We start from the raw sequence: 72089 nt of genomic DNA, 5'->3' as shown, positions 1-72089 counted from the left end.
TGGACGTCTCATTTGCTCTGGAAGTACAGTATTTCTCGAACTTCTTTACGAGCCTGTTGTAATCCTCTTAGTCCGCTGGGTTGCACTGGAAGGTATTGAAAATTTCTTTTGCTTAGGGGCCGGCGACATGAAGCAAGATGGGTACCTTCTGTTCCTTAGAGAGGGGCTTCTCTGTTTCTATACCCTCGAGATAACGCTCAAGGTGTTACTATCTTTTGCCATACCTTCTTACTTCCAGAGCAACCCTTCTCCTCCTTCCGTGGCAACCACCTTCGGATTGCGCCTTCTTGCACTCTTGCCATACCCTCCTCCTTCCACATTAATCACCTTCTGGCTGCGCATTCGTCCGCTGTCACCACTCTCTCAAAGTGTTTAACTCTCAAAAATTTCCGTTACACATTCGTTACTGTGCTGCAAGTTATTTGGGTCAGACATAATAGTGTGCAAAGCGGCAGCTGTTCATGCTACTCATACAGTAAAAAGAGAAGTTGTTGCTGATATGTTTGTGCATTACTGCTATGTTCCAGGCATCCTCAAAGAGACGCAGTTATATCAGACTCTCGAGATCACCATGGGTGACAAATATGTGATCTACGGTGATCTGTCTTATCCGCTGCAGCCATTGCTGTACAAGCCCTTTGGAGGTGCCGTCCTGCAGCCCCATCACGCTGTCTTCAACAAGGCCATGAGTAGTGTAAGGCAGGCCGTCGAATGGGGGTTCTGGAAAGTGGCTCGAGACTTTGCTTTTGTTAATTACTATAAAAACCAAAAGCTGAGACGGCAACAACTTGGTAGAATGTATAAGGTTGGCACACTGCTCACCAACTGCCGCACATGCTTGTATGGTAGTCAGGTTTCGAGCTGTTTTTATGTCTCACCACCCGAGCTGCATGAATACCTTGTACGGTTCTAATATAACCGATTCATATTGCTGTAGGGTAACACGAATGTCTCAAATCATAAATTGTAATTTGCAGTTCACGACCTGACACATAAATGTCGCCTTATAGCAGCATGATTCAAAGTTACCTTGGAACCGAATTCGTGCGAAATTGCACAGCAGGACAACGGACGAAGATAAGAATTCAAAAACCACTCGATGCAATACTCAACTACTGCACATATTTTACATTGAGCAGGGACTTGTATATGCAAAATTAACTTTGGTTTGGTTTAGGGGGTGTAATGAACCAAAGCAACTTAAAGGGTCACTGAAGCACTTTTTTGTGAAAATCGGGCTTGCAGAGGCATCTGGCAGTTTTCATGCTGCGTACTCGAATATCGAACCCAAATTTAACAAAGCTATTGTGCTGGAGACCAAGCCGAATCCACGCACAAGGCTGCTGCTTCAGTCAAGGCATGTTCAGTAGACGCGGAGAAATATTAATCGCTCCCTCGAAACCACTCCCTCTTCCTAATGTGTAGTTTCAGTTCAGTGACCTGGCGGTCAATTGTATGTGTGTTTCAAAGCAAAGCTGCCAATCGCCCGCTATAACAACTTAACGAATAAACAGAGTAATGCTTCGAAACTTCGTGTTTTCTTACAAAAACTTGGTTGCCGTTCATTTATCTCTTAAATTGGCATCCGAAAACAGAGATGCCTCTGTCGAATGTTTTCATTTTAATCGTGTAGCTGTTATTAGTGACAAGACAGCAACAGGTAGAAAAGATGCTGCATATCAACAACGTTAATGCTTGCTTGGACGCGTGGAACCGAGCATTGCTAAGCAATCCCCATGAAGTCTGGTCACGCCTGTGCTGAGGAGAGAGACACATCCTTGGGCCTCCATAAAACACCCACCGAGGCTCCAAGAGCATGTCAGGCGCGTGCCATGTGGGAAAGTGTCTCGTAGAGCCACCACGACCTCCAAGTATCCAACACATCAGTAGGCTCTTTTAATAGCCGGTCTGCACACAAATAATCGTGCCGCTAACTGGTTATGAAACGATTACCACGGAAGCATGTAGCGTGTCCCCTTGTTTTAGAAAAAAGGAGACACGCAAATGCACCCACGCGCTGAAGCTGCCCGACCGTCCCATCACGGGGCCACTTTCCGAGGACCGATCGCGGTAAACACTTCACGCAAAGCTGCGCACACAAAGAGAGCTGAACTCTCATAAAGCAATGAAATTAGAATCGTTAGTAGCAGCCTTTGCCTCCTTTTTCTCTTTTAGCAGAGGCGTTTCTTAGCAATGGTGACACGCATCTCATACGCGAGAAAATCCTAGGAACGGTCTCGAGGTTCAGCCATGCCTCCTTGACAGAAAGCCCTATAGATTGCATTGGGGGCAAGCTCTGCAATGCAGCCGCTCTGACGAAAGTGTTTCTAGCAGAGTACGCTTACTTTGGCCGGCTTGAAGTTCTCCCTCTTGAGAGCAGCGACACACTGTGCTGCGAGCTTTTGGTCTTGCGGGAAAAAGTAAAAAAACAACAACATAGTTGCGGCAGTACTTGCTCATGCACCCGAAAGCAGAGAAGTACCTCGCCTTTAACTTTCCGCGCTTGAACTCGGATAACATGTTTTGTCCATTTGCAACGCACACAGCATGAGGAAGAACGCACACAGCGCAACAAATAAGCTCTCTCGGGTCACGCGAAGTATCCCCGGCTACCCAACATGACGTCACGTTGGCCGATATGGACGAGGTTTCCCTCTCCGCTGTTCTCCCCTGCGCTTGCGTGGGACGCGGGAGTTTTGAATGCTAAGCTTTCAATTGGTCATTGCACCAGTGTCTTAGCCAAAATCGGAAAATATAACTTCAAAGCCATGATTTAGCAACGAGTCTACTTCAGAACCCTAGAAGGTTAGCAGATTCGTAAACTGCCTCAGTATCCCTTTAAGCTATGAGGGATGTTGTAGTGAAGGGCTGTGGGTAATTTCGATCGTATGAGGTTCTTTAGAGTGTGCTGACATTGTACAGCAAATGAGTCTCTAGCGTTTTGCCTCCACTCAAATGCGACCGCTGGAACTTGGATCGAACCCTCGCCTTTCAGGTCAGCAACTGAGCATCATAAACTCTGAGCCGCCGCAGTGTCTGGAGGCTTGTGTCATGAACTTATGAGTAGGCAAGTCATATGCAGGCAAGTGGTAGTGTGTGCTAAAATTGTCGGAATTGTATGCTACAACTATGAAAAAATATGTTTTTTAGAAGTTTGCATGCAGTACTGCTTATGTTTCTTTGCGCTGTCCGATATCCTTTGTGCAATTTAGCATTCTTGCCATTCCAAGTTGAAGTGCCAGCTGGTCCCAGGTATTTTTGCCCTTTTGGTTCAAAACTGACTTAAAACATTAGCTAAAATGAGCAACTGCCCAAAGCCTATTTGAAACAATGATGGCATGCCCCTTACGTGACTGCATACTTGCTGTAATGCATTCGTATTGTCGTATTTCTTCCATTTACTGTGTGGCTATACTTTACTGTGTTGTACTGTAGACTCCACTCCTCATCCCTGTTCACCCCTCAGTCAGGTTTGAAAAAAAAAAGGCGCAAATTTTTGCGCCCCTTATATGCTGCTCAGTTGTGCGCATGAGGTTGTAAAGAAATCTTTCTTTGCTACAATCAAATTACAGCTCTGTGTCCGAGATCCCCGAGAAAAGTTTTTGATGTCGGGTTGTTTGCTTGCTATGCTCGTATAAAAGTTGTCCACATACTGGCCACACTTCAATCATGCTCTCTGGTGGGTAGCACAGCCCTCTCAGTTCCATGCTGAATGAGTGCGCACGTGCCTGCTTTCGGCTAAGTCGTGAAGAAAGATACCATGCATGGTCCCACCCCAGCTTAGTTTTCAACCTACCTTTTAATGCTGCTCTTGTTGTTGAATATTGCAATTCAAACCTGGGCACGCAATAAGAATTTTGCACCGAATTCCATCTTGAGATTTGAGTGAACGCAGTCAATGTCAGCCAGTGAGCACGACCAAACACAGGAACTCCAGCAGTTAAGGAAACTATGCCTACGCCACACTTCAAATGGTATGCTGTAGCCCTTTGCTACCGCCCGGTTTGTAAACAACAACTACAACGCCGTTGCTAAGCTGCCCGGATAAGATGGCCTCCCGATCGGGAAAAACCACGTGACTTCCTCCACACTTTTCTCCCATGTTGTATGGGAAGGGCCCCTCCTGACTTTTCATTCCTCCATGGATGCTTGCTTTGCCTGTGCAAGTCGTGTGGGATGATCGGGGGGGACACAGGTGGGGGCAATCCAACATGACGCGTCGTAGAGATTCCTCGGCCGTGTGACAGCGTTGACAGGTTATGTCGAGACCAGCAGTGAACTATGCTTGCGCAAGGTATGTTCGCAGCACCCCACTGCAGGCCTCGCACAAGAGCCCACTGCCCCGGGAGTTGTCATATATCACCCCCCTTTGATTACGGTCTTGTGGGTGCAGTACAGTGCCAGTGCCGATTTCTCCCTGGCTGACCACTGCCATGTCCCTAGCTCCACACCTGTCATTTGGCCTTAAACCTTTATTCGCTGGTTAGGCAAAGGTGTTGCTGTGAGTTGGATGGCCTCCACACACAAACACCGAGCAACGTGGGTCCAACCAGACGCTGGTCCAACAACACTCATCGTCTGGCAGGTCGCATCTATATGCGCGAATGTTACATTTATTCATTTTTGTTCATGTGGAAACTGATATCACGGGCACAAATGCTGGCTTCAAGGAAAAAGCATTTCGTATGTGCTGTCAGTGTGCTTTCTCGTGCATCTCTAGAAGCACTGAAGAGAATGGCGATAATTTTAAGGAGTGCGCTAGCTTGGCAGGGTGTGCCTACATTACATCTCACGGACATGAGGCCTAAACTGAAGTTCCTCAGTGGCAATCGCATTGGAACGTAGGGGGCGACAGGCCGAATTTAATTAAGCACTAGTCCCATCGTGAGACTTCCAATGCTGAAGAAACCTATGTAAAGAATGAAGTTGTTTTTGTTCACCTTGGTAAACATTTCACATACCCATGTGCGGGGATTGGCCAAATTATGGCGGTGAATGCTAATGAAAATCATATAGATTTGCACAGAAAAGCATGAAGTGGAGAAGTAGAATAGTGGAATGACAGAAGCTAGGAAGAAAATAGTAATAAATTTTTGTTGGAAAATGAATTAAATTAAACTGTTTTGAAGTACCAGGAATAGAAAAAACACGGTTTTGGAATGTGGAAGAATTTTGTATCAAGTTAGCAAAGTAACATACCAGTTGCAATAATGTAACGTGAAGATATCCACAAACCCTACTTAATGTATAGCTCGTTGGGCCAGCCAGTTAGTGCATGGTACCAGATAGAAAAACAAGCACGAGACGATGCGTACAGAAGACAATAAATTCACATGGAAGATGCTGGAGAGGTAGCTGAAAATTTGTACTTGATCAAGCAATCGAGCAGAGCAGGGTGCACATGCGGATGAGCAGGGCACGCCGACAAAAGGAAAAAAAAACAAAAGCAAAATAAAGGTCAGTCATTAAAAATACTGCTATCTTGCACGTGGATACTATGTCCCATTCTTGAACCAGTATTCTTTGGAAGAAAATTTGGCTGACCTATAGCTGGCGCAATCAGTGCCCGACTTTTTTTTATTTTAAAAGCTTCCAAGATTTCACGTTCTATCTGCATTTTGCTTCGGCCGATCAATTTTGCACTGCTGAACAAGGGTGTACAGTTTTGACATTTGTTACAATGTTTTGGGGGACTGATCGTACTATCCGGTTGCAGTGATGTCTGATGCTGTCCTTTCCGGTGATCAATGCATTGGCCAGTGCAGCCGATATAGGCCTTGCCACATGACAAAACTTCAAGTTGGTGACCGCTAAGCCATCAAAGGTAAAAAGCTACGCTCTTCAGCTCTTGAAGAACCTGAATCTCTAAGGTATGCTGAAAGTTTGAGCAGAAAAGACAAGACTGATGTCCTGAAAGTTCTGCTTTCCACAAAAATGCACAAGACCGGCTCTCCCCTCAGTGCCATTGTTACCGAGGGCGGTACATGGCAAAAAACTGTCGGCAGTTCTTGAAAGACTTACTGGACCCCTTGGCACCTGACGACCCCTTTTCAGTCCAGCCTTCGATGAGCGTAGTGTAGTTTATCTCCAATCCCCCCCCCCCCCCCCTCAGTGTATGCCACTTACGCCATATCCATTGATGTCGAGGACTTGTTCTATTCGGTACCGCACTATTTGAGATTGTGCGTGACCTCATGAAAAGCAGAGGTGCGATTCCTTTTCAGAACAGTACGTGCCTATCTATCAACTTGTTTCTGGAACTTTTAACGTGTTATTTGTCATCTACTATTGTAGAGCATGAGGATTGCAGATACATACAGAAACAGGGTATTCCTATTGGCTCGAGAATAGTACCTGCGTTGTGCCAGATATTTTTATCTAGTTTTGACAATGTGTTACTTCACAAGCTTAATACTGACACTCAGGTTGTTAAGGTTTCTAGATATGATGATGGTTTTTAATCCTTTTAAAACTAACTCCCCCTGACAGCGGTGATTCGGCAGCCAATGACATTTTATCTATCTTTCTCATCACGCTTTCACTGATCTGAGCTTCACTCATGAGGTGCCACTTCATGACATCTGGATTGTAAACTTGCTTCTCACCTTTTCTGTCGATGGCCACGTTTGCTGGAAATACGCTTTTTGAACTAAGAAAGGCCTTTTCCCCTAAAACTCGTCACACTCAAAACTAGTGAAAAGAGGTATACACAATTTGTGTCTAGGAAATGCCTTGCAAAAAAGCTGCCCCCTCAATATACAGAACAGTATCTTTGAGCAAGCTGGATGTCTCTGGTCAGCCGGTTACCCTGAACAGATCCTTGTCTCAGTTTCTGAATCACTATCACGTAAGCTTAGGTTACAGCACGTATAACTCACAACGTAGAACCGTCGCATCGTGATTTGAGCCCTGCTGTTATTTCCTACATCCACAAAGTTCCCATCTTTTCAAAAAGGTGGCAATGAAATACGGTGTGAACGTCGTGTTTTCAGCACCCACAAAATTTTCGTCACCATGTGCCCGTATCTTTATCATTATCAGTGTCATATCATTATGTGCCCGTATATTGTAACAAATGTCAAAACTACTCTCCTGTTCAGCAGTGTGAAAATGATTGCCCGAGGCATAACTCAGAACGTGGAATCTTGGAAGGTTCTAAAATAAAAAAGTCACGCACTGATTGCATCAGTGGTACGTCAATCAAATTTTCTTCCTACGGATACCGGTTTATGAATGGGACGTAGTCTCCACATGCAAGATAGCAGTATTTTTATTAACTGATCTTTATTTTGCGTTTGCTTTCTTCTTTTTCTCGGCGTGTCCTGGTCATGCGTATGTGCGCCCTGCTCTGCTGAATTTCTTGAAGAAGTAAAAACTTTCACTTGTGTCTCCAGAGTTGTCCGTGTGAATTTCTTCTATTGTGTACGCGTCCTTTTCTGCTGATTTTTCTACCTGGTGTCTATTTAATGGGAATCTCTTGGGGCTCGCACTGAATGAGAGAACTGGAGGAGACACAAGGAGTCCTAACGTCGCAAGGGTGACCTCCAGATACGTCTTGCTCTGGAATGTGAACTGCAGGCAAAAGAAAAGAAAATGTTCTATTGTTTCAACTTCCCCACATCAGTCACAAAGGTTTGTCGTAGTGAACCCGCATCTGCATATGTACAAATTTAGGTGACGGATTGTGCATCGCAGAAGCGTCACTGGCACCTCACACAGCCTTTATTTATATGAATAGACATTCCAAGGGTATACTTTAAACGCTGAAAACCCGCGGTATTGAGCAAGGGAATCACTGAAGCTGGCTGAGCTATGTTGGAATCGCAGGAAACAAAATCTCCACCAGAATGAGGCGAGGGACGGGATTTATTACTAGGGCGCAGAGCTGACCTTATAATAAATCCACAACCTCGCCAAAATAGACAACCGACTGACCAGGTACCCGGACAAAATAGACCTCTCTCACGGAGAGTGGAACAAAAAACCTAAAGGAACGATTCAATAGAGATTTTCCCGAAGTTTGGAGAGAGATAAAACTGAAAGGCAGTCTGCAAGGATAAGAACCCGTGCTACATGTCTCGGAATTTTGAGAACAGCCAAACCAATAGCCAAAAACTCTGCAAATAATATAGGAGTGTAATCACGTATACGAAACGTAACAGCTCCAAGCTATCGCCGCCTTCTCGCAGCTCCCGGAGGAATCGGTGGAGAAAACGATGGGGAAAGTTCCCTGGGTGATCAGCAAGAAGACCATTTAGGATATATGTGGGTATATATTTGGCATGGGATGGGAAAATACGGTCGTAAGAGAAGACAGGGTCAGCCTCCGTATCACCAAAAATAAAGTAAACGCACTTCACGCCAATGAGTACGACAGGACCGCGCGACAAGTATCGAGACGGAGTTTCGGCATAGCTCACCTTCGGCACTCTTTCTTTTTTTTTTTAACCTGTACACCGCTCGTGCTGGTTTTGGGGCTGTGCCGTAGCGCGATACTCGGTCCTATGCACATTTATTCCCGATGAAATTTCAAACTTCGATCGAAACCAGCCAGACCGCCAGCTGCCACGTCGGCCGACGTGAAGATGGCGCGACGAGTGGATTGCTGTGAGGAAGTTTTAATGCAGCAGATCATATTATTAACAATGCATTTCCTTTTGTGCAATAAGCTGTTTGCTTGATAAACCTAAACGCGTAATCGTTTTGTTTTGCTTGTGTTTTCGTGTTTAGTGACGTAACGGAACTTCAACTGCTGCGTCTTTTGGCCTCTTTGTAAACACGCTCAGTGAACCTCAGACAGAGCGGGAGGTTCAAACATGTTAACGATTCTGCTCCAAAAAGGGGTTTGCAAAGAGTTGGCATTCCGTTAACACTGTGTTCTCTTATCTATGCAATAATGTTTATTTATGCGCCCGTAATCAAAACTGAAAATAATAACATTTGCGAAAGTTACCATTGCGCGTTCCGCCAGAGATGGCGATGCACGCGGCAAACTATAAGTGGCAAAGCAGTGGGCTAGGAAAGTTTTCAGATACCTGTATATAAGGAATGTTGACACGAAATGGAGAAAGCGAACTAGAAAATTGACAAGCAAATATCTGGACAGCAGTAGGGGGCAAATCAGCAATTATCGGCTAAGAAAAATTTTAAAGAAGCAGAGAGAGCTCTGTGGAAAGCAGGGATGCTGACGAAATCAGCAATGGGAAGATAAAGGATTTTTAAGCAGGAAATTGCCAAAGAAAATATCCATGATAATTGTAGGGGAAGCTCTTTATTGTTTGAGGCCAGGACGGGAGTTTTGCGGACTAAGACATATGGAGTCAGGTACCACGAGATAGACAAGCTGTGAAATGCGTTCGGAGAGGAAACGGCTGAACGCTTGATACTGTTCTGTAAAGGGTTTCACCCTACAGAGGAAAGCAGCGGGGCTGATTTATCCAAGGCATTGGGGTTTAAGGACAGTGAAGGGAAACAAGATTTTAAGCGGCTAGAAGTAGCCAAGCGAAGATTATCTGATTGGTGGCTAAAATCAAGACAAGAGTAAAATTTCATAAGTCGTGGCTAGGTGCCTTGAGTCACAGCCCGATTTAAAGGGTTCAGCCGTATCCATCCATCCATCCATCCATCCATCCATCCATCCATCCATCCATCCATCCATCCATCCATCCATCCATCCATCCATCCATCCATCCATCCATCCATCCATCCATCCATCCATCCATCCATCCATCCATCCATCCATCCATCCATCCATCCATCCATCCATCCATCCATCCATCCATCCATCCATCCATCCATCCATCCATCCATCCATCCATCCATCCATCCATCCATCCATCCATCCATCCATCCATCCATCCATCCATCCATCCATCCATCCATCCATCCATCCATCCATCCATCCATCCATCCATCCATCCATCCATCCATCCATCCATCCATCCATCCATCCATCCATCCATCCATCCATCCATCCATCCATCCATCCATCCATCCATCCATCCATCCATCCATCCATCCATCCATCCATCCATCCATCCATCCATCCATCCATCCATCCATCCATCCATCCATCCATCCATCCATCCATCCATCCATCCATCCATCCATCCATCCATCCATCCATCCATCCATCCATCCATCCATCCATCCATCCATCCATCCATCCATCCATCCATCCATCCATCCATCCATCCATCCATCCATCCATCCATCCATCCATCCATCCATCCATCGTTAAAAAAAAAGGTCAAAAACATTCTTTGTACATTGCGTATATTTCGGTTATTACACAAGTTAATGCTGCAAAGAAGAATCCAGATGTATGACACAAAGCATTTTCATATGGCAATGTTGATTTTTTTAGCATTTCTCTTCCTGGCCGCATTGGCGCTGCAGTCAACGAACCCAGTGGTCCGACATTTTGACGTGTAAGTTTGTTACTTCGTACCGTTTACGTCGGGATTGGAACTGAAATGACGCGCCGGAAAAAGAAGTCCCGGGCAGTGGGTCCTTTCAGGAAAAGAGGAAAACCTGCGGAAAATGCCCCTTCATACGCAAAAAGAATCAGAGTTGAAGAAAGAGAAGAAGTGGTTGTGGAGAGGCGCAAGATCCCTGGTCAGGTTTACACAGTTGGTCAAGGTGACGTCGGTCAGCTTGGATTTGGTCAAGAAGTCATGGAGAAGTCGCGCCCCGCTCTTGTTCCAAACTTGGACAACGTGGTCGACGTTGTCGCCGGAGGAATGCATACCCTCTGCCTCACGGTTGATGGAAAGGTGTGGTCGTTTGGCTGCAATGATGAGGGTGCCCTGGGGCTCCAGACTTCGAGCCTCGATGGGGCCGAGACCACACCGGGACTTGTAGAGCTGCCAGAGCCAGTTGCCAAGCTGTCGGCGGGCGACTCCCACTCAGCGGCGCTCACAGTTACCGGAAGAGCCTTCATGTGGGGCAACTTCCGCGACTCCAGTGGCCAGATGGGCCTCATCGTTGAAGGCCAGGCAGAGAAGGAGCCCAAGCTGGTTGCCACAGGCATAGTGGAGATAGCCTCTGGCAGCGACCATGTGGCGATGCTGACGGCGGACGGCAACTTGGTGACTAGGGGCTGTGCGGAGCAGGGACAGCTGGGACGGGTGGCTCGCATGTTCGCATCGCGGGGTGGACGCAGGTCATCCACCTACCTGCTTGAGCCCGGCACAGTGAGATTGCAACGCCCCAAGGGTTGCAAGTCGTCAGCCTTCGATCGGATATGGACGGGAGCGTACACCACGTATGCCAGGCTGCAGGAGACTGGTGCTATTTACGGCTTTGGCTTGAACAATTACCACCAACTAGGTCCGAGCAAAGGCGACGCCATCCTCCACATGCCTGAACTACTCGACTCTTGCGCTGGGCGCAGGTGGAAAGCTGTCAGCGGAGGCCAGCATCACACGCTGCGTCTGAGCAAGGAAGGCTCAGTCTTCTCCATGGGCCGCAAAGAGTACGGTCGGCTTGGTCTCGGTGCGGCCAACCAACCTGGCAACAATGACCAGGAAACGCCCGGCCAAGTGCCTGGCCTGTCCAACTGCACAGAGATATCGTGTGGCGAGGCGGTCTCCTTTGCAGTGGATGGAGAAGGTAGCCTGCACTCCTGGGGTTTTGGCACGAACGGCCAGTTGGGCCGTGGGAATGATGAAGACTCATTTGAACCGACAGTTGTTGCGGGAAGGCTGGCGGACAGAAAAGTGCTCGTGGTGTCTGGCGGAGGCCAGCACACTGTCATCCTTGCTTCGTGACTCCAGCAGCATGCGTCGCTTTTTTTTACGGTTCTACACTTAGGACAATTGGTGCTTTGCTAGCATGAGAAGCGAGGTGTTAAGTTAAGCCTCACTGGTATATAAAATTGGTGTGCTGTACCGTATACGTATATTGTATTACCGTAAGACGTATTTCGGTGGATACCGGATCACCGCCACAGACGTGCTTTAGCTGGACGTATACGTCTGTGCGAGACGAAAACGTTTGTCCGGGTGATGATGATGATGGCCGTGGTCATAAAAAACAAATTATTGTTATGCTCAGAATAAATACATAAATAACACGTCACCAGTTCTAAAGTGAACAAGTTAACGTGTTAATTTTACTGCTGATAAGCAATAAAACTGATTTTTAATCGACAATGCCATTTCCATCCGAAAAGCCTAATCAATTCAATCCACGGTTGGATTTGGGCTGCTTCTTTCAGGTCGTTGAAGGTAGGTAGGTAGGCCTCGGACATTGCTGGCACATACCCACTGCGGGGGAGTGACCAAGACACAGGCGGTTATTTGCTGGATACAGGAATGTTTTGACGGGAAAAGGACTGGTAATAGTAGGTAGGCTGTTAGATCGGAAGACCCAAGGAAAGGGCTCCTGTTAACTTGGAGATTGAAGACGGGGCAATGGCTTAATGTGCATAATAGTATACAATGCCTGTAATGTTTCACTGTCGTACTAATTGAGAGTGGGAAAAAGAAATTAGAATGGGAGTCACTGCGTTTCTTGGAGGTCGTATTCTGAGACTGTTAGTGCAGTGAGTAGTGCTCGCTTTCGTGCTTGTTTTTTGTGGGTTTTTGTGTGTGTGAAGCGCGAAGGCGTTCATCATGTCCTGCAGCGTGCTTCATGATCAACTACTTTTAAGTTCGCTGATATGGAAAAAGATTGAAGCCATGTATCGGTTTCAAATGGAGCCCTGTGCTCTGACGAACTTGTGTGAGCGCGGCTTTCTTAACATTGGCGCCATGGAGTCCACAGATTCTTTCAGGAACTTGAGAGTTCAAAAGGGGGACCAGCGCGAGCTTGAGTCAGCTCTGCTGATTCCAAGCGAGGTCTACAGTGCTCAGTGTGTCAGGGCCTCTGGCTCAGAAGCACTCTGTATGACCTTGTGCCGGCTCGCCTACCCTAACCGGCTGTGCGACTTGAAGCAGATGTTCAACCGGCACAGCTCATTGATATCGGGCATTGTGTCTAAAAGGTTGGCACACATAGAGTACTACTTTGCGCACCTTCTGGCCGACCTGACCACCCACAAGTAGCTTAATCTCCAAGCCCTTGAGCTCTTCTCCCAGGTAAGTACTGCATGGTGGCGGAAATATGGCAATGGTCGCGCAAAATTTGGACTGTGTATGAAATGAATGGAATCAGTTATTTGTGATAAAAAGGTTACAAAGCAAGGCCGACTAACGCGACACGTCTGAGAGGACATTTCAGAATGATTTTTTTTTGCTGTCGGAAAAAGCGCGCGAGCTGTCGTGATTTCCATAAGAGCACAGCGCATGCAGCCGGTGTTCTCCGATGAGTGTGGCGTGTCGTCAGCCATTACTTTGAAGCATGCTACTCGTGTCCGCATAAGCGCCCCTGTGCTAGGGTATATCTACCCTTCCTCTGCAGCTGCGTTTATTCTCTGGGCAGGTGCACTTGTGCGGACGCGAAATGTCGTGAAACGGGTTAAAATCTCTTATGTAATACTATACCTCGGCATATGTGGGACCCCACCTCACCAACAGCTCAGCAGAGTCGCACCTATGAAATTGTAAATGTAGATGATAACCTCCAAGAATGCATGTGCTTGTATGAAACTTCTCCAGAGAGCGAAGTAACAAGAAGGTGCTGATCGCATAAGCAATATGCTACAGTAAATTTAACTAGGTGTACCACGGTTTACGCTGAAAGGTTATTTTATTGTGATCACTTTGAGGTTGCTTTTAGCGAGCGTTGCTTGCAGCCAACCGAATTTCTCCTTCCCAGGCCGTGCATGCAAAAGGTGCTCCTTTGCATAACTGCTGGGCTTTCATCGATGGTACAGCACGCCAGATTTGTAGTCCATCGGGGGGGGGGGGGGGCAGCAGGAGTACTTCTCCGGGCACAAGCGGCACCATGTGCAGAAATACCAGGCTGTGATGTGTGGCAACGGCATAGTCTGCCAGCTTGATGGGCCCTTCAAAGGGTGGCGGAACGCGCAGGTAAGTCTGCTCATTCATGTTTTAATCACAGAACCTAGCCCTAGTATATTTCCATATTCAGTGGTTTGTTTGCACAGGTAGTCTAATATATGCTTGTTCATTGCTCACAACAACAAAGACATGGCAGAAAAATTGACGAGCGGTTAAGCACTACTGAGATCCAGAAAACTAGTGTAATGTATTATTAACACATTGTCACGACAAGAAATGGAGTATGCCATCCGTAATACATAAAATTACAATATTTACTATGTTAGAGAGGAGCCTTGCTTTATGGAAGCAGAAACTGCTGGTCCATTGTGATTATTCACAATAGTATATAACATCATAGAAGCTTGGCCCTGACTCTGACAACCTTTTCCAAGGGCACAATATCTTATGCTTTTTTTAAAAAGTATAGTGCCATCGTAGCAAAGAAAATGGTGGCAGCCCTTACATCTTTTAAAGGGCCACTGACCACCCTCGTGTGAAATATTTCCTTGGTTCGGTTTTGGTGAGGTTTAGGGTTTTTAACATCCCAAAACTACTCGGGCCATGAGGGACGCCGTAGTGAAGGGCTCCAGAAATTTCGACCACCTGGGGTTCTTTAATGTGCACCGACATCGTGCAGTACACGGGCGTCTAGAATTTTGCCTCCATTGTGATTCGACCGCCGCAGCCGGGATCGAACCTGCACCTTTCGGGTCAGCAGCCGAGCACGATAACCACTTAGCCACCGCGGCAGCCGAACATATTTTCCACTCTGGTGACTGCGAGGCATCGCCCGCGGAATATTCGGCCGGAAAGATTTTTTTGCAAATTTGAAGACTAATTCATAGCGTAGCTACAGTTGCTGCAATCAACCAGTTTTGCAGTGCGCCTTTCCTTCCATTCCCTCTTGGAGGTTTTTCACTCCCCCGCTGGCCATCTAGCCTCTGCAAGCCAAACTCCGCTTCCTCCTCCACGTTTCTTCTTTCTCATAACTCTCCTCCTTCCTTCTTGGCTTTTCCTTTTTTTCTGTGCAGCGAAGGTTAACCTTGTGCAGCCAACTACCCCGTGTTACAAATTATTGGGTTATAGTTGGGATGTACAAAGCGTGGGCAGGGCTTGCTTGCAGGTTCGGGTCCCGTCCCCTTGTTGGGCTCCATGGTGAGTGACTGGTGCTGTACCCGAAAAACATGAACATTCTTCCACGCCTTCTGCTGTTCTTGTGCTTTCCTAGCTGTCTTGCAGATTTAGACCGTCTTTTATAACATTTAAGTCCTCTTCATGTAGCAGCCGTTCTCGAAGCTTTTTTTGAGGGATTCTAAAGACACTTTGATCCTGGACCATCGAGTCCGCAAGGCTGCTAAAGTTGCAAGTTTAGGATATGAGCTCCAGGTTGCATATAAAAAACTGTAGTGCACTGCAGTCTGCTGCACTGGAGAAATGCAAAGGCATTTGCGTTTGAAGGTCAGCAACTTTATTTGAAGTCATCGATGTCTAGAATCAGTAACATCCCCAACACACTTTACTGTCGTACACACCCCAACGTGATCACTTCGTGCCCTTCTAACATGCTTGAGCCAACGACCCTTTTGTGGTGCATGTGTTGCATGCCGCCTGGCACACAGAGGGCTTGGGTTCAAACCACAGTAGCAGCGAATTTCTTTTTTCGCATGGCCGTTTTAATGCAGACATGCTCTGAGGGCACGCTCTGCCAACAGTCTCTGCTGACAGGTCCTGTACGTGCCACTCATGAGGCAAAAAACGCTTACGTTCTTTTTGTGTCCCTATGCGGAAGATGTACATTTTGGACGTCTCATTTGCTCTGGAAGTACAGTATTTCTCGAACTTCTTTACGAGCCTGTTGTAATCCTCTTAGTCCGCTGGGTTGCACTGGAAGGTATTGAAAATTTCTTTTGCTTAGGGGCCGGCGACATGAAGCAAGATGGGTACCTTCTGTTCCTTAGAGAGTGGCTTCTCTGTTTCTATACCCTCGAGATAACGCTCAAGGTGTTACTATCTTTTGCCATACCTTCTTACTTCCAGAGCAACCCTTCTCCTCCTTCCGTGGCAACCACCTTCGGATTGCGCCTTCTTGCACTCTTGCCATACCCTCCTCCTTCCACATTAATCACCTTCTGGCTGCGCATTCGTCCGCTGTCACCACTCTCTCAAAGTGTTTAACTCTCAAAAATTTCCGTTACACATTCGTTACTGTGCTGCAAGTTATTTGGGTCAGACATAATAGTGTGCAAAGCGGCAGCCGTTCATGCTACTCATACAGTAAAAAGAGAAGTTGTTGCTGATATGTTTGTGCATTACTGCTATGTTCCAGGCATCCTCAAAGAGACGCAGTTATATCAGACTCTCGAGATCACCATGGGTGACAAATATGTGATCTACGGTGATCTGTCTTATCCGCTGCAGCCATTGCTGTACAAGCCCTTTGGAGGTGCCGTCCTGCAGCCCCATCACGCTGCCTTCAACAAGGCCATGAGTAGTGTAAGGCAGGCCGTCGAATGGGGGTTCTGGAAAGTGGCTCGAGACTTTGCTTTTGTTAATTACTATAAAAACCAAAAGCTGAGACGGCAACAACTTGGTCGAATGTATAAGGTTGGCACACTGCTCACCAACTGCCGCACATGTTTGTATGGTAGTCAGGTTTCGAGCTGTTTTTATGTCTCACCACCCGAGCTGCATGAATACCTTGTACGGTTCTAATATAACCGATTCATATTGCTGTAGGGTAACACGAATGTCTCAAATCATAAATTGTAATTTGCAGTTCACGACCTGACACATAAATGTCGCCTTATAGCAGCATGATTCAAAGTTACCTTGGAACCGAATTCGTGCGAAATTGCACAGCAGGACAACGGACGAAGATAAGAATTCAAAAACCACTCGATGCAATACTCAACTACTGCACATATTTTACATTGAGCAGGGACTTGTATATGCAAAATTAACTTTGGTTTGGTTTAGGGGGTGTAATGAACCAAAGCAACTTAAAGGGTCACTGAAGCACTTTTTTGTGAAAATCGGGCTTGCAGAGGCATCTGGCAGTTTTCATGCTGCGTACTCGAATATCGAACCCAAATTTAGCAAAGCTATTGTGCTGGAGACCAAGCCGAATCCACGCACAAGGCTGCTGCTTCAGTCAAGGCATGTTCAGTAGACGCGGGGAAATATTAATCGCTCCCTCGAAACCACTCCCTCTTCCTAATGTGTAGTTTCAGTTCAGTGACCTGGCGGTCAATTGTATGTGTGTTTCAAAGCAAAGCTGCCAATCGCCCGCTATAACAACTTAACGAATAAACAGAGTAATGCTTCGAAACTTCGTGTTTTCTTACAAAAACTTGGTTGCCGTTCATTTATCTCTTAAATTGGCATCCGAAAACAGAGATGCCTCTGTCGAATGTTTTCATTTTAATCGTGTAGCTGTTATTAGTGACAAGACAGCAACAGGTAGAAAAGATGCTGCATATCAACAACGTTAATGCTTGCTTGGACGCGTGGAACCGAGCATTGCTAAGCAATCCCCATGAAGTCTGGTCACGCCTGTGCTGAGGAGAGAGACACATCCTTGGGCCTCCATAAAACACCCACCGAGGCTCCAAGAGCATGTCAGGCGCGTGCCATGTGGGAAAGTGTCTCGTAGAGCCACCACGACCTCCAAGTATCCAACACATCAGTAGGCTCTTTTAATAGCCGGTCTGCACACAAATAATCGTGCCGCTAACTGGTTATGAAACGATTACCACGGAAGCATGTAGCGTGTCCCCTTGTTTTAGAAAAAAGGAGACACGCAAATGCACCCACGCGCTGAAGCTGCCCGACCGTCCCATCACGGGGCCACTTTCCGAGGACCGATCGCGGTAAACACTTCACGCAAAGCTGCGCACACAAAGAGAGCTGAACTCTCATAAAGCAATGAAATTAGAATCGTTAGTAGCAGCCTTTGCCTCCTTTTTCTCTTTTAGCAGAGGCGCTTCTTAGCAATGGTGACACGCATCTCATACGCGAGAAAATCCTAGGAACGGTCTCGAGGTTCAGCCATGCCTCCTTGACAGAAAGCCCTATAGATTGCATTGGGGGCAAGCTCTGCAATGCAGCCGCTCTGACGAAAGTGTTTCTAGCAGAGTACGCTTACTTTGGCCGGCTTGAAGTTCTCCCTCTTGAGAGCAGCGACACACTGTGCTGCGAGCTTTTGGTCTTGCGGGAAAAAGTAAAAAAACAACAACATAGTTGCGGCAGTACTTGCTCATGCACCCGAAAGCAGAGAAGTACCTCGCCTTTAACTTTCCGCGCTTGAACTCGGATAACATGTTTTGTCCATTTGCAACGCACACAGCATGAGGAAGAACGCACACAGCGCAACAAATAAGCTCTCTCGGGTCGCGCGAAGTATCCCCGGCTACCCAACATGACGTCACGTTGGCCGATATGGACGAGGTTTCCCTCTCCGCTGTTCTCCCCTGCGCTTGCGTGGGACGCGGGAGTTTTGAATGCTAAGCTTTCAATTGGTCATTGCACCAGTGTCTTAGCCAAAATCGGAAAATATAACTTCAAAGCCATGATTTAGCAACGAGTCTACTTCAGAACCCTAGAAGGTTAGCAGATTCGTAAACTGCCTCAGTATCCCTTTAAGCTATGAGGGATGTTGTAGTGAAGGGCTGTGGGTAATTTCGATCGTATGAGGTTCTTTAGAGTGTGCTGACATTGTACAGCAAATGAGTCTCTAGCGTTTTGCCTCCACTCAAATGCGACCGCTGGAACTTGGATCGAACCCTCGCCTTTCAGGTCAGCAACTGAGCATCATAAACTCTGAGCCGCCGCAGTGTCTGGAGGCTTGTGTCATGAACTTATGAGTAGGCAAGTCATATGCAGGCAAGTGGTAGTGTGTGCTAAAATTGTCGGAATTGTATGCTACAACTATGAAAAAATATGTTTTTTAGAAGTTTGCATGCAGTACTGCTTATGTTTCTTTGCGCTGTCCGATATCCTTTGTGCAATTTAGCATTCTTGCCATTCCAAGTTGAAGTGCCAGCTGGTCCCAGGTATTTTTGCCCTTTTGGTTCAAAACTGACTTAAAACATTAGCTAAAATGAGCAACTGCCCAAAGCCTATTTGAAACAATGATGGCATGCCCCTTACGTGACTGCATACTTGCTGTAATGCATTCGTATTGTCGTATTTCTTCCATTTACTGTGTGGCTATACTTTACTGTGTTGTACTGTAGACTCCACTCCTCATCCCTGTTCACCCCTCAGTCAGGTTTGAAAAAAAAAAAGGCGCAAATTTTTGCGCCCCTTATATGCTGCTCAGTTGTGCGCATGAGGTTGTAAAGAAATCTTTCTTTGCTACAATCAAATTACAGCTCTGTGTCCGAGATCCCCGAGAAAAGTTTTTGATGTCGGGTTGTTTGCTTGCTATGCTCGTATAAAAGTTGTCCACATACTGGCCACACTTCAATCATGCTCTCTGGTGGGTAGCACAGCCCTCTCAGTTCCATGCTGAATGAGTGCGCACGTGCCTGCTTTCGGCTAAGTCGTGAAGAAAGATACCATGCATGGTCCCACCCCAGCTTAGTTTTCAACCTACCTTTTAATGCTGCTCTTGTTGTTGAATATTGCAATTCAAACCTGGGCACGCAATAAGAATTTTGCACCGAATTCCATCTTGAGATTTGAGTGAACGCAGTCAATGTCAGCCAGTGAGCACGACCAAACACAGGAACTCCAGCAGTTAAGGAAACTATGCCTACGCCACACTTCAAATGGTATGCTGTAGCCCTTTGCTACCGCCCGGTTTGTAAACAACAACTACAACGCCGTTGCTAAGCTGCCCGGATAAGATGGCCTCCCGATCGGGAAAAACCACGTGACTTCCTCCACACTTTTCTCCCATGTTGTATGGGAAGGGCCCCTCCTGACTTTTCCTTCCTCCATGGATGCTTGCTTTGCCTGTGCAAGTCGTGTGGGATGATCGGGGGGGACACAGGTGGGGGCAATCCAACATGATGCGTCGTAGAGATTCCTCGGCCGTGTGACAGCGTTGACAGGTTATGTCGAGACCAGCAGTGATCTATGCTTGCGCAAGGTATGTTCGCAGCACCCCACTGCAGGCCTCGCACAAGAGCCCACTGCCCCGGGAGTTGTCATATATCACCCCCCTTTGATTACGGTCTTGTGGGTGCAGTACAGTGCCAGTGCCGATTTCTCCCTGGCTGACCACTGCCATGTCCCTAGCTCCACACCTGTCATTTGGCCTTAAACCTTTATTCGCTGGTTAGGCAAAGGTGTTGCTGTGAGTTGGATGGCCTCCACACACAAACACCGAGCAACGTGGGTCCAACCAGACGCTGGTCCAACAACACTCATCGTCTGGCAGGTCGCATCTATATGCGCGAATGTTACATTTATTCATTTTTGTTCATGTGGAAACTGATATCACGGGCACAAATGCTGGCTTCAAGGAAAAAGCATTTCGTATGTGCTGTCAGTGTGCTTTCTCGTGCATCTCTAGAAGCACTGAAGAGAATGGCGATAATTTTAAGGAGTGCGCTAGCTTGGCAGGGTGTGCCTACATTACATCTCACGGACATGAGGCCTAAACTGAAGTTCCTCAGTGGCAATCGCATTGGAACGTAGGGGGCGACAGGCCGAATTTAATTAAGCACTAGTCCCATCGTGAGACTTCCAATGCTGAAGAAACTTATGTAAAGAATGAAGTTGTTGTTGTTCACCTTGGTAAACATGGCACATACCCATGTGCGGGGATTGGCCAAATTATGGCGGTGAATGCTAATGAAAATCATATAGATTTGCACAGAAAAGCATGAAGTGGAGAAGTAGAATAGTGGAATGACAGAAGCTAGGAAGAAAATAGTAATAAATTTTTGTTGGAAAATGAATTAAATTAAACTGTTTTGAAGTACCAGGAATAGAAAAAACACGGTTTTGGAATGTGGAAGAATTTTGTATCAAGTTAGCAAAGTAACATACCAGTTGCAATAATGTAACGTGAAGATATCCACAAACCCTACTTAATGTATAGCTCGTTGGGCCAGCCAGTTAGTGCATGGTACCAGATAGAAAAACAAGCACGAGACGATGCGTACAGAAGAGAATAAATTCACATGGAAGATGCTGGAGACACAACTGAAAATTTGTACTTGATCAAGCAATCGAGCAGAGCAGGGTGCACATGCGCATGAGCAGGGCACGCCGACAAAAGGAAAAAAACAAAAGCAAAATAAAGGTCAGTCATTAAAAATACTGCTATCTTGCACGTGGAGACTATATCCCATTCTTGAACCAGTATTCTTTGGAAGAAAATTTGGCTGACCTATAGCTGGCGCAATCAGTGCCCGACTTTTTTTTATTTTAAAAGCTTCCAAGATTTCTGGTTCTATCTGCATTTTGCTTCGGCCGATCAATTTTGCACTGCTGAACAAGGGTGAACAGTTTTGACATTTGTTACAATGTTTTGGGGGACTGACCGTACTATCCGGTTGCAGTGATGTCTGATGCTGTCCTTTCCGGTGATCAATGCATTGGCCAGTGTAGCCGATATAGGCCTTGTCACATGACAAAACTTCAAGTTGGTGACCGCTAAGCCATCAAAGGTAAAAAGCTACGCTCTTCAGCTCTTGAAGAACCTGAATCTCTAAGGTATGCTGAAAGTTTGAGCAGAAAAGACAAGACTGATGTCCTGAAAGTTCTGCTTGCCACAAAAATGCACAAGACCGGCTCTCCCCTCAGTGCCATTGTTACCGAGGGCGGTACATGGCAAAAAACTGTCGGCAGTTCTTGAAAGACTTACTGGACCCCTTGGCACCTGACGACCCCTTTTCAGTCCAGTCTTCGATGAGCGTAGTGTAGTTTATCTCCAATCCCCCCCCCCCCCCCCCCCCTCAGTGTATGCCACTTACGCCATATCCATTGATGTCGAGGACTTGTTCTATTCGGTACCGCACTATTTGAGATTGTGCGTGACCTCATGAAAAGCAGAGGTGCGATTCCTTTTCAGAACAGTACGTGCCTATCTGCCAACTGGTTTCTGGAACATTTAACGTGTTATTTGTCATCTACTATTGTAGAGCATGAGGATTGCAGATACATACAGAAACAGGGTATTCCTATTGGCTCGAGAATAGTACCTGCGTTGTGCCAGATATTTTTATCTAGTTTTGACAATGTGTTACTTCACAAGCTTAATACTGACACTCAGGTTGTTAAGGTTTCTAGATATGATGATGGTTTTTAATCCTTTTAAAACTAACTCCCCCTGACAGCGGTGATTCGGCAGCCAATGACATTTTATCTATCTTTCTCATCACGCTTTCACTGATCTGAGCTTCACTCATGAGGTGCCACTTCATGACATCTGGATTGTAAACTTGCTTCTCACCTTTTCTGTCGATGGCCACGTTTGCTGAAAATACGCTTTTTGAACTAAGAAAGGCCTTTTCCCCTAAAACTCGTCACACTCAAAACTAGTGAAAAGAGGTATACACAATTTGTGTCTAGGAAATGCCTTGCAAAAAAGCTGCCCCCTCAATATACAGAACAGTATCTTTGAGCAAGCTGGATGTCTCTGGTCAGCCGGTTACCCTGAACAGATCCTTGTCTCAGTTTCTGAATCACTATCACGTAAGCTTAGGTTACAGCACGTATAACTCACAACGAAGAACCGTCGCATCGTGATTTGAGCCCTGCTGTTATTTCCTACATGCACAAAGTTCCCATCTTTTCAAAAAGGTGGCAGTGAAATACGGTGTGAACGTCGTGTTTTCAGCACCCACAAAATTTTCGTCACCATGTGCCCGTATCTTTATCATTATCAGTGTCATATCATTATGTGCCCGTATATTGTAACAAATGTCAAAACTACTCCCCTGTTCAGCAGTGTGAAAATGATTGCCCGAGGCATAACTCAGAACGTGGAATCTTGGAAGGTTCTAAAATAAAAAAGTCACGCACTGATTGCATCAGTGGTACGTCAATCAAATTTTCTTCCTACGGATACCGGTTTATGAATGGGACGTAGTCTCCACATGCAAGATAGCAGTATTTTTATTAACTGATCTTTATTTTGCGTTTGCTTTCTTCTTTTTCTCGGCGTGTCCTGGTCATGCGTATGTGCGCCCTGCTCTGCTGAATTTCTTGAAGAAGTAAAAACTTTCACTTGTGTCTCCAGAGTTGTCCGTGTGAATTTCTTCTATTGTGTACGCGTCCTTTTCTGCTGATTTTTCTACCTGGTGTCTATTTAATGGGAATTTCTTGGGGCTCGCACTGAATGAGAGAACTGGAGGAGACACAAGGAGTCCTAACGTCGCAAGGGTGACCTCCAGATACGTCTTGGTCTGGAATGTGAACCGCAGGCAAAAGAGAAGAAAATGTTCTATTGTTTCAACTTCCCCACATCAGTCACAATGGTTTGTCGTAGTGAACCCGCATCTGCATATGTACAAAATTAGGTGACGGATTATGCATCGCAGAAGCGTCATTGGCACCTCACGCAGCCTTGATTTATATGATTAGACATTCCAAGGGTATACTTTAAACGCTGAAAACACGCGGTATTGAGCAAGGGAATCACTGAAGCTGGCTGAGCTATGTTGGAAACGCAGGAAACAAAATCTCCACCAGAATGAGGCGAGGGACGGGATTTATTACTAGGGCGCAGAGCTGACCTTATAATAAATCCACAACCTCGCCAAAATAGACAACCGACTGACCAGGTACCCAGACAAAATAGACCTCTCTCACGGAGAGTGGAACAAAAAACCTAAAGGAACGATTCAATAGAGATTTTCCCGAAGTTTGGAGAGAGATAAAACTGAAAGGCAGTCTGCAAGGATAAGAACCCGTGCTGCATGTCTCGGAATTTTGAGAACAGCCGAAACCAATAGCCAAAAACTCTGCAAATAATATAGGAGTGTAATCACGTATACGAAACGTAACAGCTCCAAGCTATCGCCGCCTTCTCGCAGCTCCCGGAGGAATCGGTGGAGAAAACGATGGGGAAAGTTCCCTGGGTGATCAGCAAGAAGACCATTTAGGATATATGTGGGTATATATTTGGCATGGGACGGGAAAATACGGTCGTAAGAGAAGACAGGGTCAGCCTCCGTATCACCAAAAATAAAGTAAACGCACTTCACGCCAATGAGTACGACAGGACCGCGCGACAAGTATCGAGACGGAGTTTCGGCATAGCTCACCTTCGGCACTCTTTCTTTTTTTTTTAACCTGTACACCGCTCGTGCTGGTTTTGGGGCTGTGCCGTAGCGCGATACTCGGTCCTATGCACATTTATTCCCGATGAAATTTCAAACTTCGATCGAAACCAGCCAGACCGCCAGCTGCCACGTCGGCCGACGTGAAGATGGCGCGACGAGTGGATTGCTGTGAGGAAGTTTTATAGCAGCAGATCATATTATTAACAATGCATTTCCATTTCTGCAATAAGCTGTTTGCTTGATAAACCTAAACGCGTAACCGTTTTGTTTTGCTTGTGTTTTCGTGTTTAGTGACGTAACGGAACTTCAACGGCTGCGTCTTCTGGCCTCTTTGTAAACACGCTCAGTGAACCTCAGACAGAGAGGGAGGTTCAAACATGTTAACGATTCTGCTCCAAAAAGGGGTTTGCAAAAAGTTGGCATTCCGTTAACACTGTGTTCTCTTATCTATGCAATAATGTTTATTTATGCGCCCGTAATCAAAACTGAAAATAATAACATTTGCGAAAGTTACCATTGCGCGTTCCGCCAGAGATGGCGATGCACGCGGCAAACGATAAGTGGCAAAGCAGTGGGCTAGGAAAGTTTTCAGGTACCTGTATATAAGGAATGTTGACACGAAATGGAGAAAGCGAACTAGAAAATTGACAAGCAAATATCTGGACAGCAGTAGGGGGCAAATCAGCAATTATCGGCTAAGAAAAATTTTAAAGAAGCAGAGAGAGCTCTGTGGAAAGCAGGGATGCTGACGAAATCAGCAATGGGAAGATAAAGGATTTTTAAGCAGGAAATTGCCAAAGAAAATATCCATGATAATTGTAGGGGAAGCTCTTTGTTGTTTGAGGCCAGGACGGGAGTTTTGCGGACTAAGACATATGGAGTCAGGTACCACGAGATAGACAAGCTGTGAAATGCGTTCGGAGAGGAAACGGCTGAACGCTTGATACTGTTCTGTAAAGGGTTTCACCCTACAGAGGAAAGCAGCGGGGCTGATTTATCCAAGGCATTGGGGTTTAAGGACAGTGAAGGGAAACAAGATTTTAAACGGGTAGAAGTAGCCAAGCGAAGATTATCTGATTGGTGGCTAAAATCAAGACAAGAGTAAAATTTCATAAGTCGTGGCTAGGTGCCTTGAGTCACAGCCCGATTTAAAGGGTTCAGCCGTATCCATCCATCCATCCATCCATCCATCCATCCATCCATCCATCCATCCATCCATCCATCCATCCATCCATCCATCCATCCATCCATCCATCCATCCATCCATCCATCCATCCATCCATCCATCCATCCATCCATCCATCCATCCATCCATCCATCCATCCATCCATCCGTCCGTCCGTCCGTCCGTCCGTCCGTCCGTCCGTCCGTCCGTCCGTCCGTCCGTCCGTCCGTCCGTCCATCCATCCATCCATCCATCCATCCATCCATCCATCCATCCATCCATCCATCCATCCATCCATCCATCCATCCATCCATCCATCCATCCATCCATCCATCCATCGTTAAAAAAAAAGGTCAAAAACATTCTTTGCACATTGCGTATGTTTCGGTTATTACACAAGTTAATGCTGCAAAGAAGAATCCAGATGTATGACACAAAGCATTTTCATATGGCAATGTTGATTTTTTTAGCATTTCTCTTCCTGGCCGCATTGGCGCTGCAGTCAACGAACCCAGTGGTCCGACATTTTGACGTGTAAGTTTGTTACTTCGTACCGTTTACGTCGGGATTGGAACTGAAATGACGCGCCGGAAAAAGAAGTCCCGGGCAGTGGGTCCTTTCAGGAAAAGAGGAAAACCTGCGGAAAATGCCCCTTCATACGCAAAAAGAATCAGAGTTGAAGAAAGAGAAGAAGTGGTTGTGGAGAGGCGCAAGATCCCTGGTCAGGTTTACACAGTTGGTCAAGGTGACGTCGGTCAGCTTGGATTTGGTCAAGAAGTCATGGAGAAGTCGCGCCCCGCTCTTGTTCCAAACTTGGACAACGTGGTCGACGTTGTCGCCGGAGGAATGCATACCCTCTGCCTCACGGTTGATGGAAAGGTGTGGTCGTTTGGCTGCAATGATGAGCGTGCCCTGGGGCTCCAGACTTCGAGCCTCGATGGGGCCGAGACAACACCGGGACTTGTAGTGCTGCCAGAGCCAGTTGCCAAGCTGTCGGCGGGCGACTCCCACTCAGCGGCGCTCACAGTTACCGGAAGAGCCTTCATGTGGGGCAACTTCCGCGACTCCAGTGGCCAGATGGGCCTCATCGTTGAATTCCAGGCAGAGAAGGAGCCCAAGCTGGTTGCCACAGGCATAGTGGAGATAGCCTCTGGCAGCGACCATGTGGCGATGCTGACGGCGGACGGCAACTTGGTGACTAGGGGCTGTGCGGAGCAGGGACAGCTGGGACGGGTGGCTCGCATGTTCGCATCGCGGGGTGGACGCAGGTCATCCACCTACCTGCTTGAGCCCGGCACAGTGAGATTGCAACGCCCCAAGGGTTGCAAGTCGTCAGCCTTCGATCGGATATGGACGGGAGCGTACACCACGTATGCCAGGCTGCAGGAGACTGGTGCTATTTACGGCTTTGGATTGAACAATTACCACCAACTAGGTCCGAGCAAAGGCGACGCCATCCTCCACATGCCTGAACTACTCGACTCTTGCGCTGGGCGCAGGTGGAAAGCTGTCAGCGGAGGCCAGCATCACACGCTGCGTCTGAGCAAGGAAGGCTCAGTCTTCTCCATGGGCCGCAAAGAGTACGGTCGGCTTGGTCTCGGTGCGGCCAACCCACCTGGCAACAATGACCAGGAAACGCCCGGCCAAGTGCCTGGCCTGTCCAACTGCACAGAGATATCGTGTGGCGAGGCGGTCTCCTTTGCAGTGGATGGAGAAGGTAGCCTGCACTCCTGGGGTTTTGGCACGAACGGCCAGTTGGGCCGTGGGAATGATGAAGACTCATTTGAACCGACAGTTGTTGCGGGAAGGCTGGCGGACAGAAAAGTGCTCGTGGTGTCTGGCGGAGGCCAGCACACTGTCATCCTTGCTTCGTGACTCCAGCAGCATGCGTCGCTTTTTTTTACGGTTCTACACTTAGGACAATTGGTGCTTTGCTAGCATGAGAAGCGAGGTGTTAAGTTTAGCCTCACTGGTATATAAAATTGGTGTGCTGTACCGTATACGTATATTGTATTACCGTAAGACGTATTTCGGTGGATACCGGATCACCGCCACAGACGTGCTTTAGCTGGACGTATACGTCTGTGCGAGACGAAAACGTTTGTCCGGGTGATGATGATGATGGCCGTGGTCATAAAAAACAAATTATTGTTATGCTCAGAATAAATACATAAATAACACGTCACCAGTTCTAAAGTGAACATGTTAACGTGTTAATTTTACTGCTGATAAGCAATAAAACTGATTTTTAATCGACAATGCCATTTCCATCCGAAAAGCCTAATCAATTCAAGCCATGGTTGGATTTGGGCTGCTTCTTTCAGGTCGTTGAAGGTAGGTAGGTAGACCTCGGACATTGCTGGCACATACCCACTGCGGGGGAGTGACCAAGACACAGGCGGTTATTTGCTGGATACAGGAATGTTTTGACGGGAAAAGGACTGGTAATAGTTGGTAGGCTGTTAGATCGGAAGACCCAAGGAAAGGGCTCCTGTTAACTTGGAGATTGAAGACGGGGCAATGGCTTAATGTGCATAATAGTATACAATGCCTGTAATGTTTCACTGTCGTACTAATTGAGAGTGGGAAAAAGAAATTAGAATGGGAGTCACTGCGTTTCTTGAAGTTCGTATTCTGAGACTGTTAGTGCAGTGAGTAGTGCTCGCTTTCGTGCTTGTTTTTTGTGGGTTTTTGTGTGTGTGAAGCGCGAAGGCGTTCATCATGTCCTGCAGCGTGCTTCATGATCAACTACTTTTAAGTTCGCTGATATGGAAAAAGATTGAAGCCATGTATCGGTTTCAAATGGAGCCCCGTGCTCTGACTAACTTGTGTGAGCGCGGCTTTCTTAACATTGGCGCCATGGAGTCCACAGATTCTTTCAGGAACTTGAGAGTTCAAAAGGAGGACCAGCGCGAGCTTGAGTCAGCTCTGCTGATTCCATGCGAGGTCTACAGTGCGCAGTGTGTCAGGGTCTCTGGCTCAGAAGCACTCTGTATGACCTTGCGCCGGCTCGCCTACCCTAACCGGCTGTGCGACTTGAAGCAGATGTTCAACCGGCACAGCTCATTGATATCGGGCATTGTGTCTAAAAGGTTGGCACACATAGAGTACTACTTTGCGCACCTTCTGGCCGACCTGACCACCCACAAGTAGCTTAATCTCCAAGCTCTTGAGCTCTTCTCCCAGGTAAGTACTGCATGGTGGCGGAAATATGGCAATGGTCGCGCAAAATTTGGACTGTGTATGAAATGAATGGAATCAGTTATTTGTGATAAAAAGGTTACAAAGCAAGGCCGACTAACGCGACACGTCTGAGAGGACATTTCAGAATGATTTTTTTTTTGCTGTCGGAAAAAGCGCGCGAGCTGTCGTGCTTTTCATAAGAGCACAGCGCATGCAGCCGGTGTTCTCCGATGAGTGTGGCGTGTCGTCAGCCATTACTTTGAAGCATGCTACTCGTGTCCGCATAAGCGCCCCTGTGCTAGGGTATATCTACCCTTCCTCTGCAGCTGCGTTTATTCTCTGGGCAGGTGCACTTGTGCGGACGCGAAATGTCGTGAAACGGGTTAAAATCTCTTATGTAATACTATACCTCGGCATATGTGGGACCCAACCTCACCAACAGCTCAGCAGAGTCGCACCTATGAAATTGTAAATGTAGATGATAACCTCCAAGAATGCATGTGCTTGTATGAAACTTCTCCAGAGAGCGAAGTAACAAGAAGGTGCTGATCGCATAAGCAATATGCTACAGTAAATTTAACTAGGTGTACCACGGTTTACGCTGAAAGGTTATTTTATTGTGATCACTTTGAGGTTGCTTTTAGCGAGCGTTGCTTGCGGCCAACCGAATTTCTCCTTCCCAGGCCGTGCATGCAAAAGGTGCTCCTTTGCATAACTGCTGGGCTTTCATCGATGGTACAGCACGCCAGATTTGTAGACCATCGGGGGGGGGGGGGGGGGCAGCAGGAGTACTTCTCCGGGCACAAGCGGCACCATGTGCAGAAATACCAGGCTGTGATGTGTGGCAACGGGATAGTCTGCCAGCTTGATGGGCCCTTGAAAGGGTGGCGGAACGCGCAGGTAAGTCTGCTCATTCATGTTTTAATCACAGTACCTAGCCCTAGTATATTTACATATTCAGTGGTTTGTTTGCACAGGTAAAGTCTAATATATGCTTGTTCATTGCTCACAACAACAATGACATGGCAGAAAAATTGACGAGCGGTTAAGCACTACTGAGATCCAGAAAACTAGTGTAATGTGTTATTAACACATTGTCACGACAAGAAATGGAGTATGCCATCCGTAATACATAAAATTACAATATTTACTATGTTAGAGAGGAGCCTTGCTTTATGGAAGCAGAAACTGCTGGTCCATTGTGATTATTCACAATAGTATATAACATCATAGAAGCTTGGCCCTGACTCTGACAACCTTTTCCAAGGGCACAATATCTTATGCTTTTTTTAAAAAGTATAGTGCCATCGTAGCAAAGAAAATGGTGGCAGCCCTTACATCTTTTAAAGGGCCACTGACCACCCTCGTGTGAAATATTTCCTTGGTTCGGTTTTGGTGAGGTTTAGGGTTTTTAACATCCCAAAACTACTCGGGCCATGAGGGACGCCGTAGTGAAGGGCTCCAGAAATTTCGACCACCTGGGGTTCTTTAATGTGCACCGACATCGTGCAGTACACGGGCGTCTAGAATTTTGCCTCCATTGTGATTCGACCGCCGCAGCCGGGATCGAACCTGCACCTTTCGGGTCAGCAGCCGAGCACGATAACCACTTAGCCACCGCGGCAGCCGAACATATTTTCTACTCTGGTGACTGCGAGGCATCGCCCACGGAATATTCGGCCGGAAAGATTTTTTGCAAATTTGAAGACTAATTCATAGCGTAGCTACAGTTGCTGCAATCAACCAGTTTTGCAGTGCGCCTCTCCTTCCATTCCCTCTTGGAGGTTTTTCACTCCCCCGCTGGCCATCTAGCCTCTTCAAGCCAAACTCCCCTTTCTCCTCCACGTTTCTTCTTTCTCATAACTCTCCTCCTTCCTTCTTGGGTTTTCCTTTTTTTCTGTGCAGCGAAGGTTAACCTTGTGCAGCCTACTACCCCGTGTTACAAATTATTGGGTTATAGTTGGGATGTACAAAGCGTGGGCAGGGCTTGCTTGCAGGTTCGGGTCCCGTCCCCTTGTTGGGCTCCATGGTGAGTGACTGGTGCTGTACCCGAAAAACATGAACATTCTTCCACGCCTTCTGCTGTTCTTGTGCTTTCCTAGCTGTCTTGCAGATTTAGACCGTCTTTTATAACATTTAAGTCCTCTTCATGTAGCAGCCGTTCTCGAAGCTTTTTTTGAGGGATTCTAAAGACACTTTGATCCTGGACCATCGAGTCCGCAAGGCTGCTAAAGTTGCAAGTTTAGGATATGAGCTCCAGGTTGCATATAAAAAAAATTGTAGTGCACTGCAGTCTGCTGCACTGGAGAAATGCAAAGGCATTTGCGTTTGAAGGTCAGCAACTCTATTTGAAGTCATCGATGTCTAAAATCAGTAACATCCCCAACACACTTTACTGTCGTACACACCACAACGTGATCACTTCGTGCCCCTCTAACATGCTTGAGCCAACCTTTTGTGGTGCATGTGTTGCATGCCGCCTGGCACACAGAGGGCTTGGGTTCAAACCACAGTAGCAGCGAATTTCTTTTTTCGCATGGCCGTTTTCATGCAGACATGCTCTGAGGGCACGCTCTGCCAACAGTCTCTGCTGACAGGTCCTAGACGTGCCACTCATGAGGCAAAAAACGCTTACGTTCTTTTTGTGTCCCTATGCGGAAGATGTACATTTCGGACGTCTCATTTGCTCTGGAAGTACAGTATTTCTCGAACTTCTTTACGAGCCTGTCGTAATCCTCTTAGTCCGCTGGGTTGCACTGGAAGGTATTGAAAATTTCTTTTGCTTAGGGGCCGGCGACATGAAGCAAGATGGGTACCTTCTGTTCCTTAGAGAGTGCCTTCTCTGTTTCTGTACCCTCGAGATAACGCTCAAGGTGTTACTATCTTTTGCCATACCTTCTTACTTCCAGAGCAACCCTTCTCCTCCTTCCGTGGCGACCGCCTTCTGATTGCGCCTTCTTGCACTCTTGCCATACCCTCCTCCCTCCACATTAATCACTTTCTGGCTTCGCATTCTTCCGCTGTCACCACTCTCTCAAAGGGTTTAACTCTCAAACGTTTCCGTTACACATTCGTTACTGTGCTGCAAGTTATTTGGGTCAGACATAATAGTGTGCAAAGCGGCAGCTGTTCATGCTCCTCATACAGTAAAAAGAGAAGTTGTTGCTGATATGTTTGTGCATTTCTGCTATGTTCCAGGCATCCTCAAAGAGACGCAGTTATATCAGACTCTCGAGATCACCATGGGTCACAAATATGTGATCTACGGTGATCTGTCTTATCCGCTGCAGCATTGCTGTGCAAGCCCTTTGGAGGTGCCGTCCTGCAGCCCCATCACGCTGCCTTCAACAAGGCCATGAGTAGTGTAAGGCAGGCCGTCGAGGGGGGGTTCTGGAAAGTGGCTCGAGACTTTGCTTTTGTTAATTACTATAAAAACCAAAAGCTGAGACGGCAACAACTTGGTCGAATGTATAAGGTTGCCACATTGCTCACCAACTGCCGCACATGTTTGTATGGTAGTCAGGTTTCGAGCTGTTTTTATGTCTCACCACCCGAGCTGCATGAATACCTTGTACGGTTCTAATATAACCGATTCATATTGCTGTAGGGTAACACGAATGTCTCAAATCATAAATTGTAATTTGCAGTTCACGACCTGACACATAAATGTCGCCTTATAGCAGCATGATTCAAAGTTACCTTGGAACCGAATTCGTGCGAAATTGCACAGCAGGACAACGGACGAAGATAAGAATTCAAAAACCACTCGATGCAATACTCAACTACTGCACATATTTTACATTGAGCAGGGACTTGTATATGCAAAATTAACTTTGGTTTGGTTTAGGGGGTGTAATGAACCAAAGCAACTTAAAGGGTCACTGCAGCACTTTTTGTGAAAATCAGGCTTGCAGAGGCATCTGGCAGTTTTCATGCTGCGTACTCGAATATCGAACCCAAATTTAGCAAAGCTATTGTGCTGGAGACCAAGCCGAATCCACGCACAAGGCTGCTGCTTCAGTCAAGGCATGTTCAGTAGACGCGGGGAAATATTAATCGCTCCCTCGAAACCACTCCCTCTTCCTAATGTGTAGTTTCAGTTCAGTGACCTGGCGGTCAATTGTATGTGTGTTTCAAAGCAAAGCTGCCAATCGCCCGCTATAACAACTTAACGAATAAACAGAGTAATGCTTCGAAACTTCGTGTTTTCTTACAAAAACTTGGTTGCCGTTCATTTATCTCTTAAATTGGCATCCGAAAACAGAGATGCCTCGGTCGAATGTTTTCATTTTAATCGTGTAGCTGTTATTAGTGACAAGACAGCAACAGGTAGAAAAGATGCTGCATATCAACAACTTTAATGCTTGCTTGGACGCGTGGAACCGAGCATTGCTAAGCAATCCCCATGAAGTCTGGTCGCGCCTGTGCTGAGGAGAGAGACACATCCTTGGGCCTCCATAAAACACCCACAGAGGCTCCAAGAGCATGTCAGGCGCGTGCCATGTGGGAAAGTGTCTCGTAGAGCCACCACGACCTACAAGTATCCAACACATCAGTAGGCTCTTTTAATAGCCGGTCTGCACACAAATAATCGTGCCGCTAACTGGTTATGCAACGATTACCACGGAAGCATGTAGCGTGTCCCCTTGTTTTAGAAAAAAGGAGACACGCAAATGCACCCACGCGCTGAAGCTGCCCGACCGTCCCATCACGGGGCCACTTTCCGAGGACCGATCGCTGTAAACATTTTACGCAAAGCTGCGCACACAAAGAGAGCTGAACTCTCATAAAGCAATGAAGTTAGAATCGTTAGTAGCAGCCTTTGCCTCCTTTTTCTCTTTTAGCAGAGGCGCTTCTTAGCAATGGTGACACGCATCTCATACGCGAGAAAATCCTAGGAACGGTCTCGAGGTTCAGCCATGCCTCCTTGACAGAAAGCCCTATAGATTGCATTGGGGGCAAGCTCTGCAATGCAGCCGCTCTGACGAAAGTGTTAATAGCAGAATACGCTTACTTTGGCCGGCTTGAAGTTCTCCCTCTTGAGAGCAGCGACACACTGTGCTGCGAGCTTTTGGTCTTGCGGGAAAAAGTAAAAAACAACATAGCTGCGGCAGTACTTCCTCATGCACCCGAAAGCAGAGAAGTACCTCGCCTTTAACTTTTCGCGCTTGAACTCGGATAACATGTTTTGTCCATTTGCAACGCACACAGCATGAGGAAGTACGCACACAGCGCAACAAATAAGCTCTCTCGTGTCGCGCGAAGTATCCCCGGCTACCCAACATGACGTCACGTTGGCCGATATGGACGAGGTTTCCCTCTCCGCTGTTCTCCCCTGCGCTTGCGTGGGACGCGGGAGTTTTGAATGCTAAGCTTTCAATTGGCGATTGCACCAGTGTCTTAGCCAAAATCGGAAAATATAACTTCCAAGACATGATTTAGCAACGAGTCTACTTCAGAACCCTAGAAGGTTAGCAGATTCGTAAACTGCCTCAGTATCCCTTTAGGCTACGAGGGATGTTGTAGTGAAGGGCTGTGGGTAATTTTGATCATATGAGGTTCTTTAGAGTGTGCTGACATTGTACAGCAAATGAGTCTCTAGCGTTTTGCCTCCACTGAAATGCGACCGCTGGAGCTTGGATCGAACCCTCGTATTTCAGGTCAGCAACTGAGCATCATTAACTCTGAGCCGCCGCAGTGTCTGGAGGCTTGTGTCATGAACTAAAGAGTAGGCAAGTCATATGCAGGCAGGTGGTAGTGTGTGCTAAAATCGTCGAAATTGTATGCTACAACTATGAAAAAACGTTTTTTTTTTGTAGTTTGCATGCAGTACTGCTTATGTTTCTTTGCGCTGTCCGATATCCTTTGTGCAATTTAGCATTCTTGCCATTCTAAGGTGAAGTGCCAGCTGGTCCCAAGTATTTTTCCCTTTTGGTTCAAAACTGACTTAAAACATTAGCTAAAATGAGTAACTGCCCAAAGCCTTTTTGAAACAATGATGGCATGCCCCTTACGTGACTGCATACTTGCTGTAATGCATTCGTATTGTCGTATTTCTTGCATTTATTGTGTGGCTATACATTACTGTGTTGTACTGTAGACTCCACTCCTCATCCTTGTTCACCCCTCAGTCAGGTTTGAAAAAAAGGCGCAAATTTTTGCGCCCCTTATATGCTGCTCAGATGTGCTCAAGAGGTTGTAAAGAAATCTTTCTTTGTTAGAATCAAATTACAGCTTCGTGTCCAAGATCCCTGAGCAAAGTTTTTGATGTCGGGCTGTTTGCTTGCTGTGCTCGCATAAAAGTGGTCCACATACTGGCCACACTTCAATCATGCTGTCTGGGGCGTAGCACAGCCCTCTCAGTTTCATGCTGAATGAGTGCGCACATGCCTGCTTTCGACTAAATTGTGAACAATGGTACCATGCATGGCCCCACCCCAGCTTAGTTTTCAACCTACCTTTTAATGCTGCTCTTGTTGTTGAATATTGCAATTCAAGCCTGGGCACGCAACAAGAATTTCGCACCGAATTCCATCTTGAGATTTGAGTGAACGCAGTCAATGTCAGCCAGTAAGCACGACCAAACAGAGAAACTCGAGCAGTTAAGGAAACTATGCCTATGCCACACTTGAAATGGTACGCTGTAGCCATTTGCTACCGTCCGGTTTGTAAACAACAACTACAACGCCGTTGCTAAGATGCCCGGATAAGATGGCCTCCCGATCGAGAAAAACCATGTGACTTCCTCCACACTTTTCTCCCATGTTGTTGTATGGGAAGAGCCCCTCCTGACTTTTCCTTCCTCCATGGATGCTTGCATTGCCTGTGCAAGTCGCGTGGGGTGATCGGGGGGGGGGGGGTTCACAGGTGGGGGCAATCCAGCATGATGCGTGGTAGAGACTCCTCGGCCGTGTGACAGCGTCGACAGGTTTTGTCGAGACCAGCAGTAAACTACGCGTGCGCAAGGTGTGTTCGCAGCACCCCACTGCAGGCCTCGCACAAGAGCCCACTGCCCCGGGAGTTGTCATATATCACCCCCCTTTGATTACGGTCTTGTGGGTGCAGTACAGTGCCAGTGCCGATTCCTCCCTGGCTGACCACTGTCATGTCCCTACCTCCACGTATGTCATTTGGCCTTAAACCTTTCATCACTGGTTTGGCAGAGGTGTTGCTGTGAGTTGGATGGCCTCCACACCATATCGGTTCGTGAGATTCTTGGCGAGTGCGACCCATTTCTTGTTCAAGCAGTGGTAGTGGACGTACTTGAACTCCGTCCTGGCTCTACGTCCTTCTGGCATATGGGAGAGGCATCTCTCGTACAAAAGCTTCACGACCGCTTCCTAAGCCTCGAATGACCACCAGTCGAGCGCTCCCTGTACGGCCTCATTTGGGGTGTATCGATGTACTCCCGGGGCGGCACGGCCAGCTTCCCGTTGCCTGGTCTCGAGAGCCTGTGTCATCGCTGCTGACACACAGATGCCCGCTTTGGCGAATGTCAGGGCTGCCATGGCCACCGTCCTCCACCACCTCCAGGCGACTTCAAAGCGGCTGGAGGCCCACAGTGCGCGCGATCCCAGGAACGGTCGCTGCGCTGTAGCCTGCACTCTGAGCTGCTGCCTCGTATCGCCGGATGTAGTTTGGCTGTGCCGCAATTTCCACCCCCAGGCATCGGCAGCTCTCACCCTATTCAAATCAATGCAGCCTCCCTCAAGGCAGAGCGGAGAGTTCTGTGTCACCACTCCGTTTGGGAACAGCAGGTCCGCTGATTTCTTTGCGTTGAAACCCAGCCCCAGTGCAGTTCCCTCTTCTGCACATCGGTCCAGCAAGGACTGGGAGCTCCTCTGGGCCTCTTGCTAGCAGGACCATGTCGCCTGCATAAAAGAGTGCTGGCAGATGTTGCATTACGTTGATGCCTGCCTCCATGTGGCTAAGATGAAAACCAAGCCCACTTTCTGTAAGACGCCGTTCCATCTCACACATACATCATGAAAAGAAGTGGAGACATCGGACAGCCTTGGCGCAGTTCCCTGGACGTCTCCACTAGGTTTGTGAGCTCACTTCTCCAATGGATGATGGCCTGGGTGTCCGCATAGAGGGCCCGCAGCAGCCGCAGGAGCTCCCCTGGTATGTCCAGGGCCTGGAGGACAGTACATAGTCCTGCATGTTCCATGGAGTCATAGGCGTGCGTGATGTCTAGAAAAGCAAGAGCTAGAGGGCGTTTTTTTTTCCTTTTCCGCAATTGCTATCACCTGAGTGATCACTAAGATGTCGTCTTCCAGACAACGGTTTCGGCGGAAACCATTCGGTAGCTCCCCCAGGATCTGTGTATCTCTGTGTTCTTTAACATATGTGTGGAAATATGTGTGCTGTATGTTCACAGTTTTCGCGGAATCTTTGTTTTTAGTGGTGGTGTTTTTCTCACGCTTGCTTTTTGAAGACCGCTGTTCCCAGGACAGGTTTAGTTTACCTTTCAGTCACCGCAAATACTTTCGTTCAGTAGGGAATGGAGCCTACAGATAAATATTACTTCTAGAACCATTCAAATTTCGCCGACGTGGCCCGCTGCTGCGGCTAGCCGAACGTTTATTTCTTCAGGTGTGTTCTCTTTGGCTGCGCTAGTTTTACCAAGTTGTGCACCACCGGGTCACACAGTTCAAGTGCATCTTACCACTAGCGCTTTCACTTTCGAGCCTTTTAAATGATTCGAAAATATAATTTGACCATTTTTTTTCTTTTCTACGGCAATAGTTCCGGCCAGACGGTACGATAGCTGATGCAGGTGTTCCGTCCATGCGTAATATAAATCGCTCTCAGTTACATCAACACAGAATAATGACTTACTAAATTAAGTCCCCTATGACAACAAAAATCCTGCAAAGCAATAACCAGTCAGCAGCAGATATCAGTGCATTTTGTGATGCCGTTCATCGGGACGGAACTCTACAGGTGTTATATTGTTCCATCTGGGTGGAATCTTAGGCATTCTGAAAAAGAAGTATAACTGCTCACGGAATTGTGTCCAGAAAGAACAGTAACTGCCACTTGTGTGACAACGAACTAAGCTAAACCTAACTGCTTGAGGTGCAATAAGTATGAAAACAAAACTATGCAGCAATGTACATAGCGTACCTTGCGATGTTACTATGTTCTGGTGCTGGCCTGATCAAGACCTAAACGGACATTCAGCACTGATGATCAGTCCTAAGGGGAAAGGAGGGTCTGGTTTGGCCGTAACTGTAGTGCCAGTAAATGCTGCTTGTGGACAGAACTTTAGGAGGCTGTTCCGTCTATACAGAACGCTAGCCACCCTTCTTTATTTTACACGTCATGGCCTACATCAATTAAAAATAGTTATGTGAAGGTTGGCTATGCCATTTTTTTCTCTTCTGGCCCAGAAGCAAACCAGTTATCTGCTTCATCAAAACAGAACACTGGACGAGATGGAGGTTGCTGAAGATAAGCAGGCTCAAGCTCGATGACACAGGAAGACAGGACATGCTTCATTCTCGCAACCGGTTTATTAGGAAAGTGAATGAAAACTTATGACAACAAGAAACACACTGCTCCTCTATCAGTACAAGCTCATGCGGGATTGTGAGCGACAGCTTGGTCACACGTTGCGTACCTGAGCAGATATAAGATGTCTCCATTGTGTCCCTTGTGTGGTGTTATGAATGGCGAAACAAGATAACTATTTTGACAAAGATGGGCTCTGATATGTTTGGCCTATGTACGAATGTCCACACATGAGAGGAATCTTATAAACAATACTGGACTAAGCCCAAGCTTTAGTGAGTCCACGCTCACTAAAAATGACATTCTGTTGTGGTGTCGTGGTGAAACGTGAAGCGCGCAACACGGGGCTAGTCAAATGCAGACCACTCGGGTTTGCATGGACTGAAATCCTCTCGCAGGTAGCTTCTAGCTTCTCCGCAGCTCGATCATTGTCCTTCTATTGCGGAGGAATTCCGTGCTACTCCAGTGTTTGCCACTGAGTTCTGGTTCTCAAAGTTATACTGCTCTGAAGAAAAAAAATTCAACAGATTACTATTCAGCTTTTACAGAAACAAATAATTGGATTGGTGTCATTTTACAAAGAGCAATCAATGCAGTAAAGAATTAGAAGAAATTGTAATTTATATCAAGTAATCAATTACTTGTAATGCATTATGTACAATTCTGGAAGTCACAACACTAATATAAAGTTCAGAGTTTTCTTTGCTACTTGTTCTGTTCTATGCTTGACTTTACTGGCATATATTCATTTGGTATGTTTGCTTCATTGATTTCAACAAGTGGAATCTTCCAATTTCCATTCTATATAATAAAGTTTTCCTCTTTTATGGTTACAAAAGAACTGAAAAGATTCTTTGTAGCTCGAAAAGCTAGCGACGTGGTCATGGGTGACGGGAGAAAGAATAAACGAATGTGAATGAGTTCCTGTGGTGATGCAGCAGTAAAGCTGTCCTGCCTCACAAACCAGGTTAAAGGCTTGATTTTTTACCAAAAGAGATGCATTTCTGATGCAGACTAAGTACAGAAAGTCCAGTCAGCACATCATTTTAAAACACATCAGACAACCTCTCTAGATCGAAATGAATCCAAGGAACTGCAATACGCGCCTTATTGCCTGCACTGCATTCGCATTATATTTCAATATGTCCTTCACGTGAGACCCTGCACACATTTCATTCAACGACTTTTATAGCAATTTTCATTTAAAAGACACATCAGTTCTGTAGCTGAAGTGACATTGGAAGTGGGAGAGTGCTCCCACACAGTCAGCGTTTCAGGAGTGTGTAGCTGTAGGGCTCCTCTGGGCAGCCTTCCAATTGTGTTGCTTTGTCTAAACCAGCTTCCCACTCCAAGCCCCCAGATAACACCAAATTCTTAAAAACGGCAGCTTTGCTCAGGTTTAATAATGTGAGAATATGCGGCTTATGTCAGAGCTACCTGTCGTGAGTGGGGACCAGGTTGAAACCAGCTCATTTTCAAACTGCAAACGGAGTATTTCTTGCAGCTTTTTCAGCAGCCTGACAACGGTGCGGAGGTGTTTTTGTAGCTGCACATAACAGATGTAGTACATGGTACTCTTCATCGGGCTTAAAATATCACTAGGAAGTCACCCTGAGCCTGTAATGTCCTTTTCAACATGCAGTCTCCTTTCATGCAGGTACACAGGTTTCAGGTCGCAGAAAGCCCTGAGTTGAGTACTTGCTGAAGTGTGCCTTCCCTGCTCCAGCGCTAAAAGAGCAGCGCATCAGCGCTTTCAACTGGGTAATCATGGTCATGCTAGATGGCTCAGCAAAGGGATCTGCCATTCGTTTCGATGCTTTTGTTCACCTTCTTAGCCTTAACAACTACCATGGACTTGCACTTTGCGTTGCGTCAGCTCATCACATTGTTCCCACTGGCATGGCGACACAGCCATATATTATGGCACAGCAACATGGGAGAAGCAAAAGAACAAATTTAAGATCCCAGATACAATTTGTACTGTCTACGGTACAAAACTATATACTTCTCGTATATGCGTGTAACAGAAACCATTTGTGCTGAGTTATTCAACCGCTTCAATCACAAACACCGAGCAACGTGGGTCCAACCAGACGCTGGTCCAACAACACTCATCGTCTGGCAGGTTGCATCTATATACGCGAATGTTACATTTATTCATTTTTGTTCTTGTGGAAACTGATATCACGGGCACAAATGCTGGCTTCAAGGAAAAAGCATTTCGTATGTGCTGGCAGTGTGCTTTCTCGTGCATCTCTAGAAGCACTGAAGAGAATGGCGAAAATTTTAAGAAGTGCGCTAGCTAGACAGGGTGTGCCTGCATTACATCTCACGGACATGAGGCCTAAACTTAAGTTCCTCAGTGGCAATCGCATTGGAACGTAGGGGGCGACAGGCCGAATTTAATTAAGCACTAGTCGCATCGTGAGACTTCCAATGCTGAAGAAACTTATGTAAAGAATGAAGTTCTTGTTGTTCCCCATGGTAAACATGGCACATACCCATATGCAGGGATTCGCCAAATTATGGCGGTGAATGCTAATGAAAATCATATAGATTTGCACAGAAAAGCATGAAGTGGAGAAGTAGGATAGTGGAATGACAGACGCTAGGAAGAAAATAGTAATAAATTTTTGTTGGAAAATGAAATAAATATAAACAGTTTTGAAGTACCAGGAATAGAAAAAACACGTTTTTGGAATGTGGAAGAATTTTGTATCAAGTTAGCAAAGTAACATACCAGTTGCAATAATGTAACGTGAAGATGTCCACAAACCCTACTTAATGTATAGCTCGTTGGGCCAGCCAGTTAGTGCATGGTACCAGGTAGAAAAACCAGCACGAGAGGACGCGTACAGAAGAGAATAAATTCACATGGAAGATGCTGGAGAGACAACTGAAAATTTGTACTTGATCAAGCAATCGAGCAGAGCAGGGTGCACATGCGCATGAGCAGGACATGCCGACAAAAGGAAAAAAACAAAAGCAAAATAAAGGTCAGTCATTAAAAATACTGCTATCTTGCACGTGGAGACTATATCCCATTCTTGAACCAGTATTCTTTGGAAGAAAATTTGGCTGACCTATAGCTGGCGCAATCAGTGCCCGACTTTTTTTATTTTAAAAGCTTCCAAGATTTCACGTTCTATCTGCATTTTGCTTCGGCCGATCAATTTTGCACTGCTGAACAAGGGTGTACAGTTTTGAAATTTGTTACAATGTTTGGGAGACTGACCGTATTATCCGGTTGCAGCGATGTGCGATGCTGTATTTTCCGGTCATCAATGCAATGGCCAGTGTAGCCGATATAGGCCTTGCCACATGACAAAACTTCAAGTCGGTGACCGCTAAGCCATCAAAGGCAATAAGCTACGCTCTTCAGCTCTTGAAGAACCTGAATCTCTAAGTTAAGCTGAAACAAGTGAGCAGAAAAGACAAGACTGATGTCCTGAAAGTGCTGCTTGCCACAGAAATGCACCAGACCGGCTGTCCTCTCAGTGCCATATTTACCGAGGGCGGTACATGGAAAAAAACTGTCGGCAGTTCTTGAAAGACTTACTGGACCCCTTGGCACCTGACGACCCCTTTTCAGTCCAGTCTTCGATGAGCGTAGTGTAGTTTATCTCCAATCCCCCCTTCAGTGAATGCCACTTACGCCATATCCATTGATGTCGAGGACTTGTTCTATTCGGTACCGCACTATTTGAGATTGTGCGTGACCTCATGAAAAGCAGAGGTGCGATTCCTTTTCAGAACAGTACGTGCCTATCTGTCAACTCGTTTCTGGAACATTTAACGTGTTATTTGTCATCTGCGATTGTAGAGCATGAGGATTGCAGATACATACAAAAACAAGGTATTCCTAATGGCTCGAGCATAGTACCTGCGTTGTGCCAAATATTTTTATCTATTTTTACAATGTGTTACTTAACAAGCTTAACACTGACACTCAGGTTGTTAAGGTTTCTAGATATGATGATGGTTTTTAATCCTTTTAAAACTAACTCCCCCTAACAGCGTTGATTCCGCAGCCAATGACATTTTATCTATCTTTCTCATCACGCTTTCACTGACCTGAGCTTCACTCATGAGGTGCCACTTCATGACATCTGGATTGTAAACTTGCTTCTCACCTTTTCTGACGATGGCCACGTTTGCTGGAAATACGCTTTTTGAACTAAGAAAGGCCTTTCCCCCTAAAACTCGTCACACTCAAAACTAGTGAAAAGAGGTATACACAATCTGTGTCTAGGAAATGCCCTGCAAAAAAGCTGCCCCCTCAATATACAGAACAGTATCTTTGAGCAAGCTGGATGTCTCTGGTCAGCCGGTTACCCTGAACAGATCCTTGTCTCAGTTTCTGAATCACTATCACGTAAGCTTAGGTTACAGCACGTATAACTCACAACGAAGAACCGTCGCATCGTGATTTGAGGCCTGCTGTTATTCCCTACATGCACAAAGTTTCCCATCTTTTCAAAAAGGTGGCAATGAAATACGGTGTGAACGTCGTGTTTTCAGCACCCACAAAATTTTCGTCACCATGTGCCCGTATCTTTGTCATTATCGGTGTCATATCATTATGTGCCCGTATATTGTAACAAATGTCAAAACTACTCTCCTGTTCAGCAGTGTGAAAATGATTTCCCGAGGCATAACTCAGATAGAACGTGGCATCTTGGAAGGTTCTAAAATAAAAAAGTCATGCACTGATTGCATTAGTGGTACGTCAATCAAATTTTCTTCCTAAGGATACCGGTTTATGAATGGGACATAGTCTCCACATGCAAGATAGCAGTATTTTTATTAACTGATGTTTATTGTGCCTTTGCTTTCTTCTTTTTCTCGGCGTGTCCTGGTCATGCGTATGTGCGCCCTGCTCGGCTGAATTTCTTGAACAAGTAAAAACTTTCACTTGTGTCTCCAGAGTTGTCCGTGTGAATTTCTTCTATTGTGTACGCGTCCTTTTCTGCTGGTTTTTCTACCTGGTGCCTATTTAATGGGAATCTCTTGGGGCTCGCACTGAATGAGAGAACTGGAGGAGACACAAGGAGTCCTAACGTCGCAATGGTGACCTCCAGATACGTCTTTCTCTGGAATGTGAACCGCAGGCAAAAGAGAAGAAAATGTTCTATTGTCTCAACTTACCCACATCAGTCACAAAGGTTTGTCGTAGTGAACCCGCATCTGCATATGTACAAATTTAGGTGACGGATTGTGCATCGCAGAAGCGTCATTGGCACCTCACGCAGCCTTGATTTATCTGATTAGACATTCCAAGGGTATACTTTAAACGCTGAAAACCCGCGGTATTGAGCAAAGGAATCACTGAAGCTGGCTGAGCTATGTTGGAAACGCTGGAAAGCAAATCTCCACCAGAATGAGGCGAGGATATATGAGGGTATATATTTGGCATAGGACGGGAAAATATTTTTGTAAGATAAGACAGGGTCAGCCTCCGTATCTCCAAAAATAAAGTAAACGCTGTGCACACCAATGAGTACGACAGGATCGCGCGACAAGTATCGAGACGGAGTTTCGGCATAGCTCACCTTCGGCACTCTTTCTTTTTTAACCTGTACACCGCTCGTGCTGGTTTTGGGGCTGTGCCGTAGCCTGATACTCAGTCCTATGCACATTTATTCCCGATGAAGTCAGAAAGTCAGAAATAAATGAGCCCAAGGGCTACGAAGGAAACTACCTTGGAGAAGAAAATCCAGATATGGACAAGCCCATCACCAGAGAGGAAGTGACCGCGGCAATGAGAGCCATTACGAAAAACACAGCGTCAGGAGCAGGTAGAAATAGAAAGTTTCTCATAAGAAATTTAAGCGCCGAAGCGGTGGACCAGTTGTCCTACCTAAACAGACTATGGGAAGTAGGAAAGATACCAGCTGAGTGGAAGCATGCCGTAGTAGTCATGATCCCCAAACCAGGCAAGAAGCTGCAGATCGAGAGCCTCAGACCAATCTCCCTCACTTCTTGCCTGGGAAAACTGTACGAGAGGATCGTCACGAAACGCATCCAGCAACTCCTAGAAAATAAGAGGCTCTACTCGGACACCATGTTCGGCTTCAGGGCGAACCTCTCGACGCAGGACGTACTTCTGCAGCTTAAAGAAGAAGTCCTGGAGACAATGCCCAAACAAGGGGAAAACGTAGTCATGACACTCGACATAAAAGGTGCTTTTGACAACGTCGGCCACGCCGCTATAATAGAGGGGCTAAACAACACCAACTGCGGGAGAATCCATGACTATGTCAAAGACTTCTTGACCAGCAGAATGGCCGCGGTGGGACTAGGGGAGCTGAGGAGTGACGTCTTCACTACCCCAAGCAAAGGAACACCCCAAGGCTCGGTCATCTCGCCCATACTCTTTAATGTGGCGATAATTAGCCTAACGAGAAGACTCAGCAGAACCCAGGGCATCCAGCACGCGATGTACGCAGACGACATCACGGTCTGGGTGAACCATGGATCCCTGGGGGAAAAGCAAGAACTGCTACAACGAGCAGAAAAATGCGTTGAAATATACATGAAGAAAAGAGGACTATCCTGATCTACAGAAAAGTCCGAACTATTGAGGGTAGGAAGACATCCCACCGACGCGCCGCTCGAAGTGAAACTAGAGGGGCAAAATATCCCGGAGAAAAACATGATAAGAGTCCTAGGGATGTGGCTGCAAGCAAGCAGAAAATGCAGCCCCACACTCTGCCTGCTCGGCAAGTCGGCCGAATAGGTAGACAGAATGATAACCAGAGTCTCCAACCGAAGACATGGAATGAAAGAAGACACGCTTAAACTATAGTAAGAAGCCTCATAGTCAGTAGGGTCATCTACTCGCTGCCATACCACCCCATGATCAAAAGCGAAACGGAACAGGCAGATGCAATCCTAAGGAAGGCCTACAAGACGGCACTCCGCCTACCAAGAAACACATCGAATGAGAAGCTGCTACAGCTAGGAATCAGCAACACCTTTGTGGAGCTGGCAGAAGCACAGCTGCAACGACTCAGAGACACGGCTGCAGGAAGAGCGCTCCTGACAAGGTTGGGTCGCGACCCAAGGGGGCATCTCGATCGATCCGCCGATATACCCGACGAGATCCGTAAAACCCTGCAGTTCAATCCCATTCCGAAAAACATGGACCCAAATTTTTACGCGGCCAGGAGAGAGGCGCGGGCAGATTACGTGGAGAGGTACTTAGCCAAATTAGAAAACAGTCTTCACGGATGCAACCATGTATCCATGGAATAGACGCGAAAGCTACTACAAGACAGCTTCGGAGGTAGTTGATTACGCAGACAATCTAATCACCTGCGCAACTACATGTAGCGTCAGGATAGCGGAAGCGGAGGAGGTCGCTGTTGCGCTGGCAGCGGGTGAGGGCTATCGAAAAGACGAATCATTGGTCATCCTAACGGACTCAAGAGAGACATGCAGAAACTATACGAAAGGTAGAATCTGCAGGGCTGCCTTAGCTATCCTTCGCGAAGCAGTACACCTCAGCAAAACAGCAACCCACAAATTAATCTGGATTCCGGCACACACGGGGATAGAAGGAAACGAAAGGGCAGAGAGCTTGGCTCGAGAGATCACGTACCGAGCCGAGCGGCCATACGCCCTGGGACAGCACTTCCCCGTGGAGATCGGATTTTCAGAATACCTAAACTATCAAAGAGACAGGAGTATTAGATACTCCCCGCCACATAAGGGCCTAACACAACAAGAAGCAGCTAGTTGGCGGAGGCTGCAAACGGGAACATTCTTTAACCTACATACACTTAGCAAGATGTATCCTACACAGTATAGGAACACATGCCCGTGGTGCGGGGCGACCCCCACGCTTTACCATATAACCTGGGAGTGTAAGCGAAACAACACGTTCCACCAATACAAAACCCCGAGTGCGGAGCAGTGGGGGAGCCGGCTATCCAGCTGCGAGCTCGCCGCCCAAAGGGCAATGGTGCAGCACGCAAGCGAAGCAGCGCGACTCAGTGGAGCCCTGGACTAGGGGCTCAACCCTGCTTTGAAGGTCAAGAGTCTGCAGCGATGAAGACGAAGACCGAACGCTAAACACTTAATGGACCAAATAAAGTTTCTCTCTCTCTCTCTCTCTTCCGATGAAACTTCAAACTTCGATCGAACCAGCCAGACCGCCAGCTGCCACGTCGGCCGACGTGAAGATGGCGCGACGAACGCAGGCGATGTAAAGAGTGGATTGCTCTGAGGAAGTTTTCATGCAGCAGATCATTTTACTAACAATGCATTAAACACGCTCAGTGAACCTCAGAGAGCGCGGGATGTTCAGACATGTTAGCTGTTCTACTCCAAAAAGGGGTTCGCAAAGAGTTGGCATTCCATGAACAATCTGTTCTCTTATTTATGCAATAATATTTATTTATGCGCCCGCAAGCAAAACTGAAAATAATAACATTTGCGAAAGTTACTAGTGCGCTTTCCGCCAGAGATGGCGATGCACGTGGTAAACGAGAAGTAGCAAAACTGTGGGCTAGGAAATTAAGTTTTCAAATACCTATGTATAAGGAATGTTGACACGAAATGGGGAAAGCGAACTAGAAAATTGACAAGCAAATATCTGGACAGCAGTAGGGGGGCAAATCAGAAATTATCGATTAAGAAAAAGGTTAAAGAAACAGAGCTCTGTGGAAAACAGGGATGCTGACGAAATCAGCACGGGGAACATACAGGATTTTTAAGCAGGAAATTGCCAAAGAAAATATCTATGATAATTGTAGGGGAAGCTCTTTGTTGTTTGAGGCCAGGACTGGAGTTTTGCGGACTAAGACGTATAGAGTCGGGTACCACGAGATAGACAAGTTGTGCTTTCCGTGCGGAGAGGAGGAGGAAACGGCTGAACGCTTGATACTTTTCTGTAAAGGGCTTCACCCTACAGTGGAAAGCAGCGGGGCTAATTTATCCAAGGCATTGCGGTTTAAGGACACCGAAGGGAAAGTAGATGAACCATGTTCCGCAATGAAACGCGTGCTGTAAAATACTTCTCTCAGCCAAACTGGTGGAATATATTGTGTGAGCTTAAACTTCGCACAGAAATGGCGTTTGGTCAGCGGAATTGTTTTATGCTAAATTTGTCAGGGGCTCTTGCCTGAATGGATCAGAAAAAAAAACACTGGGCACTAAGTCTGCTTACGTGCTCGAATGCAATGGCATGGACTTAGGAGCGGTTTCTTTCGACGGCGCCTGTAGGCATCGCATTTTCTCTGTAGTTTTTATATTGTTAAATTTTTCTTTATTGGTTTATTTGTATTTTTTTCATTTTAATTTTTGACTTCATTTTTCTATTTTTGTTTGTTTCTTCTTTTTATATTAACTTTTTATTTGTTTACTAATGAAGGACTAATTAACTAATCACCGATTACTTAGTAGTTACTAAGAGTATATGGGTTATAGCAATTATGCCATTGATGACGCCATACTGTGACAGATTTCGCGGACGGACAACGATTGTTTGCGGCGATGACTAAACAAATCAAGCCGTCATCTCCGCAATTGCACCGTTGGCGCCCTCTTATTTGTCGGCCGTGGATATTCGTCAAAGCAGAGGGGTGAGGGAGGGAAGGGGACGTTTTGCAGGAGGTTTGAAGACACTTTTTTTTTTCAACTGCTTTGTCAATAATCACAAAACACTTAGTTTGGCCAAAGCTCCACTTAATTTGAAGTTTTTAGTAAAGAAGCACCTTCAAATCTCCCGCAAAACACCCTCCTCCTTTGCTGAATCTCCGTGGCCAGTTCTTTCCTCCACAGATACAACTCCATGCTTTTCCCGGTCAAAGGAAGCCTTTCCATCCAATGGTGTGGGCCCATTCTCATGACCCTGCTAGCGTACGTGACAATGCAGGGAGTGGCGCCACAATGGAGAGAGGGGTCTATCCCAGACCATAGTGGGAAGGAATTACCCCCTTTCATCTACCACTCCCTGCTCTGTCACACTACCAGGATAAGAATCGGTCGACGCCATTGGCTGGAAGGGAGTCCTTTGACTCGGAAATGCCGTTGCGTTTTAACTGGGCTTCAGTTAGAACACAGTCAAGTATTGTCCTCTGTGGTGCCTGTCATCAGCTACACGTGGGCGTGGAAGCGTGTAGGGGCCAGCACACATTTGGTTTCTGTGAGCTGCCGTTGCACTCGACATGGCTGCAGTAAAAAAATTCTGAGTGTACTTAAGTTTATACGTCGACAAATACAAAAGCATGGGTTTTGAGGAAAGAAAGCTCTCAGATCTCGACATCTCGGTGGACACCTCACCCCCATGAAGGCATGTGTTTTGAGAAAAGGAAATGTTTTTGACGAAAGGAAAGGGCGCAGTAGATCACAGATCTCGACATCTCGGTGGACACCTCAACCCTGCATTTACATTTTGCAGACATAGCCTAGTAATTATTTCGCATTAATAATTTCATTACGGTAGCTTTTGCTTTTAAGCTATGCATTAACTTGGAGAACGCGTTTGTGTGATGCATTTGTGTGTCTTGCTTTGCTCAATGGCTTGTGTTTTGTAGCGCGTACTCCAGTGCATAGTTCATATAATGCAAACAAATGATACAAACTTTTAGTGCATAGGTGCACTCTAACCTTTGAAGGGAATGTAGTGAATGTCATGTTTGCTGCAGTGCTGCGCAGACTGCATGGATTGCATGCAGAAAGCTGGTAAGCCTGAGTAGTCTATTCACTGAATGCTTGAAGTCTGGCTACTCGCATGAAATGGGATAGTGAACACAGAATACAAGCAAACCGCCTCTTTCGTTGTCTAATCAGAAGCGTTCTGTAGTGTCCTACTTTTGATCTCTAGCGCAGAACTTCCATTGTAAAAATTTTACTGCTGTGTTTTACGAGTGTTGTGTGGGTGTTGTTATTTAGTGAATTGAATGAAAAGGAAATCTGCTGGAAGGGACATGCGCACAGCGAAAGAAAATGACAGAGCAAGCACGAGTCTCTTGGGAAAAATTATTATTGCAAGTTATCGCAGGAAGTATTTATTCCATTTGCTCCATGCCCTTGAGAAATGCCACCTTTTGCCACCCCTTCCCCCTCCTTGAAAGAAATGGAAATTGCACTTTATATATATATATATATATATATATATATATATATATATATATATATATATATATATATATATATATATATATATATATATATATATATATATATATATATATATATATATATATATATATATATATATATATATATAAATATATATATATATATATATATATATATATATATATATATATATATATACACTCAGTCGTCAGTTACACAAAGAACTCATTCATGCATAAAGTCACCACCATCATCACAAGCCTGAATAAGTCCACTGCAGGAGAAAGGCCTCTCCAGTTACTCTCCAACTAACCCTGTCCTGTGTCAGCTACGGCTACCTTATCCCCACAAATTTCTTTACCTCATCCACCCAGCTTACTTTGTCGCCTCCTGGTACGCTTGCCTTCTCATGGTATCCAGTCCATTGCCATTAACGACCAACGGTTATCTTGCCTTCGCTTTACATGCCCGGCCCGAACCCATTTCTTCTTGATTTCCACTAAAATGTCATTAACCCGCGTTTGTCCCCGTGATCCACTCTACCCTCTTCCCGTGTTTTAGCGTTACACCTATCATTTTCCTTTGCATAGCTCACTGCATCGTCCTCGGTTTAAGTTAAACCCTGTCCTCAGTTTAAGTTCTACCCTCTTCCCGTGTTTTAGCGTTACACCTATCATTTTCCTTTGCATAGCTCACTGCATCGTCCTCGGTTTAAGTTAAACCCTGTCCTCAGTTTAAGTTCTACCCTCTTCCCGTGTTTTAGCGTTACACCTATCATTTCCCTTTGCATAGCTCACTGCATCGTCCTCAGTTTAAGTTGAACCCTGTTCTCAGTTTAAGTTCAACCCTCTTCCCGTGTTTTAGCGTTACACCTATCATTTCCCTTTGCATAGCTCACTGCATCGTCCTCGGTTTAAGTTGAACCCTGTTCTCAGTTTAAGTTCTACCCTCTTCCCATGTTTTAGCGTTACACCTATCATTTTCCTTTGCATAGCTCACTGCATCGTCCTCAGTTTAAGTTGAACCCTGTCCTCAGTTTATGTTCTACCCTCTTCCCGTGTTTTAGCGTTACACCTATCATTTTCCTTTGCATAGCTCACTGCATCGTCCTCAATTTAAGTTGAACCCTGTCCTCAGTTTAAGTTCTACCCTCTTCCCGTGTTTTAGCGTTGCACCTATCATTTTCCTTTGCATAGCTCACTGCATCGTCCTCAGTTTAAGTTGAACCCTGTCCTCATTTTATGTTCTACCCTCTTCCCGTGTTTTAGCGTTACACCTATCATTTTCCTTTGCATAGCTCACTGCATCGTCCTCGGTTTAAGTTGAACCCTTTCCTCAGTTTAAGTTCTACTCTCTTCCCATGTTTTAGCGTTACACCTATCATTTTCCTTTGCATAGCTCACTGCATCGTCCTCAGTTTAAGTTGAACCCAGTCCTCAGTTTAAGTTCTACCCTATTCCCGTGTTTTAGCGTTACACCTATCATTTTCCTTTGCATAGCTCACTGCATCGTCCTCGGTTTAAGTTTTTAAGTTGAACCCTGTCCTCAGTTTAAGTTCTACCCTCTTCCCGTGTTTTAGCGTTACACCTATCATTTTCCTTTGCATAGCTCACTGCATCGTCCTCAGTTTAAGTTGAACCCAGTCCTCAGTTTAAGTTCTACCCTATTCCCGTGTTTTAGCGTTACACCTATCATTTTCCTTTGCATAGCTCACTGCATCGTCCTCGGTTTAAGTTTTTAAGTTGAACCCTGTCCTCAGTTTAAGTTCTACCCTCTTCCCGTGTTTTAGCGTTACACCTATCATTTTCCTTTGCATAGCTCACTGCATCATCCTCAGTTTAAGTTGAACCCTGTCCTCAGTTTAAGTTCTACCCTCTTCCCGTGTTTTAGCGTTACACCTATCATTTTCCTTTGCATAGCTTACTGCATCGTCCTCAGTTTAAGTTGAACCCTGTCCTCAGTTTAAGTTCTACCCTCTTCCCGTGTTTTAGCGTTACATCTCTCATTTTCCTTTGCATAGCTCACTGCATCGTCCTCAGTTTAAGTTGAACCCAGTCCTCAGTTTAAGTTCTACCCTATTCCCGTGTTTTAGCGTTACACCTATCATTTTCCTTTGCATAGCTCACTGCATCGTCCTCGGTTTAAGTTGAACCCTTTCCTCAGTTTAAGTTCTACTCTCTTCCCATGTTTTAGCGTTACACCTATCATTTTCCTTTGCATAGCTCACTGCATCGTCCTCAGTTTAAGTTGAACCCAGTCCTCAGTTTAAGTTCTACCCTATTCCCGTGTTTTAGCGTTACACCTATCATTTTCCTTTGCATAGCTCACTGCATCGTCCTCGGTTTAAGTTTTTAAGTTGAACCCTGTCCTCAGTTTAAGTTCTACCCTCTTCCCGTGTTTTAGCGTTACACCTATCATTTTCCTTTGCATAGCTCACTGCATCATCCTCAGTTTAAGTTGAACCCTGTTCTCAGTTTAAGTTCTACCCTCTTCCCATGTTTTAGCGTTACACCTATCATTTTCCTTTGCATAGCTCACTGCATCGTCCTCAGTTTAAGTTGAACCCTGTCCTCAGTTTATGTTCTACCCTCTTCCCGTGTTTTAGCGTTACACCTATCATTTTCCTTTGCATAGCTCACTGCATCGTCCTCAATTTAAGTTGAACCCTGTCCTCAGTTTAAGTTCTACCCTCTTCCCGTGTTTTAGCGTTGCACCTATCATTTTCCTTTGCATAGCTCACTGCATCGTCCTCAGTTTAAGTTGAACCCTGTCCTCATTTTATGTTCTACCCTCTTCCCGTGTTTTAGCGTTACACCTATCATTTTCCTTTGCATAGCTCACTGCATCGTCCTCGGTTTAAGTTGAACCCTTTCCTCAGTTTAAGTTCTACTCTCTTCCCATGTTTTAGCGTTACACCTATCATTTTCCTTTGCATAGCTCACTGCATCGTCCTCAGTTTAAGTTGAACCCAGTCCTCAGTTTAAGTTCTACCCTATTCCCGTGTTTTAGCGTTACACCTATCATTTTCCTTTGCATAGCTCACTGCATCGTCCTCGGTTTAAGTTTTTAAGTTGAACCCTGTCCTCAGTTTAAGTTCTACCCTCTTCCCGTGTTTTAGCGTTACACCTATCATTTTCCTTTGCATAGCTCACTGCATCATCCTCAGTTTAAGTTGAACCCTGTCCTCAGTTTAAGTTCTACCCTCTTCCCGTGTTTTAGCGTTACACCTATCATTTTCCTTTGCATAGCTTACTGCATCGTCCTCAGTTTAAGTTGAACCCTGTCCTCAGTTTAAGTTCTACCCTCTTCCCGTGTTTTAGCGTTACATCTCTCATTTTTCTTTGCATAGCACACTGCATCGTCCTCGGTTTAAGTTGAACCCTGTCCTCAGTTTAAGTTCTACCCTCTTCCCGTGTTTTAGCGTTACACCTATCATTTTCCTTTGCATAGCTCACTGCATCATCCTCAGTTTAAGTTGAACCCTGTCCTCAGTTTAAGTTCTACCCTCTTCCCGTGTTTTAGCGTTACACCTATCATTTTCCTTTGCATAGCTTACTGCATCGTCCTCAGTTTAAGTTGAACCCTGTCCTCAGTTTAAGTTCTACCCTCTTCCCGTGTTTTAGCGTTACATCTCTCATTTTTCTTTGCATAGCACACTGCATCGTCCTCGGTTTAAGTTGAACCCAGTCCTCAGTTTAAGTTCTACCCTCTTCCCGTGTTTTAGCGTTACACCTATCATTTTCCTTTGCATAGCTCACTGCATCGTCCTCAGTTTAAGTTGAACCCTGTACTCAGTTTAAGTTCTACCCTCTTCCCGTGTTTTAGTGTTACACCTATCATTTTCCTTTGCATAGCTCACTGCATCGTCCTCGGTTTAAGTTGAACCTTGTCCTCAGTTTAATTTGAACCCTTTTTGTTAGCCTCCACATTTCTGCCTCACAGGTGAGTAGCGGTTAGATACAGCCATTATATACTCTTCTCTTGAAGGATGCTGGTAAACTGCCGTTCATGATCAGAGAGAAGCTGCCAAATGCGCTCCACCCCATTCTCATTTTTATGGCCATTTCCTTCTTGTGATCCAGATCTGCGGTCACTACCTGCCCTAAGTGATCTGCGGTCACTACCTGCCCTACCTGTCCTAGGGCACGTGCTGCCCTAGCACGTGCCTTACGTGATTCAAAAAAATGATTTATTCCACACATCCCTTCGAAACTTTATAAAAACCGAGCCAAGTAAGTTTTGGAATTATATTAGTGAAAAAAAAGAAAGCAGTCACATAAATTTTAGTGAACAACACTACGATATGTGAACGAAAGGCTATTGCTGAGCATTTTAATAGTTATTTTCAAAGTGCATTTTCTGCCCCGAGCACATGTGCCGTCAACAGTCGAGTGTATTATCCCGCCGAACTGAATTTTATTTCTTACCCTAGTGTGTTTTTCATGTTACTGAACCTAAAAACCAAAAAGGCATGTGGTCCTGACAACATTCCAAATGCATTTCTGCGATGCTATGCCGAAACTCTGGCTAAATTCCTTTTGATAAATTTTCACGCTTCAATGGCAACATGCAAAATACGTGATGACTGATGACTGGAGGACAGCCCGAATTGTTCCCGTTTTTAAAAAAGAAGACCGTCTTCTTTTGCAGAACTACCGTCCCATATCACTGACGTCCCCATGCTGTAAGCTTTTAGAACATTTAGTTGCACACTGTATGAACGAATTTTTAGAAAAAAATCTCGTGCTAACCGGCTTCCAGCACGGGTTCAGAAAAAGATTCTCGGCGGCAACACAACTAATTATAGTAATAAATTCACTTGCTTCCTGCATAAATAATAAAGGCCAAATCGATGCAATATTTTTGGATTTTAGCAAGGCATTTGATAAAGTTCTTCATGATAAACTAATCTTTAAAATGAAAGAAATTGGCATTCCTGATATTTTAGTAACATGGATTACTGCATACTTAAAAGACCGTAAACAGTTTGTTGAAGTGGGTGGACAACGTTCGGGCTCTCTTCCAGTTTCATCCGGTGTTCCTCAGGGAAGTGTTTTGGGCCCTCTGCTTTTCCTCTTGTACGTCAATGATGTTGTTCAAGATGTAAACCCGCCACTGCAGATTCGATTGTTCGCTGATGATTGCATTCTCTACCGAGAAGTTACAAATAAGGAGGATCAGAGTGACCTGGACAATGCTTTGAACGTTTTCGACGGGTGCGACCGATGGGGCATGATTCTGAATTCTGATAAAAGTGTTTATATGCCTATAACCAGTAAAACTATACGACGTAGCTACACATATAAAGTAGGCTCTTTCCCTCTTCAACAAGCATCCAACTACAAATACCTAGGGGTAACCATAACTAGCAGTCTATCGTGGAACTTGCATATAAACAATATCTGCTCTGCTGCGTTTCGAAAATTGTGCTGCTTAAGACAAACTAACAAATGCCCCTTCTAACATTAAGCTACTTTTTTATTCTTCAATAATTAGACCTAAACTCGATTATGCTTGCATAGTGTGGGACCCGTATACTAAATCTAACGTAAAAAATCTGGAAAGAATACAGAGAAGAGTTGTCAGGTTATTTTTAATAAATATGCAAGGACTGACTCGCCAACTACTTTAATGGAGGTTAATAAAATTGAACCCCTTGAACATCGTAGAAGAAATCTCAGGTTAGAATTTATTTCTCTCTTATTACATAACAAAGTTGTTTAAGATCCCTCATCATTCTTAACGCCATCACCAACCACACAAACTCGTCAACACCATCCCAGGTCTCTAACCCCTATATTCGCTAGAACAGACACTTACAATTTTTCGTTTTTTCCACGCACAATAACAGATTGGAATCAGCTGATTAAACCATTGTCCCTTGAGTTTTAACAAATTATTGCTCTATTGTGTTTTTTTTAAGTGTTGCGTTTTCTTTGTGGTTTGATTGACTTGTTCGCACACCCTGCTTGGACTCAGTGTCCGCAGTATTTTGTAAATAAATAATAAATAAATAATCCCTTACCACTTCCAGCACCTTGCTACCAACTGTAAAGTGCTGTTCTCTTGCAAGACTGTTGAACATTACTTTGGTTTTCTGCATGTTAATTTTTAGACCGACTATTCTGTTCTGCCTGTCGAACTCCTTGATAATGCTTTGCAGATCATCCCCTGAGGGACTTAGCAAGGCAACGTCATCAGCAAATCACAGATTACTAAGGTATTCTTTATTAACGCTTATCCTCAACGGCACCCACTCCATGCCTCTGAACACCTCTTGTTGCTTCATCATGAACTAATCACGCGCGCAATCTGTACATATTTATTATTGCGTATATATTTGTGGTCCATATTACCTCTCCCCCTATCCTCTTCCTGTCCCCTCACCTCTTTCATTTAATTTCTCCATTCTGTCTGCTATCCTTTATTTCCGCTGCCCCGGCTTAGGTGCTTCAGTATCAATGGCAGATGCCGGGGCTAGCAAAAATCTTTTGCTTCTTTTTTATTATTATTTGTAATCAACCACTTTCTACTACTACACCTCTTGTAAATAGGTGGTGAATAGCATTGCCGAGATCGTGTCTCTCTGCCTGACACTCTTTCTGATTGGAATTATATTGCTGACTTTAGAAGGACTATGCTGGCTATGGAGCCATTATAGATATATTCCAGTATTTTTTACATATATACGCTCATCTACACCCTGTGTAGTGCCTGCATGACTGCTGAGGTTTCTCGTAATCCATGAAGGCTATATATATAAAAGGGTTGGCCACATTCTGCACATTTCTCTATCACCTGATTGATAGTTTAAACATAGGCTATTGTCGAATAGCCTTTACGAAAGCCTGCCTAATCATCTGATTAGTCGGAGTCTGAGGTTCTCTGGACTCTATTAGCGGTCAAATGTGATACGATGAACAATGCTTGAAAAACTTTTTCTTGGCCTTATACAATGATGTAGAATTTTCACTGATGCACGAGCTACCTTCCTTTTTGTTGTAGAATGCTTCAATCAGTTGCCCGGCTACCGTGGTGTTACTTCTGACAAGGAATCGCACTCCAGCAAAGCATGGCTCACAAGAACACGAAGGACAATTTGTGATGTGCCTTGTTAAATTTCAGCCATATTTATTTCGCGCAGCATTTTGTACATGTTCCTTGATTTGCTCATTTCCACAGCGCCCGGTTTACCCAATATAGGAGCAACCGCTTCAGAGGGCGATTTCATATACTACCCCTTTGGTGCACTTCATGGAAGGTCACCCACACTTGGTAACGAAGCCTCTTTTTCTCTTTACCTCCTTTTCCGATCCAAGAGTAAAGGCCTCTGATCCTCCTACCGGCTGAAAAGATGAGCAGTACACCATGCTTGCTCGCAACGCTTTTCAAATTGAGGGAAACTTGTGCACATACAGCACCACTGCCAGTCTCAGCTCTTCTTGATGAAGGGAAGGAAGGAAGGAAGGAAGGAAGGAAGGAAGGAAGGAAGGAAGGAAGGAAGGAAGGAAGGAAGGAAGGAAGGAAGGAAGGAAGGAAGGATGGAAGGAAGGAAGGAAGGAAGGAAGGAAGGAAGGAAGGAAGGAAGGAAGGAAGGAAGGCCTCATACATCTGCCCCAGCTCGCACTGTCTTCCTCTTCATCTTCTGCATAGGCTTTCGGCAACGTGTCACAAGTGAACGAGGGAACCCAGCTCAACCAGCCTGGCCCATTGGCTTTCAGAACTAAACTGCATCTTGTAAGGGCATGGTTTCCTGAGCCCAGACTCAAGGCAAAGGGAAGGAATCCCTCTTTCTTTTTACTAATTTTGAATGTGAGGGGTCGAATGGCTGAAGCCCCCCTTTTTGTACGCGCGCATAACAACAGCACACCAGATCCGTACAGAACTCAATGTTCAGATCTAAAAATTGTCGAAAGTTGCCCTCAGGCAGTTAACTCATAAAATACAAACCATGTTGTCTAAGTATGGGTAAAACATAGCTCACAACTTCTGCAAAGATTAAACTTTCGTCCTTGTTAAAAATAATCAAAATGAACAGAATAAAAATGAAGAGTGCTGGATGAAACTAGAAAGGTTAACGAATAGTGAGGGTGGTTTAGTGGTTGTTGGCACATTTTCGTGACTGTTGGTATGTGCCGCTATGTGATTGCACTGTTATCAGGAAAATATAGTTCCAAGCACACTAGCTTTGCCTAATTGTCTGCTTGAATTGTTTGAAAAGGTACAAAAGGTTATGTGGTTGCTGCTACTGTCATGATGGTATGTAGCCAACGCACTTCAGTATAACATCATGGAAGGGCTAATATACAGTCCCCGTGTTGCTTACATGGCATTTTTCATCTAAGGAACGAGCTTCAGGAAGTTTTGTGCATGTCCACTGTTACATGTGTCCATGCCTGACAGAGGTGCAGCAATCATTTAATAGCCTGTAAGTAGGCAAATGAATTCGTTTTGAATTTTGGTTCTTAGAAAATGTGCAGCTATTAACACTGACGGGCACAACAAAGATGTTTCAAACAGGACTTTCTGCAGTGCATCAGGTCATTGTCAAGTTTCCAGTATTGTGGCCAGCTATGAAATGTCGATTTTTCCCATACTTCTCATTTGACAGAATTAGCAGTATAGCAAATGAATACGCACAGAGGCTAACATTCATTAAGAAAAGGTACATTGTTCAGAAATGCTAATAAACTAAAGACTTGGAAAATTTTAGACTCAGCTTACTATCTTGGTTTCAAGGTATTCACTCTCGTAGTCGATGACAAATTCAGAGCAGTGTTTGTTGCCTTGGCAAAAGAAGGATGCAAGCTGGGTTTGCAATTTATTTAATATACGAGGCCGCTAGGGCATAGAATAAGCAAATTACATGTTACTAATAAACATAAAATTGCGAGACCAACTTGCAGGATGAAAATAAAAATATGAATTGTAAATGAGATGCATTACTTTACAATAATAAAAAATATAGGTTGTCGCAGAACGTGAAATAAAAAACCAAATAAGATAAATTCACGACGAATGCACATATTAAATCCGTGGTATTTAAAATTCCTCATCTGTTTTTTGTGAAATGATTTGTGGTAGCAAGATACGGAAATGAACTGGATAGGTATATCCTTGCCCTGTTTCATGGCACGAGATGCTGGAGATGAGTTGAAGGCTTTCAAAAATTTTTTCCCACAGCTATTTCAGTGCTTCAGCCATTTCATGCCTTTGCAAAGTGCGCTTTTTGGGCTTCCACTGGGTCTGCCTTCGATGGCCTGGACTGCACATTTTTTGCATACGCTAGTCCAACTCTCAGTTCAGAGTGTTCCATGGCATCTCTGAAGCTAGGATACAGAAAGCGCAGTTCAATGACCTGCATGCGCAGGTCTTCTCACACCCCACAATAGACAAAGACTTTGGTCTCTCAGTGATTGAGTTCCGCATGCTTTTTTTTTTCTCAGCCTAGCTCTGCCATGTGTGGAACTGAACAATGCTCGTGAACGAGTTGTGATTTGCTTTGCAACCATTGTCAAGGTAAACGGACTCGTCACCAAATGCTCACCTTTTGCCACCTTTCTTGCTTTCTTCTTTCACTCCCTCCTTTATCCCTTCCCTTACGGCGCGGTTCAGGTGTCCAACGATATATGAGACAGATACTGTGCCATTTCCTTTCCCCTAAAACCAATTATTATTTATTATTATTCTTATTATTATTGCCGTTACTTCACGGCCATAAATTTTAATTTGGGCGTCTTCGCCTGATGAACTCATGATAACAATTTTATAAAGCTCATATTTCACATATAACTTCTAGCCCAAACAACCATTTTACGCGAAATCCTGATTTAACGAAATTACTTTGCACAAATGTGCACGAGCTTATAAATGTTATAGTGGCCTAAAGGTGCCTGTAGAGTTACATGTGATGGATTCTAACTCTGTGGCACATGGTGAAGCCATTTTCTGAATGCGACATTAAACACAATATGACACTGCAACATCAATTTTAACTTCACAAAGGAAACATCACTGAACTCTCAAAAAATTTACAGTACTTCTGAAAAATATGATGTTCCATAATGCTCGACACGCTTCCCCTTTGTAGAGAGTTGGGTGTGTGAGTGGTTCAGGAAGGGAAGGTAGGTGAAGGCAAGGGTGTGAATGCGTGTTCGTGCATGTGTTTCGTGATTAATGGCTATTCTGTCTTTTTTTTTTAGTTGGGTGCGTCATCAAGGCCAGGTGTTTTCTGGCATGCATGCAAGTAGCAAAAAAAGTAATCGAGAGCACCTGTTTGTTTATTTGCAACAAAACTTCGGGTGCTCTGGGCTTTTTTTTCTAAAAAAAGAGGGCGTAGTGGGGGCAACTGGAACAAAAAGTAACTAGTAACGTGGCACGCCACGTTACCCAAAAATGTTAACGTAAGTACGTTACCCGTTACAGTTCCCAGATGGTAACGAGTACGTTACTAAGTTACCGAAAAAAATAACGCGTTACCGGTAACGCCGTTACTTTTAACGCGTAACCGCCAGCACTGTTGCTAGGCAATGGCGGCTCAAGGTCGTTCGTGGGCCACGGATATTACATACGGCGCGACGAGCCGAAATGGCTCGCTTGGTGGCTGGAGTAGTAAAGCTTTTGCTTTAAAAAACTGAAAAGGGAGCGCGATGCCAGGCGCTCGTGAAGCCGCCCCCTCCCCCTTTTTTGGCTCTCCCAGTCAGTCCTTTTTAGTGTTTTGGCGTTGGTATATTTTAGTGTGCGTCTGCGCGGCCTGTGGCGCGGTTGTCTACAGCAAGGAGGTTGATCTACAGTCAGTCCGCCGCGCTAATCCGCGCATACGCGCGCCCTGCGGGGCTAGATATCACCGCACTCTATCACGTAGCGTGATCATGGGGAGGGGGGAGGGGGGTGACACTTTTTTAATGCGTTTTTACTTTTTATGACTAGGCTTCAAGGCTCTCGCCGGATGCTCCCTCCTTTCTCTTCTAGAGCTAGTAGACCTAATGACCTGATCACAACTGACCAATAGGTGGCGCGGCGCCAAGCAGCTAGGGTACTTTCAGTTAGTGATGATGATTTGTTGACTGTACCCTTTGTATAAGCTGGGCGCCATGTCTGCGCCCCAGCCATAAAAAACAAAACAGAAAATGTTAAAAAGTACACTAATTGTTGGATGGATAGATGGATGGGTACGGCTGAACCCTTTAAATCGGGCGGTGGCTCAAGCCACCTAGCCATGACTTATGAAATTTTACTCGTCTTTTAGCCACCAATCAGATAACCTTCGCTTGGTTACTTCTACCCGCTCAAAATCTACTTCCCCTTCACTGTCCTTAAACCCCAATGCCTTGGATAAATCAGCCCCGCTGCTTGCCACTGTAAGGTGAAGTCCTTTACAGAAAAGTATCAAGTGTTCAGCCATTTCTTCCTCCTCTCCGCACCAGACCTCGCAGCGCCCACTGAAGTTAAGTGTGGTCGCAAAGTGACGCCTTGTGTGTCTTGTGGTAAATAACAAAGAAAAGTATAAGTAAACAATAATTTTAAAATAATGCGAAAGACAATTTATAACCTGAATTTTTTGTCATGCCAGTTAAGTTTGAATTGCTGAACAATGACTGTGACGTCAAAGGCATGAAAAAAACAGCGATATAATCGCTGCTTCTACATTGGATGTTATTCCGGCTCTTGAGGCAGTCTGGCTTAATTACCGTTGTAGGGAATTGATATGACGAAACAGCGATTATATTGCAGCATTTTAATATCTCATTTAACCTGTAAACACACTTTGACATCGCAGCCATCGTTCAGCTGTTGTAACCGAAACAGCAGTAGAAATTCGGTTATGCATTATGTAGCCATTGTAGAAGAATCCCACGTGGTAATCCACGTACCCAATAGTTAGGTGTCTATTCTCCTTTAAAGGAAGCCAAGAGTCACCGAACCCAAGGATCACAGGGGAGTGTTTCGATCTTTTTTATTTGCAGTGTTGATCAATGGGAAATTATTAGTGTAATTATTTTATTGCTGAAAGATCATTGATTCGAAAGTATAAGAAAAAAAGAAAGTTTTAGAGGGCTCTTAGACTACTTATGTCCTGTCAAGGCAAAAGCATAGACATTTAATCCACCCACCAATCCACTTTAATTGACCCTTAAGCACCACCGTATAACTTAATCACGTAATCCTCCTTTAATCAATCGACAATCCACCATAATCCACCCAATCCAACTTAGTTAAATGTATTCCATGGCAATCCAACTTAATTCACTCTACTGCAGCGGAATCCAATGTAATCTACTCCTAATCCAACATAATCCACCAAATTCCACCGTAATTCACGTAACGTGAACTGAATTCAATGGAATCCACACCTATTTCACCCAACCGCAATTTAATTCAATATAATTAACTCTTAATCCACAACAAGACATCCTAATCCAACTTAAATGTAATCCAACACAATATAACTGAATCTTATGTAACTCCTTATTTATACACCGCAGCGCACCCTTATTCCAGAGCAATACACCAGAATCCACCCTAATCAACTTCCAGGTGATGAAGGTCATGGCATGCTCTTTTGTACCATCTCCATACGCATACTGACGCCGCCGGTTTTCTTGTAATGGGGCTAGATAATAAGGCTTTCACCTTAAAACAACTACATGCAGATTATGAGACTGAACCCACGACCTCCAAATTTCACGTCCGGTGCTCACCGGAATGAGCTAAGGCGGCGGCTGTTCAGCCCGATACTTTCGTTTATGCGTGTGTAATTTAAACTTGGATGGATGGATAAGGCTGAACCGTTTAAATTGGGCGGAGGTTCAAGCCACCTAGCCATAACTTGTGAGATTTTACTCTTGTCTTGATTTTAGTCACCAAACAGATATCCTTCGCTTGGTTACTTCTACCCGCTTAAAATCTACTTTTCCTTCACTGTCTTTAAACCTCAATGCTTTGAATAAATCAGCCCTGCTGCATTCCACTGCAGGGTGACGCCCTTTACAGAAAAGTAACAAGTGTTCAGCCGCTTCCTCCTCCTCTCCGCACGCAACGCACGACGTGTCTATCTCGTGGTACCTGACTATATGTCTTAGTCCGCAAAACTCCCGCCCTACAATTATCAAAGATATTTTTCATTGACAATTTCCTGCTTAAAGATCATGTATGTTCCCAGTGCTGATTTCATCAGCATCCCTGTTTTCCACAGGGCTCTCTCTGTTTCTTTAACCTTTTTTCTTAACTGATAATTGCTGATTTGCCCCCGACTGCTGTCCAGATATTTGCTTGTCGATTTTCTAGTTCGCTTGCTCCACTTCATGTCAAGATTTCTTATGTACAGGTATCTGAAAACTTTCCTAGCCCACTGTTTTTCCCCATTTTTCTCAATCGCTCCTTAAATGCTATCTTACTGCCAGCTTCGCTGCTTTCGAACGACGCCCATCCCATATCACCCCTGATTTGGTGTATTGCCATGTGCTGACAAAACTAGCCTCCCTAAGGCGCGTTGTTTGATTTCTAACCTTGCTTGAACATCTGGTCTCATGCACAGGTCCGCATTACCAAAATTCAGGCTAGGAACCATCACCCCTTTTCCAGATCCCTCTTACCACTTCATAACTATTGTAATTCCACAGTGCCCTATTTATCATGACAGCTGCATTCCTACTAGCTTTATTCATTACATATTTTTCATGCTCTGTCAGATAGTCAGCACCATTATTTATCCACACACCAAGATACTTGCACTCATCCACTCTTTTTAGCATGAACTCCTGTATTCTATGCTCGCCACCCTCATCATTAAATATAATGACTGCAGATTTTTCCTTACGAAACTTGAAACCTAATCTGTCTCCCTCTGTACCACAAATGTCTATCAACTTCTGCAAGTTTTCCTTGTTGTCAGCCATTAGCACTAGTATATCATCCGCGTACATCAGTCCCTGTAATGACTGTTTAATCCATTCTCCTTGCTTGAAAAAAGAAAGGTTGAAGCCTAGTCCGCTCCTCTCTAGTTCTGTCTCTAACCTTTGCAGGTACAACATGCATAACAAAGGAGACAGAGGACGTCCTTGCCTAAACCCCCGCTGTATCTCTGCAGGCCCTGATACATTTTTTCCCATTTTATATGCATCTTCCACATCCAATGTGCTCAGTATGTCCCACATATTCTCTTGAATAATGTTGTAGGCTCCCCTGATATCCAGAAATGCTAGCTATAGGGGCCTGTGCTACTTCTCAGAAATTTCCATACACTGCGTCAATGAAAACAGGTTCTCCTCCAACCTCCTTTGTTTCCGGAACTTATCTTGTAGCTCCCCTAGCACCCCCTCTTTCTCCACCCAAGCCTGTAGTCTGTCCTTTATAATCTGCATCACCACCCTGTAAACCACAGATGCCACTGTTATGGGACGGTAGTTACTTACGTCAGCTTTGTATCCCTTTCCCTTATATAGCATGTTCATTCTACTTAATCGCCATTCATCGGGGACTTTCCCATCGACTATCATTTTTTTCAGCACCTCTATTAATGTTTGCTTGGATTTTGGTCCTAGCTTCTTTATTAACATAATACCATCTGATCCTGTCGACGTGCCACTAGAACCTTCTTCTCTGCCTTTTACACTCTCTTTGATCAAGTGAAGCAATTGTAGTAACCGGTCTATCCTCCTTCGATACATTATGTGCAACATTTCCTGCTTCAATTTTTTCTGTTATCCTTGTTCCTATGTGTTTCATTGCTTCATCCCCTCCTAGTTAAATGCCCTGATCTGTAACAATAAACCTTTGCTCTAGCCTAGTCTTATTACTCAGTGTATTTAGATGTTCCCAGAATTTGTGAGCTGATTTTCTATCCTTTTTATTTACTTTCAACATCCATTGGACACCCTTTCTTCTAATTTTCTCATTAATCAGATAGGATGCTTCCCTTCTAGACTTTATGAAGGTATCCCATTTTCTATCTACTTCAGCTTCTGGCTCTTGGAATATCTGTGTTCCCTGGACGCTTCCTGACATTTCTCTATCGCCTTCCTGACCTCCTCATCCCACCAACCCTTGGGTTTGCGTGTTTTCCCGTTTGGCTTGACTTGCACCTTAGCTAGCTCTAGCTCAAGTAATTGAGTTAATTTGGTATAAGTCCTTTCTATTTCGTTATCCTCAAAAATCACTTTTTCAATTTGTTTGGCTGCTGGTTCCAATGGCTTTTCCCCTTCGTTTGTTCATCTCACTTCAGTCCTACATTAGTTTCTCTTCTGAAACTCAACTTGATACATTTGTGGTCACTACTTAGACTTCTGAAACCATGTTAATCTATGTTCGTTACACCTAATCTATTATACATCCTATGTGACATAAGTCGTCGAGTGCAGACTCTCTGCTTCCCATGTTATGAGCCCTTCACACTTCTCGGTGCGGTTGCATACAACTAAATCAATGCTGTCGCACATAACCAGTAGCATGCTTCCTGTCAAATATGTGTACCCATTCAGGTTTTCTATGTGTGCATTCATGTCATCTAATATAATTATCTCGCCCTGTCCTCCTATAGCTCATCAATGTCGCTTGCAATACACTCTACAGTTTTCCCCTTTTCCTCCTTGGCATTAGCTCCTCCACAGGTATACGAAGCCAAGGAGTGTTTGCTAGCTCCTCTGACACTTTTCCTTTTAGCCATAAATGTTCCTTGCATCCCAGTTTAACCCTTTGAAAATTCATCTTTTTATAAATGAATGCCCCAACTCCAACCCCCTTTCTGCTACCCTCTGTTCTATTGCAATATTCCCATGCGTAGTCTGGGTTACAGGGTGGCTGCTCCATGTCTCTAAAATGTGTTTCCACTAAACCATATACTATTAGTATCTCCTGCCTTAACTGTTCTTCTGTTTTCTCCAATTTTAGCCTATTACTGCCACCTTGCATGTTAATGTAACCTATATCTGAATTAACTTGGCCCTGGCGTTTATGTCTGTTTCTTCTCCTATGGTTCCATCGTTTCTTTGACCTTGGTCCTTCCTTGTCGACACTGGTTTCCTTAGAGCTCTGGGTCCCGCCAAAAAGCTGTTGCCTGGCAACCTATCCCACTCCCTACCCTCAATTGGCAGTGGCACCCCTGTAGTGAATGCCATTCTGTGCAAAAGGGTGGGTGGGAGCTTGCCTCGTACACGTCCCTGTTAACTTCCATTACCCGGTGTCCTTAGTCGTCGACTCATTAACCTAATTGCACGGTTAGCCTCAACGACCCTCCTTTCCCTTCCGCTAGACTGCCTCCGGACTTCTGGGATTGTGTACAAGATATGCACACTCTCAAAGGCCTAAGCATCCCCACTTCTGTTTCTAGAAGTTCTGGCTCTTCCCCTTCAGCACATCGTTGAGACCAGCATAGATAACGACGATGTGTTCGTTATCCTTGTTGTCCCCTACCACCTCCAGGGCTTTGGCCATTGCATGTATACCATGCACTTCCCTGACTGGGCCTCCACCTGCGCCCGCCTGTGCGCCTTCACTGTTGTCAAAACGCCTTCCTCAACCCTCGCTACGTTCGAGTTGCCAACTACCAACCCTTCTGAGCTCTACCCGTCCGCTTCCTGACTGCGCGACTATTGCCCTCCGGATCGCGCTACTTGTCTCTCCCGCCGCCGTACGTTACTGTCGCGCGTCACCGTGCCCGTTTTTACCTTTCTGTCTTCCCCACTCGAGGCCTGCTGCGCTACAGCGCTGTAGGATTGACGAGCCTCCTTTAGGTTTACCACGCTGTCCTCGTCCACCACTTGACACTGCTCCGAACCGGGGTGACCTGCTGGCCGCGACTTGAGTGCTTCTACCTGCTCCTCTTTCAGCTCACCCACAATTCGCTCCAAAAGGTCGGTCTTAGCCCCCTCCCTCTTAAGCGTCTCGGCGACCTGAGTTTCTCGCTAAATCCGTTCCTCTCGTTCCACCATCAGGTCCCTTTTCAGTTCCTTAATCCTAGCTGCCCATTCCCCTTCCAACGTCCGAACGGCCTCCTCAAAAAAAAAATAACGTTTACATAGCGTGCACGCGAAGCTAGCCCCCTCTGCCTTGGCTAAGCTCCCGAATTCGGTCTCGTCTAATAACACCGATGCTCGCACGCACTCCTGGCGCTGCACTAGCTTCCCGTCCACCTTCGCTTTCCTAGCTTGCCGACCCATCGTCCGACCGACTACGTAACGTAAAAGCATGCCAAAATTCCTACACAAAGACCTACGGCACACACACCTCCGCTAGCCTTCCTACCCCTAACACGGTTTAAAACTGCAGCCCTAAAGCATGCAGAAAAGCAAATACCGAAAAGCACTTAGCTTTAGACGAAGTCGCTGGAGCTCCAAAAAGCGGTGTCTGTCTGTCTGTCTGTCTGTCTGTCTGTCTGTCTGTCTGTCTGTCTGTCTGTCTGTCTGTCTGTCTGTCTGTCTGTCTGTCTGTCTGTCTGTCTGTCTGTCTGTCTGTCTGTCTGTCTGTCTGTCTGTCTGTCTGTCTGTCTGTCTGTCTGTCTGTCTGTCTGTCTGTCTGTCTGTCTGTCTGTCTGTCTGTCTGTCTGTCTGTCTGTCTGTCTGTCTGTCTGTCTGTCTGTCTGTCTGTCTGTCTGTCTGTCTGTCTGTCTGTCTGTCTGTCTGTCTGTCTGTCTGTCTGTCTGTTGCCAGGAAGAAAGAAAAGGAAAGTGCACAGGCCTGCTCACTGGCTCAAGCCGAGCCACAATCGCTACCACGTGCAGATAGTAGGAGAGTTGAAAAATGGGATAGAAAGACAGAATAGTACAGACGCGCTAAAGACAAGGCCGATCCCGGAGGTAGTGCAATACCGGGCCAACCGGTGGTGGGAGTGAAGCATTCTTCAAACTCTCCGCCACATTTCCAAAAATAAGTCCATTAGACCCGTAACAGATACTCTATCACCCGTAACAGATAAAAGGCAGCGCTCAAAGCGGTGGAAGCAGTGAGCGCTGCCTTTTATTAAACAAGAGCGAATCAAGTGGTTATTCACGTGACACAACTGGCGAGAACGAGCGGTCGGCGCATGCGGCGGAACGAGGGGCAACAGCTGCAACAAATCACGTGGTATGACGTCATAGCCACACCTGCGGCGAGCCTCCAATTGTGGAACTGTCGCTCCAATAATTGAAGAGAAGAGTTTCAATGGTTAAAAACAAATGTCGGCACATGTCTTAAACGACTTACCTATATGAAATAACTTACGTGAAAAAAAAATTAAACAAATTTCAATCGGGATTCGAACCAACGACACTTCAGCCATTCATTCACACAGGTGTTGACACTGCTCCCGCTGCAGCATCCCGATTAGCGCGCCTTGCAGTTCGGCTGCAAGCCGACAGATGGCGCTGATGTCAGAGGGCAGCCAGAAGTTGAAGTAGACAGAAAATGGGAGACCTTCATAAAGTGTAGAAGGGAAGCATCCTATTTGACTAATGAGAAAATTAGAAGAAAGGGTGCCCAATGGATGTCAAAAGTGAATAAAAAGGATAGAATTGCAGCTCAAAAATTCTGGAAGCATCTAAATGCAATGAGTAATAAGACTAGGCTAGAGAAAAGGTTTATTGTTACAGATCAGGGTATTCGACTAAAAGGGGATGAAGGGATAAAACACATAGGAACAAGGATGACAGAAAAATTCAAAGGAAATGTTGCACATAATTTATCGAAGGAGGATAGACCGGTTACTGCAATAGCTTCACTTGAGCAAAGAGAGCGGGAAAGGACAGAGAAGAAGGTTCCTAGTGGCACATCAACACGACCAGATGGTATTCCGATTATGTTAATAAAGAAGCTAGGACCAAAATCCAAGCAAACATTAATACAGGTAGTGAATAAAATGATAGCGGATGGAAAATTCACCGATGAATGGCGATTAAGTAGAATGAACATGATATATAAGGGAAAGAGGGACAAAGCTGACGTAAGTAACTACCGTCCCATAACAGTGACATCTGTGGTTTACAGGGTGGTGATGCAGATTATAAAGGGCAGATTGCAGGCTTTGGTGGAGAACGAGGGGTGCTAGGGGAGCTACAAAATGGGTTCCGGAAACAAAGGAGGTTGGAGGACAATCTGTTTTCATTGACGCAGTGTATAGAGATTGCTGAAAAGGAACACAGGCCCCTATGGCTAGCATTTCTGGATATTAAGGGAGCCTACGACAACGTTATTCAAGAGTATCTGTGGGACATACTGGGCACATTGGATGTGGAAGATGGAGTAATTAATCTTTTAAAAGATATATATAAAGGTAACAGAGTGCTTATAAAATGGGAAAAAAATGTATCAGAGCCTGTAGAGATACAGCGGGGGCTTAGGCAAGGATGTCCTCTGTCTCCTTTGTTGTTCATGTTGTACCTGCAAAGGTTAGAGACTGAACTAGAGAGGAGCGGACTAGGCTACAACCTTCCTTTTTTCAAGCAAGGAGAATGGATTAAACAGTCATTACCGGGACTAATGTACGCCGATGATATAGTGCTAATGGCTGACAAAGGAGATTTACAGAAGTTGATAGACATATGTGGTACACATGGGGATAGATTAGGTTTCAAGTTTAGTAAGGAAAAATCTGTATCATGATATTTAATGATGAGGTTTGCGAGCATAGAATACATGAGTTCACGCTAGAAGTAGTGGATGAGTACAAGTATCTTGGGGTGTGTATAATTAACGGTGCTGAGTATCTGTCAGAGCATAAAAAATGTGTAATGAATAAAGCTAGTATTAATGCAGCTGTCATGAAAAATAGGGCACTGTGGAATTACAATATGTATGAAGTGGTAAGAGGGATCTGGAAAGGGGTGATGGTTCCTAGCCTGACTTTCGGTAATTCGGTCCTGCACATGGGACCAGATGTTCAAGCAAGGTTGGAAATTAAGCAACGTAGCGTAGGGAGTCTAGCTTTGGGAGCTCTTGGCAATACACCATATCAGTGGGTACAGGTGGATATGGGATGGGCATCGTTCAAAAGCAGAGAAGCTAGCAGTAAGATAGCATTTGAGGAGCGATTGAGAAAAATGTGGGAAAAGCAGTGGGCTAGGAAAGTTTTCAGGTACCTGTATATAAGGAATGTTGACACGAAATGGAGAAAGCAAACTAGAAAATTGACAAGCAAATATCTGGACAGCAGTAGGGGGGCAAATCAGCAATTATTGGTTAAGAAAAAGGTTAAGGAAACAGAGAGAGCTCTGTGGAAAACAGGGATGCTGACGAAATCAGCACTGGGAACATACAGAATTTTTAAGTAGGAAATTGCCAAGGAAAATATCTGTGATAACTGTAGGGGAAGCTTTTTGTTGTTTGAGGCCAGGACGGGAGTTTTCCGGACTAAGACGTATAGAGTCAGGTACCACGAGATAGACACGTTGTACGTTGCGTGCGGAGAGGAGAAGGAAACAGCTGAACTCTTGATACTTTTCTGTAAAGGGCTTCACCCTACAGTGGAAAGCAGCGGGGCTGATTTATCCAAGGCATTGGGGTTTAAGGAGAGTGAAGGGAAAGTAGATTTTACGCATGTGGAAGTAACCAAGCGAAGGTTATCTGATTGGTGGCTAAAATCAAGACGAGTAAAATTTCATGTCATAGCTAGGTGGCTCGAGCCACCACCCAATTTAAAGGCTTCAGCCTTATCCATCGATCCTGTCGAGCGGTTCTGGCGCCTTGAGATTCCGCTGCCCAAGCTCGATTTTCGCTTTGGTGGCGTGAATTGAATTCAAAACGCTAAGAAAATTCATTGCTTGAAATTAAAATCAGTAGTGTGGCAGTCTTAAAATTTTGTTTGCATGAAATTATCTTGTGTAAAGCAGTTAATGATATGGACTCTGTTGAGCAGCACTCGATGCTCATTGACGTTTCACTTCCTCGCTCAATTAATGTTTCATTCGATCTAATCATAGATCTAAGCATAATAAATATAAGGGGGGTGGGGGTCCTCGTGCCCTTTTCCGCTCACAAGGGCAGAAAATTATTGCACCAGAAAGTTTTTGCTTCACGCTTATCGTTGCTTCTTCACTGTATATGGAGACTGTTCAAACATTGTTTCGCTGAGTGGGCTAATTTTCAAGATGCAGCGCATTAGTATCGCGCGGCTATTTACGACTCAAGTTTTAGGTAAAATCTTTCTCACGCCGGAAATGTATCAGACGGGATGAAAGTGCGTGTCAGATCATGGATCATAACCCAACACGGAAGCGTTAGAAAATGGCATTTTTATTCCGATGCAAATTATCATAGAACGGGCATAATTTTCAATAATATCCTTTCCATTGGAGGCCAAATGGCGAGGCGGTATATTTGTTGAAGCATCATCAAGTCCCAGACATGGCATCAGAGTGGCAGAGTCAGAGTCAAGATGCTGTCGCTTAACCGCTGGCTCCAAGGCTGTACCCAGATCTGCAGGCACCAAAGCAGGCAAGGCAGCTTGGAGAGGCTGCACCGCACTGTTGCCGTCGACTATGGGCCGACGTCGCTTGGATGCTTGTGCAGGAGGTTTCCTCTTCCGAGGTGGCTTTCTATCTGGCCGTGTGATATACTTGGGACAATTCTGAAATAAGGTAGGAACTGCATCTCTGGAAAGCACAGGCCTCTTTTCCGCGTCAAGTAGCACTCTTCCATCGAGCTCCGCGCAATATGCCCGGGACATCGCGTCCTCTGCAAAATGCTTGGCGCAGACATGGTCGGTGGGCATTGACGTCCAGTTTGACCTGGGAATCACACGGCGTCACCTCTCCGAACGAACATTGTCGGATGGAGCTTGGAATAATGGCACACGCTCCGGGCAAGTCCGGTAGCCCGAATTGCAGTTCGGAACGAAGCACTTTCTTCCTATTGCGCAGCACTCACCTGCTGTGGGCTACTCTGCCGACGATAGCCAAACAGAAAGTCTTGGTGCGAAATAAAAGAACTTGTTAAAAACTAGCCAGCAGTGCAGCCGCACACTCCAAAATGTGCCAAAAACACGTGCGCAGTGCCACGCCACGCCGGACCGAGCCGCCGCCCAGCGTGGGCCCGCGTTTTGCAGGGCCCTCTAAGTTAGGGACCGGTTTCCATGGCAACCCCCATCCATCCCCCGAACACATTTGGGTGTATACTTGCCTAGCTGCGAGTTGTCGCCGTAGTCTGGTAGGATATCTGGTGGGGCATCTTGCGAGTCCACGCCGTACTCGCGAGCCTGCACCATCGGCCTGTGGCTGAGAAGCGCGCTCATGTGGTCATACCACTTCCAAGCCGACGGTGCAGCTCCACTTCTCTCTTGCTCCAACCGTTCCTGTCACACAAGACAGAATTGTGCTGCAACGTCGTATCATTCCGTATGGGTGTCGAAATTCGGGTGAGGGAATGTTTATACTCACGGCCGTGAATCTCTTCTTCAAATTCTTCCAGCAGTTCCGCAACTGCTGCCACGCCCAGTGATAGCCGAGATTGGCCATTTCGGCCTGCAGCTCTTTAAACACATCTTGGTTGCGCTGCCGTCTGCTGTCCAGCGCCTCGCTCACTTTTTTTCACTGATTAGCGCTAGAAAACATTCCACTTCCCGGTCGGTCCAAGAAGCTCGGGTGGAAACAGCGCGGGGACCGATGGCGGCTGCCATTTTGGTCGACTGGTCACATGACCGAAATCTTTCCCAGAGTTCCCCGTTACCCGACTCCGTGACCCGACTGCGTATACATGGTTTTTGGAAAGGCGGGTCAGGCGAGTTAACATACCCCCTGCAGGCGAGTTAACTCGACTCGCTCTGCCGCTTATTTTACTCGACCCGACAGCGTCTACATGAACCTGGCAACTGGTTTTTTTACCCGACAAGCAAACTCTACTCGACTCTATCGGGTTCATGTAGACAGGGCAATTGTGGCTACGAGCTGGCAGCGCTCTTGCGTGCGGCGGGGGGAAAGTGTCAACACCTCAGTGCGCACACCACAAGCCGAAGGACGTTTCAGAATAAAAGCTGCAGCAA

General features: G+C 45.6%; 1 protein-coding gene and 5 pseudogenes across 1 annotated transcript; all 6 read left to right on the top strand.

The window, feature by feature from the left end:
* LOC144113571 (uncharacterized) overlaps positions 1 to 913 on the top strand; it is a 4047-nt pseudogene extending 3134 nt beyond the window's left edge.
* Positions 914 to 10475: 9562 nt separating this feature from the next.
* LOC144113563 (regulator of chromosome condensation-like) lies at positions 10476 to 11771 on the top strand. The gene has a single exon (XM_077646707.1). The coding sequence runs from the start codon at positions 10476 to 10478 to the stop codon at positions 11769 to 11771; it is 1296 nt and encodes a 431-aa protein (XP_077502833.1).
* Positions 11772 to 12617: 846 nt separating this feature from the next.
* On the top strand, positions 12618 to 16661 carry LOC144113557 (uncharacterized; annotated as a pseudogene).
* A 9273-nt stretch (positions 16662 to 25934) lies between these two features.
* Positions 25935 to 27233, top strand: LOC144113550 (regulator of chromosome condensation pseudogene; annotated as a pseudogene).
* An 843-nt stretch (positions 27234 to 28076) lies between these two features.
* LOC144113545 (uncharacterized) lies at positions 28077 to 36693 on the top strand (annotated as a pseudogene).
* Positions 36694 to 68712: 32019 nt separating this feature from the next.
* Positions 68713 to 69846, top strand: LOC144113538 (uncharacterized; annotated as a pseudogene).
* The last annotated feature ends 2243 nt before the right edge of the window (positions 69847 to 72089 follow it).

The sequence above is a fragment of the Amblyomma americanum genome, chromosome 1 (genome assembly GCF_052857255.1).
Source record: "Amblyomma americanum isolate KBUSLIRL-KWMA chromosome 1, ASM5285725v1, whole genome shotgun sequence".
Lineage (NCBI taxonomy): Eukaryota > Metazoa > Arthropoda > Arachnida > Ixodida > Ixodidae > Amblyomma > Amblyomma americanum.
Note: the sequence above shows the minus strand (reverse complement) of the source record. Positions and strands in the feature narration are given on the sequence as shown.

What these genes read in the sequence shown, in the direction of transcription:
- LOC144113563 (XM_077646707.1), top strand. Translation starts at nt 10,476, where the DNA reads ATGACGCGCCGGAAAAAGAAGTCCCGGGCAGTGGGTCCTTTCAGGAAA.